The sequence below is a fragment of the Ochlerotatus camptorhynchus genome, unplaced genomic scaffold (assembly GCF_037179485.1).
Source record: "Ochlerotatus camptorhynchus isolate MF236.1 unplaced genomic scaffold, CSIRO-AGI_Acam_v1.1 ptg000015l, whole genome shotgun sequence".
Taxonomy (NCBI): Eukaryota; Metazoa; Arthropoda; class Insecta; order Diptera; family Culicidae; genus Ochlerotatus; species Ochlerotatus camptorhynchus.
In genome coordinates, this window is record NW_027040507.1 from 623,198 (window position 1) to 695,286 (window position 72,089).

General features: G+C 40.9%; 1 protein-coding gene across 1 annotated transcript; it reads left to right on the forward strand.

Annotated features, from left to right (window-relative positions):
• The first annotated feature begins 28,728 nt into the window (after positions 1–28,728).
• LOC135701741 (phospholipase A1 member A-like) lies at positions 28,729–43,025 on the forward strand. Its single transcript, XM_065222650.1, has 3 exons — positions 28,729–29,560; positions 29,621–29,780; positions 42,761–43,025. Exons 1-3 carry the CDS (start codon positions 28,738–28,740, stop codon positions 43,023–43,025), a joined length of 1,248 nt encoding a protein of 415 aa, XP_065078722.1. The 5' UTR covers positions 28,729–28,737.
• Positions 43,026–72,089: the final 29,064 nt, after the last annotated feature.

Consider the following 72,089-nt stretch of genomic DNA (forward strand, 5'->3'; position numbering starts at 1 on the left):
GTGATAAGGAAGTGATACTCATAATAAGAGCCGTGATTGCCGTACAAATCAAATGGGAATCACTTCACCGTGACGACAAGTGACAAGTTTTCACCGTGAAGTGACATCCGTAATAAGCCCCATCGTGTGACACGATGTCAATCATACCATCGCGTGTAATTTAGGTTTAGCTCTCTCGCCTAAATTTTTTGCTTTTTCTTGTTGGCACATTTGCACGCATTTTGATTTACGCTGTTGTGTTAATGTCGCTTTCAATTGAAAAGTAGAGCCATGTTGTAAATCCGTAATTGGTATAGACTATTTTTACGATTGTATGTAGTTTTAAGGTTATATACCACTATTGGTTTAGGGTCACCAAAACCACTTATTTCGTTTCCGAATGAGAATTTGTGCAAAAATTTCTACAATTTCAATGAAAGCTGAAGAGCTGTTCAAAAGAATCGGCTCCCCTAAGTGAGCTGAACGGGTCTGATCCGCTCAGCCATATGAGCTGTTTTGCCCACCTCTAATGTCTACCCTACTAGATCCATGGCCACACTTTTCCAGCCTCGTAGTCTGCGAAGGGTCCGCAGGTCGCTTTCTACTTGGTCGATCCACCTTGCCCGCTGGACCTCCTCCACGTCCCGTCATCCATCTGCATTCCACCTTAGATAATCCGCAACAAATTCCATTCGAAAAAACCAGGTTTGGAAATTGATCCCCCACGAGAATAGTCCAGGGCTACTGACCGTAGAGGACCACTGGTCTATTCAGTGTCTTGTGGATAGTCAGCTTCATTCGGCGGTGAATTTTATCGGCAAATCGCCATTTGTGTTTCCCAAATCTGTCTCAACTCCCGAGTGTTGTAAGAAACTTTCGAACCAATTCTCCACATCATCCTTCTACAATTCGGGATGTTCCTTCTGGTATTCTTTCTTCTACAGTTCGAGCTTCTTTGGATAGTTCTGATCAGGGGTTGACGTTTTTTTTACTACACGCGCTTCGTTGTCGTGCGTGCCAGTCTGCTTGTATTCGTACTCTACCGTCGTCTCTGTTACACAACACAAACGGTAGAACAACATTCGAGCAAAAAGAAAATTATCAAATAACTATCATATGACATGTGTGATTTCGTTCTAATTCCTCAATTTGGGGTAAATTAAACCATTTCTGATCAGAAACTATTATTATTATTATTATCATTTAATTAACGACACCCTACCATATTCGTGGCATTCGTGTCGGGGATCAGAAATGTCAGGACATCGTTGCATGCTATTTTCAGAATTCACACAAGCACAACATCAACAGCTCTTATTATGAGAAAAACTAAAATACATATCTACATTTGTGACGGTATTCGGCGACAGTATCGTATGACAGAGCCTGTCATATGACATTTTAGTTTGGTACTGTAATTTGATTTTATTTCCCTATATCTAATGCATTGCTTGTCACAAAATCATAGAACACCCCATTTGAGCGTGGCATAATATGTGTAACACTCCATACTTTACAAACCCCTTCGTGTAATTTACAAGTACTAAATATCATTATAACAACTAAAGTAAGTGGAGCAAACCTGCTTCAGACTACTTATTTTCATCCTTAACGTCTACAATGAAAACTAGCTTTTGCAAAGTGAGGAATCACGATCTCTTCCGCACGAGATACTGTTGTTGATATGACTGGATTAGACTTTTATTTTGTATTAATTTATGTGTACATGCTCAATCGAATAAACTTTACAGAGCCAAGTTATCATTTGTGTTTAACATAACTAATGTTCTTACTTAAATCTAGAGTCAAAGGAATTGAACCGATTACTCGCGGTCGTCTCGAGGTTAGTAGAGATGGACTAGACTTAATCCACAAGAAATGGACGATTAAAGTCACTGTTCATATTTGGGACATTGGCCCTTTTAATTTGTTCTGCTAGTAAGTGACCATGCATACTTTTAACCAATTTAAGACCCCTCTCCAAGGGGTCTCCCATAGCTCAGTCAGTAATGACGTAGCTATAAGCAAGGAAAATATCCACTGTTTTCAATAAAAATTAGGATTCATCCTGCCGGTAATATTCCTCCAGATGGAACCCGGTTTGACAAAGCGACCTGCAGTAAAAGAACCGTGTACATCTTTTCCGAACCGGCAGCCTACCAGTTCGACATCCGGTGCAGTTACCCGCGACTGATTGAATGACAATATGAAAAAGTACATTCTTTCGTCTGTTCTGTTGCCAAATCCACCGTATGCTTTTCCGGTGGAGGTAGATAAGAAGCTTTCAAGAAAATTGGATTTCTGACAATAATATCGGTTGCACTTTTCTCGATGATACCTAAATTGGATGGAAGATGCAACCAATTTAGCAAATTAAATTTCTTTTAAGTTCGCTAGTATTTGCAGCCTATTCAAAATATGTTGAAATCGCTTATGATATGGATTACTAGATGGTAACGCAGTGAGCTTTCTTTTTGCCCGTTGTGTCGTGGAAGTTGAAGCCGGTGAAGTACTCCACTGGTGTGGCAGCGTTGAAGAAGCAGCAGCAGTTGTATCTCTTGATGTCGATCACTACCAACGGTTTGGTAATAGTCCGTTCTCCATCAGGGAATCGTCATCATCTTCCTCGCTTGAATACGAAATTTACAGGAAACCAACAAGCACCAAAAGAGTTATCCCCTATACTTCCAACCGGCAAACATACTTTTGAATATAAAAACCAATAAATGATCCTAGGGGCAAGCCAGCTATACTCAGAGTTAATATTTTTGCACCGAGCAAATTTGAGCAACTCATAATTACTAAAAATATATCGAAGTAGTCTATGGACCTTACATTCGTCAACAAATACAAACTATCATTAGTCAAGAAATATGATGTGACAGAGGGATCGTTTTCGTATTATTTTATTATATTTATGTTAAAAATCAATTGAATTCATTACATCTTGAATTACCCTGATAAGAGGAATCCAAAATCTTTGCTATAAAGGGAAACAAAGTAGAAAAGTCCATATCCAAAGAACGTGAAAAACGGATATGTAGCACAAGCAAGACGTGCATTATGAGAGTATGCGTGTTTGACAAGTCTTCTACAATGGACCACTTGAACTTTGGCGTGGATTAGTGTTTTGAAAAAAGATCTTCTAGAACCTCGAGAAAATAGGGTCTTATTTATGGCTGTAAGAGGTCAGTCAAAATGGACCAAAGAGTCCGATACAACTGTTGAAGTGAGTGGACGAAATTAACTGATGAACACAATGAAGATGCCAAACTGTTAGAATTTTTACCTACTATATGGAGTGTATGACATAAACAGCCGATTGATGTTTATACTCGACACCGACATGTACTAGTGTTTATATTTACCGCTAAAAGAAAAGTGCTCCTAAGTAAAATGCTAAGCTAGATCAGTAATGTATTGCTTCATTTTCTTAAAATCGCTAGTAGAAGGTAGTCTTAAAACTGCTCGACAATATGCATCGCAAAAAATAAGAATGAGTTTGGAAATCCAAATAGATGAAAGTGTTATTTGGTTCGAGGGGGGCGACACATTTAAATCTCAATTCTAGATGCTCAACAAATCTCACACTAGCGAATCAAACTTCGAAAAATATTCTTTCATTTCTCACATCTACTTGCATCGCGCATCATCTTTTTGCAGGAAATCTTCATAATCGACGTCAATCTTCTTTCTATCTACTCAGTGTGCGCGCAGCTAACAATTTTTCCTGCATCAAAGATAGAGTCGCCCCCCTCGATTTGGTTTGATCTAGAAATAATGTTTTAATATGTCAGGAACGGGTTTACATAGCTTATTTATAACAATATCAGCGGTAAACATTTACATCTAGTCACTTATACGTGACGTGACGTGACGAATTTTTGCAGTAAATTTCAAATAGTAATTTCTCATGCTTGTGCATCATGATTTAGATATATTTGGCAGCACTGGATAGCTTATACTGTTAGGTGTAAGATTTAAACAAACAATGTTGAGTAAACGTAAAGATGTCGAAACAAGAGAGCAATCTGTCAGCCGTTATCGCTTTGTTGCGCGCCGGAGTATGCATGAAAGAAATAATTCGGTCGGTAAATGTGTCTGAAAGAACAGTGTATAATATTAAAAAGGCTTGGAAAAGTGATAAGACGGAGCACCTGCTCATACTGCTAATAAAGCACAGAAATGGCTTACGGAAAATATTTCGTAAATTTGGGATGAAGAAATTTGGCCCCCAAGCAGTCCCGATATCAATCCGTTGGATTATTTTGTATAGGGCGTCGTCCAACGGGATACCAATAGAACACCTCACACCACACTTAAGTCGCTAAAAGCTAAAATCAAGGCAGTGATGACATCTATGGATCGAAACATTTTAAAACGTGCATACTGCAGTTTCCGGAAGCGTCTAACTGCAGTCGTCGAAAGGGAAGGCAATTTTTTCATATGTTGTGAAAGAAAATAAATCGTACAAAATTCATTGCTAGAATAACTAACTGGTGTATTTTTTCTCAAATATGCCATTTACTGCAAAAATTCGTCACGCACCCTGTATACAACTTATTTATACCGAAAAAAGCGCAAGAGGTGGGATCTATATACATATAACATATGGTTGACTTCCACAACTTATTTATGACTATAATGCAACCGTATTCGGAGGCGAACCAGCCTAAGGCTGAAAGCCTCCTAAATAAAGCTAAATTAATTAATTATAATGCAACCTACTGTATTGGACATGTTGTAAATTAATTTCATCCTTCCTACGAATGGAATTTGTTTATCATCAATTTACACAACTAATTCTTCTGAGGAATTTTATCGTGCGTAGAAAGTGTCTAAACTGAGATTCCGTACTGCAAACATTTATGCGGTTGCAAATTTATGGTAAATCTATATATTCTACTTCTAAAAAACTCATTGGCCCTTAGAAAAAGCTTAATATAATAAATTGAATTGTATAAAAAATCCTGGGTAAAATTCCCCAACTTTGCAAAAAACAAAAACAAATAGAATAAAATTGTAGTGCAGTTTGTAGAATGCATTGAGAAATTTCATAATTATTATCAAAACATGTTTATAAAGGGTGATACGGTCAAAATTTGGTCAATATCAACTTGACGTATTTCTTTCAATTTTGCATTTAAAAAACCTGAACACCCCTCATTTTGAAGGTGTGTGTGTGTAGAATGTTGCTCCTATTTTGATTTTGGAATTCACTCTTCAGTTGTCAAAATGCCGTCCAAGCAAGAAGAGCAGCGTATCAAAATTTTGCTCGCGCATCGCGAAAATCCGAGCTACTCGCACGCAAAGTTGGCAAAATCGCTAAAAGTTGCCAAATCAACACTTACAAATGTAATTAAAGTGTTTGGGGAACGTTTGTCGACAGCCAGGAAGTCTGGATCGGGGGGAAATCAAAAACCGGAAGCCGCTGAGACGACAAAGAGAGTTGCCGGTAGTTTCAAGCAAAACCCTAACCTCTCTCTCCGAGATGCCGCAAATAAGCTGGGTGTATCGTCTACAACCGTGCATCGAGCCAAAAAACGAGCCGGACTATCGACTTACAAGAAGGTAGTGACTCCAAATCGCGATGATAAACAAAATACGACGACCAAAGCGCGATCCCGGAGGCTGTACACGACGATGCTGACGAAGTTTGACCATAGAGGTAACTATAAGACTAGTAGGTCCCGAAGAAACGAGCTCAACTTTTTGGCTCAGCTCTGGTACTATCTTCGGTCCCAAGCTAATCGATTCACCCCTCGAAACTCTGGAGAATCCACTAACCCCTCATTTTATCTGTCAAACTTTCATAGCAAATCAAAACAAACATAGTGTAGTACTAGAATTTTGACTAGAATGGGATACGTTAATCGATTTGCTTGGGACCAATAGGCTAGTCAAGTAGTGTGCCAATTTCAAATCGATAGTTTCATATTGATTGTTGGTTTGACTGCGTGGTAATGGACGACGAAACCTACGTCAAAGCCGACTACAAGCAGCTTCCGGAACAGGAGTTTTATACGGCAAAAGGAAGGGGAAAGGTAGCAGATTTTTTCAAGCACATGAAACTGTCAAAGTTCGCAAAGAAATATCTGGTTTGGCAAGCCATCTGTACCTGTGGCTTGAAAAGTAGCATTTTCATAGCTTCCGGGACTGTCAACCAAGAAATTTACGTGAAAGAGTGTTTGAATAAACGTCTGCTGCCTTTCCTGAAGAAACACGGTTGTTCCGTACTGTTTTGGCCGGATTTGGCATCTTGCCATTACGGTAAAAAGGCCATGGAGTGGTACGCCACCAACAACGTGCAGGTGGTTCCCAAGGACAAGAACCCTCCCAACACGCCAGAGCTCCGCCCAATTGAGAAATACTGGGCTATTGTCAAGCGGAACCTAAAGAAGACCAAAAAAACTGCTAAGGGCGAGCAGCAGTTCAAGGCAAACTGGCTTTCTGCGGCGAAGAAGGTGGACAAGGTGGCTGTACAAAATCTGATGGCAGGGGTCAAGCGTAAGGCCCGGCAATTCGGATTTGGAAAAGCGGAAGCCTAACTGAATATTTTTCCTGAATTTTATAATAATTGAACTTGAAAAAGAAATTTAATTTGATTTTTTAAATAAACGATTTCACCGATTTACACGCATTTTCCCTTGACCAAATTTTGACCGTATCACCCTTTATCACGAAAAACAAGAACATTACTTGTATTGTATATTGAAGTTTTAATTAAGTATGGCAACTCTCAATTGCCTATTTATAACATTTTTATAACTGATTGTTTTTGATGAAAACTTGCTATGTCATTTCTGGAAACATGAGTACAACTGAAATATAACTTATTAATAACATGTTAACAATAAGTTATATCTCAGATGTATTCATGTTTCTAATAATGACATATGAAAACATGTTGTATATAAGGCTAGCCAGTTTTCACTAAATACAATCAGTTATAAATGTGTTATAAACTGGTAATTGAGACATGTAATATCAAATTATAACTTCAAGATAACAAGTGCTTGTCAGAAATGTTGAATACTTCACAAACAACAATACAACGCGTCTAAAACAGGGTGTTTTGAAAGCAATTAATATATAACTTATTTACAACTGGATTTTTTTTTTTTCATGCAAGATGTTGCAAGTGTTACTTGGGTAGTTCTTCTTCTTCATCTTCTTCTTCGCATTTCAATCATTAGAATATCGCATATTAGCTTATTGGGTGCTCTCAACTTAGTGTTCTAGATGCACTTCCACTGTTATTAATTGAGATCCTTCGATGCCTGTACCATTTTTGCGTTAGTATGATTGATTGGGTGGCAAGTCTAATCATACTCTATGCTATGCTATGCTTAAAATTCCTAGACCGGACTGGGAATCGAACCCAGCCACCTCCAGCATGGTCTTGCCTTGTAGCTGCGCCTTTACCGACTGAGCTAAGGGAGGGGAGTTAGTTAGTTAGTTATCTTTATTAAGGAGACTTTCAGCCGAACACTGGTTCGTCTCCGGGAACCCCTGGAGAGGGTTCCTCAAGTCACAAAGTTGAAAAATTGAGGAGTGCCCATAGAGGACACTTCTAAAAAGAGAGGGAGGTTTCCTGAGAGGAGTATCTTAAAATAGAAAACTTAAGTGATGCTGTCTTTTCATGCTGTTTCGTGCTGGTGGGGGTTTCCTAGGGTGGTTGACAGGGGCGAGCTCAAGTTCGTAGCAATGGTCGTTGTTATTGAATGTGTTCCTGATGGTGTGATAGCGGTGGTTGTTTCTATCCGCGGTGATGACTCTATCGGGTGGAGTTATATCTGGTTGTACAGGCCTGTCTCGCGGAGAAAGGTCAATAGCGCAGCGGAACGACTGGGATCCTTGCTGAGGGCATTTTTTATGTTGCAAGAGATACCGAATAGGTCTCTGGCATATTGGGCAACGTCGATGGAATTCGCCATTCCCAGCAATGTTGTGCGACATTCGAGTGTGTCCTGACCTCAGCCTAGACAACACCACTTGAGAACGGTGGTCAGGTAGGTCTTCCCATCGGTGCGTCTCTCCTTTTATCTTACGGATAAAAAGATCTCTTCTGCCTAACCAGTCCTTACTCCAGTTCTCCCATGTAATTTTTAACAGCCAATTTTTTATGTCTGGCCCTTGAACTTCGCTTGTCAGTTTGTTCATTAGTTGACCAGAAGAGGCGAGGTGGTCGGCTTCAACGTTTCCTTGGATGCCGCAGTGGCCAGGTATCCAGACAACGGTGGTGTTGGGTGGAGCGTACTGGATGATACTCTGTGTCGAGGGCGGCTACAACGCTGGCTGAATCCGTGAAGAGCTAAAATATGGGTAAGTGATGACAAGGCTTTGCTTTTTTATTTAATACCGCGACAAACTTAGTGGCAAATAGGATTGCTTATAGTTAATTTTTCTGAAAATCCAGCAATCTAAATGAATACAGTGGTTATTTTGTTAGCACCACAAAGCCGTAGTCGTGACTTTGATGCCTCATGAAGTTTTTACAATGCGGGTAATTTAACCAAATTTACTTTAGCAAATACCACAGAAGACGGTTAGAATGACTCATATATTGAATCTGCAAATGCTATGGCCAACTTCCACCGCTAACAGGCTGAATTAGATGTGGATTAAAAGGCCTACAAAGGATTGGAACGAAGATGTATGATGGTCATTGGATTGAAGGCTGGTGATCCACAATAAACCAGATGTTTGAAATATTTATCACCGTTGAACGTCTTTGTTCCCCTAGTGAAAATAAACACAAAAACAGCTTGCTGTGTTACCGTGCATTGCATATTGAGCAACTAGAGTTACTCAGAGTTACTCAAAATTAACTCAAACATTACTCGTGATGAAAAGCTGTCTTGCCCCCAGAAATGATCCATAAAATATTGGAAAACGTTCCATAAAAAACATCCAAATGATCCATAACACATCGGAGAAAATCCTTAACAAAGTGTGAATGATCCATAAAAAATATCAATATGATCCATATTTTATGTAAAATTTAGCAACACAATTTTTAAAATGAATGAGCATAAATTTCTAAAGAATGAGCATTGAAATTGAACGAATTACCCATACATATTGCAATTGATCCATAACCTTACACTAAATAAAGTGATCCATAGAAAATCAAGTTTGTTCACTTAAAAATATAGTCATGTTCGGATTAATGCAAGCAACTTCCTCAGAGCAGTCTCGTTTTGGACAGTTTGAAGCTGAAATAGGTTTTATTAAACTAATATAAAATCTAAACCAATCTTAATGCTTATAACAAAACCTATTTCAGCTTCGAGCTGTCCAAAACGAGACTGCTCTGAGGAAGTTGCTTTCATTAATCCGATCATTCTTGAAGAACAACATCGGATATAAACTCAAAATGTCAGAGGGATCAACACCATCGTTGAGTGAAGAACAGAACAACGATCGCAACTGTACGCTTTGTGAAGGCCATGACCACGTAGATGATATGGTCCAGTGTGATGTCTGCGATTTCTGGACCTTTTATAGTTGTGCTGGTAAGACAACAGCTGTAAAGGAGGTTCCGTATACGTACTCGAGGTATACAAATATATTGAAGGTACCAAAAGGAACCAAGAAGTCTGTCCCAAAGAAACCACCTAGCAGAAAGAATAGTGCGAGGATTGATGCCAGATCAGAATCTGGAAAAGGAAGTACCAACGAGGTCAGCCTGGAGGAATCCCTAGACCAGTTGCAGCAGGAGAAAAGCGCTGGAGGAAGATAAATTCCTTCATGAAAAGCGATAGGAGGCTGAGCGGGAGATTTTTCAAACCGAGAGTAACTCTTTCAACAAAGATTTTGCTAGATTTAGGATTTAGGGATTCAATTATTATTTAAGTTAGGCACGCACGATGTAGAATAAGCTACTCACTAGTTACTTAGTATTTACCAGTATATAGCATTTAGGAACAAATTGTATGTTACCAGATTTTAGGATCAAATTCTAGTATCTAGATTATGTAAATATACACACTTAGCAATTATCGCCGACTTCGGTAATTTTTACTGAAATCTGAACAGCCGTTCGAAAAAAATTTATTCAATTCAATTGCTTTTCAGCTACTTTGAAACTAAATGTCCACTAAAATGACAAGATTTGATCATTTAAGCAAGGTTGAACATGTTTTGAAATTATTTTTTAAATTCAATAGCCTTTAAAATGAAGGTCCAAGTTTTACCGAACGTTCAGCTGTTCTGATTTCGGTAAAATTTACCGAACACGAAAACAAAATCTTAGTGTGTACAGTTATTAAATACAATATTTTCACTAATTCCACCTCCAATTAACCTACTTCAGAAGTTAGTTCACTACAATTTAATTAAACGATAGGTATAGTAACACATTTAGGCAATTAACTTAATTTAGCTGTAAAACGTGTGCTAGATGGTTTCCTATTTTTTCTCGTTCTTACTCCGAACCAACCTATCTAAGGCTGTGAACCATTTGCCGAGTTAAATTTAACTCGTGGTTAAAAGTGACATTTCGAAAGTTATTTTCTATGTTCGAAAATCCCCGTGCTGTCGATCGACCGGTTTTCGAGCCACGGTTGTCAAAGTTTAACTTCTTGTCTGTCAGAAATAACCATGCTCGGATAGCAGGGTTAATCAATAACTTTCCATCTGTCAAATTTTAACCAAAAGTTAAAAAAATTCGCCAAATGGTTCAGAGCCTAAAGTCACAGTTCCGTTGAACCAAACCTCTGTCATTTCTGACAGCGACCGTTACCGTAGCTCTCCAAATCTCCCACAGGGTTGTCGCTGGGCTTAGCGGTACAGGCTTAACCTGATATTCCGAACAGCAATGATCATTAAAATAAGATGTATATTATTCACCTTTTGGACACTATATTATTAATTTTGATCTATAAACCATGACAAATTGCTACATTACTACGTAACTACTTAGATTTTCTGTTCTGTCGTGTTTTTTTTAGGTAGATGTGCGGAGCGATGGTTAAGCGTCTAGAATTAGTTTCCAAAAGAAGCTTCTTTAATAATCTTCTTAAGAAAATTTGAAAAATGCATGGTAGGTGTTCCAGTTATTGGTAGACGTTCCTATTATGGTGTGTTCCAATTACATATGTTTTTCATGTGTTGAACCCTCAGGTTTACTGTTCTGCCCGGGTTTTTTTTTGTCAGAAGAGCGGAACGATGGGCGAGCGTTTAGAATAAGCTTCTTAAAAAAGTTTCTAAATGAAGTTTCTTAAGAATATTATTATAGAATCTTCTTTTGGAAGCTAATTCTAGACGCTTGCCCGTCGCTTCGCACCTCTACTTAAAATTCACAGGCAGGACAATAAATCTAAGTTGACAGGCAGTGGAGCAATTTTTCAAGGTTTATGGATCAAAATTTACAAAAATAGTGTCCTAAACATGAACAATATACGTCTAATTTTCCCATATTTTTAAGTGCGCAAACTTGATTTTTTATGGATCACTTTCTTTAGTTTAAGGTTCATTGCTGAATGTTTTATGGATCAATTGCAATATGTTTATGGGTAATTCGTACAATTTCAATGCTCATTCATTAGAAATTTAGCGGTACATTTTTACAATTGTATTGCTTAATTTTACATAAAAGATTGATAATATTGATATTTTTTATGGGTCTCCACACTTTTTTAGGGATTTTCACCGATGTTTTATGGATCATTTGGATGTTTTTAATGGAACGTTTTTCAATATTTTATGGATCGTTTTATCAATTCTAAAGGTGCATACTTAGGGCTGCCCCCAGGCGAGTAAGAGAGATGCCACAGTCGGAAGAAGTGTTAGTTTGTTTACTAAAATGAATCGCCCATTTTGTTATGGCAAGATTTGCTATAAGAAATGCTCCTCGTGTTTATTAGCGAAATTCACATCAAAGATTGATTAATTGCGTAGGAAATCAGTTTGACACGGCATTTGTAACAAGCATACACCTTCCGGTCGTATGAAACAGGTCAAAAACTGTCCAAATCCGCAGATAATTTTTTTTGGCAAAATAGTGAACTTTTCGTGAACATTAACGGCAAAGAACTCACCAACACTGGGAGACCGTGAGTTCCTGCCCACCTGTCATTTCCTATCTCGTTCCAGCAGAAAATGGCCGCCTTACACCACGTGATTCATCGAGTGCAGACTCAGCGATACAAGAAAGGTTAAGGAATTACAGTACATCTTAGAAACAGCAAAACTCAACGGATACAAGGAGACCACAATCCAGAATTCTACAAAGGAGATTATTTACAACCCTCACCGCAGCACCTGAACCATTGAAACGAGTGTACGTTCCATTTGATCAAGATATTACTTGTAAGCTAAGACCACAGTTAAAACAATTCGGAACCTTGATGTCAGACACCGAAAGCATCTTACCTCAACAGTTCTTGATCGAATCCCAAACCAGCTACAATAAAAAATGACACAACTGTGAAAACTCCCACTGCCAGATGTTAATTTTTTGATTTATTTTTAGAAACCCATTATATATATGTGTCAAAAGAAGAAGTAAATGTCATGTGATTTTCACATAAACTTTACTTGGATTGATTTATGACACATATAATATATTGTGGTGAAAAGTAAAGCTTATGCTTATGGGTTTCAAATCCATTTCAGTTAATTATTATAATTTGACAGATTTTCATTTATCATATGACGATCATATAAAAGTTACCAAATTATCAGCATTGTAAATGTATCAGATATTCATATAAAATTTACCTGACACATTTTCAATCATATCATTTTCATTGGATTATCTTATAGCGCAAATTTATTAGACTTCCACATAACAGGAATATGTCATATTGGTTCAGTGTAGAGCTTCCATTTCCCGGTGGTTTCCACCATCCCGGGATTCGGGAAATATTTATTTGATATCCCGGAAAATCCCGGAACATCCCGGAAGTGAACAAAGATAGTAAATTGTTTTAATATTCGTATGTTTCATCTCCTTCAAAGAAAGATAAAAAATGGAGATTCCTTCAATACTACACGTAAACCAAAAATCTATTACAATGAATGTTAGTTCCGTTTCCTATCATCCTCTGTTCATGAACCACGCAACGAATGTTAGAAATTGACCTTGCACACGATGTAATGGGTTTTTTGTCGTTTTTATTTCGTGTTCTATCCACGCTTTGGACTATACCAGTAAGCTTGTAGAACGACGCACATTGTAGAACATTGTAGAACGACGCACATACTTGCCTCGAATCTCTCCAGCAGAAAAAGCATACGAAGTCGAGTATGCGAGAAAATGTGCGCTTCTTGTTTGCTTTTAGGCTATCCATATTCAGAAGCATGGAGAGAGCAGTCTGATTCCTATTTTTTTCGACATAACTAATTTACCTCACTAATACACTCTACATTTTTTGGTCTCCAATTTTCTTGCATTGGACCGCAGCTAGGTATATCGCATCCTCAGTTCATGCGGTCTCCACTTACATCCTCTGATGATGAATCCCACATAATTGTAAGCGAATCTTACATCCCCCGGTTGGGTGTTGGGACACCAGATTTAAAGACATATCTTCATTTTGAAGACATTTAAAATTCTGTGTTTTGTTTGTCCTGAATACGTTGAATATGAATAATGTAATCAAATCGGATATTTCAGAATAAAAATTGATTCAATTGAATATTCACAGGACTTCACTGAAATATTCGATTAGCTGGAGATCTTTTGAATACTTCTTGATCAACGGACAGTTTTCGGAGAATATCTTCACAATAATACTTGATCAACCTGAAGCCTTGAAAAAAATTCCAGAGGACATAATTGTGCTCGTTGATCAGCTGGAGATCTTTAAGCAATTCCTAACCGATCTGCCATCTTGAGAGAGCCAATTGCATGTTTGACTAGTTTAAGATCTTCAGATTTCCTGATCAACCTGAATTCACTAATATCTGACCAACCAGCAATCTATTAAGAGACGTTATTTGAAATTTATGAACAGTTGAATATCTTAAGAATAATAATTGATCAACCTGAAGTCTTGAAAAATATCCAGAGGTCTTTAAATCTCGGACCAACTGCATATCCTTCAAATAGTCTCTAATCAAACTTCCATCTTGGAAGGATGTCTAAAAGATGTCGTTTGAATTTTTAACAGTTGCAGTTCTTCAGGACATTACTTGATTAAGTTGAAAAGTCTTGAATAATATTGAGAGATATCATCGCAAATCCGTGAACATCAGTTATACGAAGATTCCTGTACTTTCAAGAAGATTCTTGAACTTAAACTCAGTTCCATGAACTCAAAGCCTATGTAAAGTTCTCCGAATATGTAGAATATTCGACGAAACCCTGGGATATTCCGTCAACTTCTTCGAAGTTCCCAGTACTTCAAAGATTTTTCCATAGCTTACATTTTTAAATTTTTCGATATACCTTAATTTCTGCCCAGCTTGCTGAAATTTCAAATAATTCATGCGATGTTCCGTAATCATCTTCCACGAAATTATTTAACATTCTACGAAGTATCCTGAAGATCTATGATGGTCCCTGAAGTTTTACGAAGTTCCACGAGCTTTTATGAAGTTCTCTGAAATCAAATGAATGTCTCTCTAAGAAATTCCCTAATGTGACGTGATGTTATGTTTGTCAGCCAAATTTCATAATAGTCCGTACAGATCATGATGATTATGGTGGATGATTTCTCTCATGAATGTATTTTTAAAAACTATTTTGCCGTGCATTAGGTTTACATAGATTACATACTAACGGGTAAAGGTAATGCATGCCTTTGTGCGTAACAAATGATAGCGATGGAGAGCTATGGAAGCCAGGATAGAAAACGGTGACATATAGAAGTTCCTCCAGAAGGAGTAACCATTTTACAAGATTCAGCTCGCTAATCTAAGGAAGGACTCCAAAAACTGCAAACACTGAGTTTTTTTCATCAGTTGAGACTAGTACTACTTCCAATCATCTTAACAATGCATTTCAATGGTTTTTCGATCAACTATGAATGATGGACATTTCACAACGCTCAACCTGATTTTTGTCTATGTACCATCTAGATACGCGATAATAAAATTTAATAAAAATGTTCACGGTTTGTTTCACTGCTAGATCTTATTTTTTACGAGTGCTTCTTGTACAACAATCATATACAAAACGTGATGTCTGTGTGCCATACTTACGATAAATCAGAATGAATGACAAATGAAGGGAAGAGATATAGGGTAAATTATGGCTTCGGCACCCATTGACTGTTTTCGGCAACCAAAATTGAAACGTTAATTTCAATGTATTTTCCCATCAAAACTCTTCGCTGAATGTATTAAGCCGATTCCTTACCTTTTCAGCTTCAATCTGATTACATTTTTACGACTGTGCAATCCTGTTCTGCCATATATTTCTTTAAATGAAATATACACACTACAAAATACGGCTGATTTCGAGTTGCCGATAATAGAACAGCTGGTTAACACGCAGTTCAAATGGAAAGGGTGCCGAAGAAAAAGAGACTGCCGACAATAGTCACACTCACCTGAGAAGTTTGGAGCGTTGTAAAAACATGTTCAACCCGTTTTGATCAATTCTGTCGATTGGAATTGGTAGAACAGCAAGCAGCAGATAAATGTCAACAAACAAACCTGTCATGAGAAATCGCTAATAGAAGTTCGGACGCTGCTTAGATTGACGAGAATACGTAAATTCCCCTATTTCATAAGATCGACAGTGAGCATGCATAAGGGCCTATACGCGATGATCGATTCTCTTCATCGATTTTCTCTTTGCATTGCTACAGCTAAGCGAAACAATTTTGTAGAATTTATTCAATGTAGAGTTGTAACAGGTTGATTTGGCCATCTAAAGCAACAGCAAACGCACCGACAAACGTTAAATCTGGCGAGTTATTAACAAAAGAGAAAATCGATGAAGAGAATCGATCATCGCGTATAGGCCCTTATGCATGCTCACTGTCGAGATGTGAAAGTTCTGGATTCTGCAACAGATATTCCAAGATAGATTTAATGGGGCAAAAGAGTGATAAAAAAAATCACGGGATTCACGCGATGCCGTGATTAGTAAATTTATTTCCCGGGATTTGGTAATCCCGAAAAATGTCACAATCCCGGGATTTTCATCCCGGGACATCCCGGGATGGAAGCTCTAGTTCAGTGTAACGGGTGTTTAATAAAAAATGAGAATTTTTTCATGCATAAAGCAAGTAAAAAATAATTTTAGACCTAGAACTACGTCTTTGTGGACTATACTGGGGTGCAAATCGAAAAATATGTGTGGTGAAGTAGTGTTAGGTTTTGATCGCTTGTAACTTTGTCATTTATAGATAAAAAATAAATTCCAAAACACGCCAATCGATAGGATATTACATTACGAATCTGCTGAAATAAATACTTTTCAAATTTTCCAAAACTTTTGAAAAATGTCCAAATGATAATTTTATCACTGTTTTCATGAAATAAACTAGTCTAGTACCACTCGGTTGCACATCGTTCTGCTTGAACCTGAAAAGATATAAAACTGTGTTGCTGTCGTGTCACTGCTTACAATTAAATTCGTTTGACAACCCACAATGAACGCGTTGCGGCAAAAGCGGCATTATACTAAAACTCGTTTTTTTTTCAACATTTTGGAAAAAGGCGGTGCGGTTGAGCGGCAATCTGAGAAGTGCTCAATGTTTTCAGATGTATTTTTTGTAAATTTGAATTAACCAGAAACTTCTAGACGTGAACCATATAATCATGCAAGGTAGTAATTAGTCAGAAATATGTTGGCCACATCCAGACATGTTCTGGGTAACCCCGGGGAAGTGGTTAGATTCTTCTTGAACGAACACCCTCATGCGACACATCAAATTAGGGTATACGTCCCTAACCTCGGTCTAATATGCAGCCATCGATTACGTTTTTAATCATAACTCATCAATGAATTTACCTGCAAACGATATTCTACTGCTAAATGGTATGCTTAGATATGCTTATCATGTCGTTTGCTATCAGAAACCACGAAAAGTTGAAAAACTTACTTTTTTTAAGACAATAACTCACGAGGGAAATGTATGTAATATGGGTCTATTGTCCCCAAATTGGGTCTATTTATGGATGCAACTTCGTCCTATCTTGTTTGATCCTCAAAAAAACGCTCTTGGTAACGTTTTCTGATGTATTTTTTTTTATCACTATCACTGTTAACTTAATGCTCTTCATTCCTCAAAGCATTTCTTAGAGAAAATTTTACGAAAACTACATTAAATCACTCAATTTAAAAATTAAAAATTAAAAATTTCGCTTATCGTCTTTTGACCGCAGAATATCTAAATCAGAACATTGTGATGTTCATTATACAGGTTTGGCAGAAAAAATCTCCCTTCCTGTTCGTTCCTTATCATCCAAATGCAAAACAACATTGTTGACGTTACTCTTATTGCTATATGCTGTCAAATGAATTTCATGGGCCATAGTTAGGAACATAGAAAAGAAATGTGTCCCTAAAGTTGGGTCCATGTTTTACTTGTGAAAACGTTGTTAAACAATTAAAATAAACATAAAATATTCAAACAGCAACTGTAAGTTTTACGTCTAGTGTGTATTATCAGGTAATTCCAATCAATAAATGCCATAATCAGGCCATTTGATGATCGTCAGTCAACCTTCCCATCTTAACCTTATAAGTCATGGCGGCTAAAAACTCCGAACATTGTGATATTCTCAACCAGTTTTATTACTTACGAGAGCTGAAAATGTATTGAAATGTTGTGATATAAATTGATTTGTGTGTGGTACACATTTATCAACCATCAGTGATCAATATTTTCCTTATTTTTTGTGTAATATTCCTTAATTAATTATTTATTTGCGTGATAGGCCGAATGAAAGGACTAGACCCACATTACATACCGTAACCCTATATGAGAATTTAAAAAAATTGTAATTTTTTGTCCATATTAAGTACTGAAGACGTTGGCCAGATCCGGACATGTTCCGGATACCCCCAGAGAAGGGAAACTTCGACTACATGAGAATTCAAAAATAAGAACATTGGTGGCCATATTAAGTACTGAGAACCACGCTGGCCAGATATTTTCCGAGTGCTCCCGGGGAGTTTGATAAATTTCCCGTAATTTTCCTGAGGCCAATGAAACTTATCTTGAGTTCTCAGAAATTCCCTGAAATTCTCTTCTGAACTACTGACCTTCATCCTTAGAACTACCCTGAAGTTCTCCTCAGAACTACTCTGAAGTTTTCCTCAGAACTACTTTGAAGTTGTCCTCAGAACTTCTTTGAACTTCTCCTCAAAACTACTCTGAGCTTCTCCTCAGAACTACTCTAGATCTTCGATGAAGTTTTCAACATTTTCCTGAAATGTACCAAGTTGTCTGAATATTCTCTTGAAGATCTTTGAACTTTTCCGATATCCGGGACTTCTCTATATCGTTACTCCCAAAGTTCTTTAAACTTCTCAATAAATTAGAGTTCTCTGGACTTCCCTAAAATTCATGGAACATTCCTTCAGCACTTGCAGTTTTCCAAATATTCATAATTCTTCTGCGAAGCCCTTATAAAAAAAATACCTTAGACGAATGATAGAACTATTCCACAAATGGTTTGCATGATGCCCGGAACACGTTGTTAAGCAAAATAACAATAAAAATTTTTAGGGAGCTCTCGATATTTCCCCACGGTTCACGGTACTTCTTCAAAGTGCTCCCAATTTTTTGAAATTAATACAAATTCAGAGACGATCACTGAACTTTGGATAATTTCAAAGTCACTTGGATATTTTTACAAGATTGATCAATTATTCAGAAGACCTTCTACTGGTCCACTATTCAATCAAATAATCCCTCACATATGATTTGATTATATGATTTATGATTTCATGACGATTAGCTAGTTTGAAGATTTCCAACTGATTGAAAGTGCAAGAAACGACTCTACTTATATACAAAACCATACGAAAATCATAATAATGTATACAATTTCCGATAAACGTGCACTTTTCATAGATATAACACAGCTCCATGATGGTTGGGTCATGAAGTAGTTCGCCTGCTCGCGGTGTGCCCTGGAAACGTTAATTATCGAACCCAAGGGAGAGATATTGCGGCTACATGAACTACAGCAGAGTAAAGACGCTGGAGCCCCATCCCAGGAGGTCGATAAGCCCTGCACAAACCCTCGTTGTGCAAAGGCAGGAATGACACCGGGTTCTTAGAGTGTAGAAGACTCGGACCAAGTCGCAGCACACGCAGCTGGTAAGCGGTCACATCTGTCCTGTCCTGCCGTGGACAGTTGGCTGGCTATCACGTCTGAGCTAGAACTCAGGCAAACTATTAACAGCGAACAATAAGAGGACGGCCCTGCACAGCTGCTCACTGTGCAGTAGCGAGTAGCACACCTCTAGTGTGATGCACCCTAGCGCAACCGCCCCCCTCCCATGATGTAATACTTTCGGGCGGTTCCGGAGAGAGCAACGGCAAGGGCCAAGAGCACAGGGTAAGATTTGGTAGGTCGGGAGCGCTACTTATTCCATCCCCACACCCTGAGTTATCTTCTCAGGTGTCTGGGAGCAGACTCCCCCCAGTAAAAAAAAAACAAAAACAAAAAAAAACCAAAAAAAAAAAAAAAACACACACACACAGCTCCATGATTCATAGAATGAAAAAGCTAGTAATACAAGCGTTCTGATTATGTGCTGTATTACGGTGTTTTACGTGTTTTTCTCAATCCGACTCAAAACTGCAATCACAATTCAAGCTGAGCATTGCATTAGGTCTAAGTAACATTGACAGATTCTCTTCGTCGACTTTCTTGCATGCTCACGACCATGTTAAGACATTCCTAGCTATTTTCAGCTCACAGATCGATGAAAGAAGCTATTATCTATCTTCTAATACGACAAAAATGACAAGTAATGGTTCTATACCCAAGTTATTAACGAAATAGAAAGTCGATGAAGAGAATCGATCAATGTTACTTAGGACCTAATGCAATGTTCAGCTTGAATTATCACGTTTCCGGGGTTTGTTTACGTACAACATGCAGTGGAAGAGGAAAAATAAATAGATTTTGCGCGCATAGACTTTTTTCAGGTTTAATCGTCTTTCTCTATCTAGCGCACATCAATGAATTGACGGTTTGTTTTCCCACTAATCTGTTTCCCTCTTGCTCGCACTCGTTCGATTTAAATGGTGCAGTAGTGTGCGCCGATTAAACGTCAAAAAGCTCTATGCATTGTGAGTAGGAATGCGGCAAAGCGGCAGCGGTACAGCGAATACTGCAATTTGAGTACATTGCGCGTTTGTCGCTGTAACGCTATGCCGCTATGCCACTGTCATTGTGTTCAGCCCTTGAGACAACCAGCGATGGGGTGGCTGTTCATTAACTATGTAGACAGTTTAGAGGGGGGAGGGGGGTTGGCAATCATCCGCAGCCCATTCAAATTCAAAAATATCGACAATTGTTTATGCGGGGAGAGGGAGGGGGTGCTAGAATCCCAAAAAACTGTCGACGTAGCGACGTCAACCCCTAATACGAATCAATTTTATTACCAATCGATCAGAAATATTTCTACACGCAAACCAAAAATCTATTACAATGAATGTTAGTTCCGTTTCCTATCATCCTCTGTTCATGAACATCGCAACGAATGTTAGAAATTGACCATGCAGGCGATGTAATGGTTTTTTGTCCTCGGTTCATGCGGTCTCCACTAACATCCTCTGATGATGAATCACACATAATTGTAAGCGAATCTTACATCCCCCGGTTGGGTGTACACATCTGTTGAATTTAAAACTATATAGTTTTTTCTCAAAATGTCACTAATGAAAATTGCACGAATGAGCAACTGTTGCTGTTTGTTTATTAATTTATTTGATAAGGCTCAACCGAATTAACTTTACAGAGCCGAGGATTCTTGGTCACTATACAATACATCTTAAAACTATGGTCCAAAGGTACAACACAATAAACACTTTATCTTCCGCTATCCAAAAAGCCTCCTCGATCAGAACTGGAGCCGCTTCTAGTAGTTTCATTGTATGGCAAATTGTTGTACGCCAACGAGGGTCAGAGCGCGTCCATTGCAGCAATGGACGCAAAACGTGGTCAGTACTCACACACTCATCACGAAACGGTTGATTTCCAAAGTCGACGACGCATCGACCGAAAGAACTGCTGATGAAGAACAATGAGGAGGACCACACAATGGTTGCTGCCGAGAAAACAGACGATCGCGTAGCACACATCGAGAGTGGCCTGCTTTTGTCGACAGCCGAGTGAACACTGAGCAACTGTTGCTATGATAGTTAAAATTATCACCAATTTCCCTAACACAGATTTCAAAGTTGACTTCCATCCGGTCTTACCGTTTATTCAATCACTGCGTGGTGAGTGGTGGTGTTCTCCAATACTCAACGAAAGGCACCCCGCAAGCAGTTTGCTATCAAGGCTGGCCTCAACCACTGATCGGATTCAGTTCCAATCACCGTGTGGTGGTTTCCGGTCGTCGCCATCAGCAGCAGCAGTAGCAGCAGCAGCAGTGCTTTCGGCTCGTGGCGTTGACCATTGGATGGATAGGAATTTCTTCTACGAATCTGCTAAAATTCAAATTGTATCATTTTTCAAAATGTCACTATCAAAAATTGCACGAATGTGCAACTGTTGCTATGATAATTAAAATTATCACCGATTGCCTGCGGAAAGCGATTTTCCTAACACAGATTTCAAAGATGAATTCCGTCCGGTCTCACCAAACGGTGTTTATTAAATCCCCGCGTGGTGAGTGGTGGTGTTCTCCAGTACACAACAAAAGGCTGCCTGTAAGCAGCGAGCTGCAGCCCACATTGAGCATCCATAGAAGGAGGAAGAAGCCGCTTCGCTATTGATCGGAATCAGTAGCTCGCGTGATACTAAAAAGTATATACAGAGAGAACCCCGCTCAAATTCCTATTCCTACACGAAACACAAGCTCCTGCTGCAGTTAATATATAAGATTTATTATATAAGACCACGTAGTCCTACGTCACCATTGCGTACAACCCCATAGGGCTGTCCCTTGTAGTTTTTTTTTTCAACGAATTCAGTAGGGGAATTCACGTATTCTCGGCAACCTAAGCAGCGATCAACTTTCTATAGTCTTTTTCTCTAAAGAACGCAGACATATGCAATATTGTTTGTTTACAATCTTTTGCTGCCAGCTGCTCTAACAATTCCAGTCGAAAGAATTGTCAAAAACTGTTTTGAAACGCTTTTACAAAGCTCCAATCTTCTCTAGTGAGAGCGACTATTGTGGGCAACATCTTTTTATTTGGCAACCTTTCTATTTGAGCTGCGTGTTAAACAGCTGTGCTTTCATCGGCAACTCGAAATCAGCAGCATTTTGTAGTGCGTGTGTTTAATTTCATGAAAACCCTGCTAGATTGCATTTTTTCAGTGGTAAAATTATAATCAAATTGAAGCTGAAAGCCTAAAGAATCGTTAGAATGCATTCAGCGATGCGTTTTCGTAAGAAAATCCAGTGAAATTAGCGTTTCAATTTGGGTTGCCGAAAATAGTCTGTCATGCCGAAGCCGTCATTTCCCCTATTTTTTTTTTATTAAAAACATAATGTTTATCCTTCAAAAAAAAAAAAAAACGTCAATTGGAGAAGGGGCCCTGGTACGACGCAACTTAGTCGCGATGCTCTCACAAGAGCGCTGGACGGTATTGAAATAATTCTCATTTTTATTGAACACCCGTTACATAACAAGACCATATGAACCTAGGGTAGATGTACCAGCTATGGCTATACGTTCCTATTATGGTGTGTTCCAATTATGGCCTATGGCAATTCCATAGGCCATAACTGGAACACACCATAATAGGAACGTATGGCCATAACTGGTACACCTACCCTACATGTATTAAGACAACAATTCCTACGGCACCCTCTTCCGTCCAGTGTCGAACATTCCGGATGATTGTTTCTAAAATGAGTAAAATCCACATCTAAGATTAGGACGATCTCATTTCTCTCACTAGCGCGCTAATGACACTGAACAAGGGTAAAAAGTGGTAAAAAGTTTGCGCATTTTGCTGACCGAGATTTTTGTTTGGTGCTCCTAAACTGCTCTTCCCCCGTAGCCCACGGCATGCGAGGTTGAGAGAAAATTAATTTCATTCATTAACCGACGCCACTGCCACGGGGTGTTGGGATCCGTTCGGTTCAAAGCACCCCCATTTGTTTTGATTCTTTTCTATTTTGTTTGGGTTCTGATTTTTTTCGGGTCCGGTGGTTGAAAACTAATGTCTACCAAGGTTCGCTCGATTCATTTCGTTGTTCGTTGTAATTCATGCCCTACATTGCCATTATCGGTTTCCTCGGGGCTTTGCTTGGGTGTTCTTTTTTATTGTTTTCCGGAAAGCATTTTGCGCTTGGGCGGGGAAAACTTTTGGGATTATAAATTTGTCAAGGTCCCTGGGATGTTTTCCGCTATTGATGTTCTTTTCGGGGTGTGGGGGGAAAAAAGGCAGTTTATTGGAATTTCCCGACTCGAATTAAGATGTAATCATTCGGGTGATCGTCGATTTAGCTCTTTGCTAATATTGACTAGAATGTGTAATGAAGGTTGTTAGTTTCTCTTTGGATGCAAGCAGGGATGGCTCGTTCTTTTGGGACTTTTTCGTTACTTTTTAACATAGAATGCTTACGTTGAATCCTATTGAATTTTTAGTTAAGTTTAGAGCTAATAATCTCCCTATCAAAATTAAAAATTTACGCACCGCAGCACCACATTCCGTGTTTTCCCTGAAGGTGCATTTGAGAGCGCTCTCGAGTGCACTTTCAGTAAAAACACAGAGTGTGGGATAGCATTCAACTATGTATGGGTTGTTTGAAAATTCAATTCAATTCAATTTATCATTCTTAAATCAAAATTAAATAAAATGTCCGAAAAGAGCTGGCTGCAAGTAAATATCAGTATTTTTATAATGAAGTTCAAGTTGTTGTACGATAACCTCGTGTTTGATAGATTTAGACCGCCCCCTACGAGGACAAACGAAACAATATATTCTTTGTACTAACTTTTGGGTGTATAGATCAAGAAAATTTCAATAGTATTCAACCATTTGTCAAACTGTATGGGATTTATCCAATAGGATTATTCAACTTTATATTTCACTCGGCTTAACCGCAAATCAGTCCCATTTGTAAAAAAAAACTGAAAGTGATTACGTTTGAAGATGTTACAAGTCTTTTTTCATTTCACATTTATTTATTTTTTATTTTTTTACTAATTACTTTATTTGTAAAGGCTCACCCCAGCAGGCCAGGGAAGTAAAGCCGTTGGTCCCGGTCTATGAGTTGATGGGTCGATTGGTAGGGTTCAGGTGTGGCACCTGCCTCCCTGGCGTCGGTAGCATTGGTGCTCAGCACGGAAAACAAATCAAGGGAAATTTTGAACAGTAGAAAGATATCATGGTCCCATAGAACGTTATTAAACGTTTTTGGAATCGTTCCACTGGTTCCGGATCTATCGCCGGAACATATTCCGACAACAAAAACTTTCAAAAACGTACCAAATCCACCGTGCGATAATTCACATGAGAATTCTAAAATAAGATCAATAATAGTCAATATGAATAACCAACATCATGTTGGCCACACCCGGACATGTTCCGGGTATCCCCGGGGAAGTGATAAAACCTTTTTAAATCAAAATCCATCATACGACAAATTAAAGCACATGAGAATTCATAGCCGTAAACATTGGTGGTCATATTGATGGTAGTAAGACCTATACTGGCCCCATTCGGACATCCCAAACCACAACTTGTCACAAAGGTGTTTAAAATACTGCTAAATTACATATATTAGTGATCATTTAGATTTGAAAATAATTCATCTCATACTTTTATACAACTGCAAAAGCGCAAGTTTTCAAAACATGTTATATGACCAATGATTTGTTTTATAACGCTTCGATTATAAAAATAAATCATTGATCATATAACATGTTTTAAAAAACATCGTTATCATAAATCAAAAAAGTATATCCAAAACAAAAATAAAACATAACCGAACATGGGATTCCAACTCACGTACGCGGTGTGTTTTTTTTTTTTTTTTTTTTTTTTTTTTTTTTTTTATTCATGGGGGAGTCTGCTCCCAGACTCCTGAGAAGATAACTGTGGGGATGGATGGGAGAAATAGCTCTCCCAACCCACTAAACCTTACCCTGTGCTCTAGGCCCTTGACCTCCCCGGAACCGCCCGAAAGCATTACGTCATGGGAGGGGGCCGGTTGCGCTATGGCGCATCACTTGGTGTTGTGTCCGACGTGACACTCGCTACTGCACAGTGAGCAGCTGTGCAGGGCCTTCCTCTTGTTGTTCGCTGTTCGTTGTTCGCCTGGGTTCTAGAGCAGACGTGATAGCCAGCCAACTGACCAACATGGTAGCTTAGGACAGATGTGACCGCTTACCAGCTGCGTGTGCTAAGCACTCTAAGAACCCGGCGTCACTCCTGCCTTTACACAACGAGGGTTTGTGCAGGGCTTCTCAACCTCCTGGGACGAGCTGGATGGGGTTCCAGCGTCCCTACTCTGCGGTAGTTCGTTTGGCCGCAATATCTCTCCCTGGGTAGCGTTTCCAGGGCACACCACGAGGAGGCGAACTACTTCATGCCCCACTACTCACAGTAGTCTAAAACTAAAAAAACGTGATCGTTTGAGATTTAAGCAGGAAAACGTCATTTTAAGTATATGGTGTTTTGCGAAAAGTTCCTTGAAAGTTAATTGTCTATTTTTTCGCGCTATGCATTTTTTGATTAATCTCCCTAGAAATAAGATAAAAATCTATGATATTCATAATGGCAGTAAAGGCTGATTAAAAGTAAATTGGTACGCTCCTCGCGTGTGTTGCCTCTAGTGTTGGGAATCGAAAATCTTTGACAGTGGTTTGTTTACAATTCTATAGAGAACAACTTGACAGTGAGCATGCATAAGGGCGTAAATGCGATGATAGATTCTCTTCGTCGATTTTCTCTTTTGTTAATAACTCGCTAGATTTAACGTTTCTCGGTGCGTTTGTTGTTGATTTTGATGGCCAATACAACCTGTTACAACTCTGCATTGATCAAATGCTAGAAAATTGTTTCTGTAGCAATGTAAAGAGAAAATCGATGAAGAGAATCGATCATCGCGTATACGCCCTTATCCATGTTCGCTGTCGAACTGGTGCAAGTTTGATCAAAGTAGTCGATCGCGTCATAACGTCAAATGGAACACGAAAGAAGATAACATATTGTGTTCAAACACCTGGAAAATCTGGAGTGGTCCAGTTCCAAGCTGGCTACAGTGCTGAAGATGCCGAAAACAACAGTTTGTCGAGTGCTCAAAACCTACAAGGAAACTCTGAGTGTGGAATGGAATCAGCGGACCTACGAAAACACTGGAACCAGAGATCGTCAGCTGCGCAGCAAGGTGTTGAGCTGCGTTAAAGCCAACCTCGGTCTTTCGATCCGATATGTGGCCAGAAGGTACAACGCCAACTTTCAAAAGGTGCGGAACATCCTTGCCAGGGAAGGATACAAGTCGTACAAAGCCAGTAAACATCCGAACACCCAGACATCCAGCAAATGCGGGCAAATTGGAAGAAATGCGCTGATTCCGTGTCCGTTTCCACTGAGCGGGCGCTGATGGGCTCCATCAAGAGGAAGGTTCGAGATTTCGTTCGAACTGGAGAAATGTAACCACCTAATGCTGTAACTTTGAAGTTTTAATAAAAGTACTGTAAAGCAACCATTAAGGGGAAGAAAAAAAAATATTTTCGGAACGTTTTTATTTTTCCAAAAATATTGGGAAAAAATGTCAAAAATCCAAGAAAATCAGCTTCTTCCTTAGATTTTTGTCAAAAATCACATGTAAAAATATTTTTTCTATCTCATCATGAAAAAAAATTGGGCTCTTAGCAAAACCTAAAAGTCGATGTTTTGTCGTTTTTTGAGTCCAACTTTATGCCATAATGATTTATAAAAAATGTTTTGCTTGTGAATTTTCTTTGAAAATTTAACTAATGGGAATTTTTTAAGATTTTTGATACCTTTTCCCAATATTTTTAGAAAAATCACCACGTAATTATTTTTTTTCGGAGCGGTGAGCTTCCCCTTAATGGACATTTAAAACTTATTGAATCACGAATTACAGGTCTTTTTATGCGTGCCAATTTACTTTTAGTCAGCCTTCATAGTGCGTTAGTGTATTTAGCGAAGTTTTAGAACTTATCAATAAAAGAAAGTTTGCTGAAGACACTAACTTTCTATCTATTTTTTACAGTAAGTTTTTATAGAATAACTTTTTTGTGTATGTTATACAAATTTTTTATGCTGCTTTTTTTCTTCCAAAACCTACCCATTTTCGAGCACAAACTACTCTAAGGGCGGCACAGCGGCAGATTGGCAACGCCTGATTCATATGCAGTATGCATAGCCAACTTCCCAAGTAACAATTTTGGTTTTATAACGGTTCTGTAGACCATGATTTAGACTTAAAGCATGCTTTAAAACCTCGATAAAATATGCAATGTTACGTGGGTTCGATCGTTTTCATCCTGTCAACTTTTCATTGTTGTTCAGCTTATCAAAATTGACATTCTAAACACAATCTGTTTGAACATTGTTATTGGATGTTGTTCAATTGTGCCTTTCCTTTTCTTAAAACCGATGAGAAATGGTCTCCAAAACTAACGGTAAGTATTGTTAAATTGCTGGTATTGATATTCCTATTGAATATTGGAATATTTAATAACGATTACCTTGTCTGCTAGCACCTACAGAATAAATCAGTAACCGTCATATTTTCAAGAAGTGGAGGGAAGCAGAGGGACATGGTAAGGTGGACAGTGTTGCTCACGTGGTTTTGGAATATTACAAAATTGATGTAACAAGTGTTCCAGACGTTATAGTGGAAATTAAAGAATTTAGCAATGTTTGCAAATACTTTAAAAGGCTTTGGGAGATATCCAAATTAAATGGATAAATTTTTCAAGAACATTATATCGGCTACTTACTGATCATTAACAATTTTTGAAATAAAACTTTTCCCTGCATTTGAGGCTACTACAAAAAATTGTCATTGAGAAATCGTGAACAAACACATTTTGTATGATTTCTTTTATGTTGTTAATTTGAAAGAGGTCACGAATAAAGGGATCCAATCAAATCAACCAAATGTTTCAAAGTTTGTCTTACTGTGTATCATTGAAAAGAGAACCAACTAGACGAAAGTGTTGCTAACATTAGATGTTGCATAAACGGTGTAAGTGTCATTTTTTTTCCGGTGGTGTCATTTGATTCCCGAGTTTTCCAGGCATTCCCGGAATTCTCGGTGGGTGCCACTCTGCAACAATGAGCAGACAAAACAACTTCGAACTAGCATTACGTCACCAAATCTACAGCGAATGGCAATAGGAAACTGGGAGTAGTAGCTCCCAAAATATGTCAGACTATGTGACCTTGAATCAGCATCTACGATGTAAGCAAACACAAACCGTTGGAAAGAAGACATTACTCAAAGTTTGCAAATCCAATAAGTAAAATTTCATCCATCCGCATGCACTTTGTTTATTCTAAAACAAACATAGACATTATTCAAGCCAAAAACTGTACCGTTGACGTATGTAGACTATGTCTAGCCTGCGCGGCAGTTATGTACACAGATGTTGTGCCAGAACCCTATGGCATGCGTTCTGATATAAATTAGAATATGATCCCATTGATCGGTCAGTCAACTCCCAAAAAATGATTCCACGAGTCGTGTTCCTGCTGGGTGCCATCTGGTCGGCCAATTTCGCCGCCGGATTCAGTTTGGACTTTACATCCTTTACCTCGGAAACGGCGATTGCTTCATTTTTGGACACCATTTCCACTTCCATTGCCGATGCTGTTGGGACTGTTCTACAGGATGTTTTCGATAATCGAACCATTGACCAGGAGGTTACATTTTGGTGCGGCAAACGGGGCTACTCACAGCTCCAGCAAACTTTTGTCAACGATAGTAACATCAACAGTAAGCTGGATTTGTCGAAACCCATTGCCATCATCACGCATGGTTGGCTGAGCGAGGTAAACGTCTCCTGGGTACAGGAAATGGCTGGGAATTACTCGCTGTACGTGGACAGTAATGTTTGCGCCGTTGACTGGTCGATGTATGCGCGGTACGGTTATGCAATTGCAGCCAAACGGAACGTGCCGCTAACAGGAAACTATTTGGGAGTGTTTATGAAGTTCCTGCAAACAGCTGGTATTTCTCCATCGAAAATGACCCTCATCGGGCATAGTTTGGGTGCACACGTGTCATCTTTGGCGTGTAAGCAATTCAATGGACAGGTTAAGGAACTGTACGGATTGGATGCCGCTGGACCACTGTTCACCATGCCGATTGATGTGGGAACACAGAATCGGATTGCATCTACTGACGCTGCCTACGTACAGGTCATTTACACTACACGAGACTTGCTGGGAATCGGATTCTCGGTAGGACAAGAAAACTTCTTCCCCAATGGAGGCTACTTCCCGCAGCCATCCTGTCTTGCACCGATGTTGACCTATGCCGATACAATACGTAAGTAGACAGTAACACATCTCGGTAAGGGGCTATTCAATGAAAGATGCTATGTTTCAGTTCCACTGGCCTGCAGTCATTCGCATGCTCATCAGCTGTTCACACTTTCCCTGAATCCCACCTTGTCGTACAAAGGGAAACAGTGTTCGTCATATGTTGCCTACGAGATGGATTTGTGCATTTTCAACCCAACAGATGTGCTTGGAATTTATGCAAAAAAGTAAGAACTTCATCGTGATATGTAAGGAATCTAAAATCTAACTCAATATTTCCATTTTTCAAAAGGACAAAGGGAAATTTCTACTTTGACCAGAAGATCCTGTATCCGTTTGTGTGAATGGATCCGTTCAGCCCTATTATGTGCCATATGGTTTTCAATGTATGCGAATATTGAAATATTGACTGACCAAAATATCATCACTCTAAATTGAATAAACCAAACTTGTTGACAGCTTCACATGATTTACATTGAAACTGAGATTTTATCAGACTACCAAGTTTAATAATAGCCGAAGCTTTTCGGTGCACAACGGGATTAAGTTCACCAACTCCCATCTACTATCTCATCACCTCCGGGCAACAAGAAAGCTGCAATGAAACAACCTTCCGCTTTATAAAAATAAAACTTTCTATGCCAACCAAATCCCAACCCAGGGACGATTCCCCAAACTCGGTCGGACGCCAGCATAACGTTGTAAAAACTTTAATCGTTCCCACACCATCGCACCACCGGTTGGCTGTCAGCTCAGATTGCTCTAAAAATGCTTTTTTGGGCAAAACCCTATCCGCCCCTCGCAAAATTCTAAAGCAAAGACAATGGCACTATGCAACACCACTGCGCTTCCAATTGTTGACTGGTTATTTTGGTATGGTGCAGCGCATAAATATTCCCTTTTATGCCCGGTTTACACGTGTGCTCATTCTCTAGTGCTGCTGGTCACAATGTTATCAGCATGATGTAAACAGTTTTGGGGCATTAACCAGCACTAGTGTAAACCGGGTATGAACCGCCATTGTGTACAATCCCTTTGCATCCCAAAAACTTGCAGCGCTTCATCCAAAGCGACCACCGGCACAGCACACAGCACCGCACAGTAGCGTAAGCCGAGCGAAGTAGAAAATTAATTTCCACTTGTCTGTCTCACAGTTTTGAGTACAGAACCCTACAACTACTACCACCGAAGAAGACCTCCTGTAAGTGAAGAGCTAAAGTGCCTCTAACACTCTTTTATCGTTCCCAATCGGCCGTTGTTACAGTGCGTTCTATTAGAACGAGAACGCTTCAAATAGCTCAATGGAAAATTGAAAACTATTTCAAAACTACCCAAATTCAAATTGGTCGCAACGGCACAAACCCAAAAATGGGTTAACTAAGCAAGGTAGCAAATACTCATTTCAGCTAAAAAAATGTTTTTCGGAATAATAAAACCAAAAGATGGTAAGATCACATGTTTAACTTGTAAGTTACAAGAAGAGGTTACAAAGTAAGGCTTGTACTCGAAAAAATGCACCATTTTTATACGTGGGTAAAAAATGATGAAAATCTGGGTATAACTAGTTTGGAGTGAATTGTTTACATGTGCAAAATTTCATCACAATCGGTTCAGTGGTTATTGAGATGTCATCGAAAAAAGAAGAAAATCGCCGGAGAATTTTGCGCGCCGTCATGGAAAATCCGACTGCGACCATGAGATGGATCGGAAGACAACTGGGAATCACCCATACAACTGTGTCTCGGGTGGTAAAATTGTTTAAGAAGTCCCAGGCGACCGAGCGGCGGGCTGGAAGTGGAAGAAAATCGAAGGCAGCTGACCCTGTGAAGGCCCGGAAGGTGTTAGATTATTTCAAGCGTAATCCGAACCTTTCGAGTCGCTACGTGGCTCTGAAGGCAAAATATTCCGCCTGGTTCGTTCAGCAAACCATGAAACGAGCTGGGCTTCGTGTATTCAAGGTCCGGAAGGCACCGAACCGGCGTGATTAACAAAACACGGCGGCCAAATCCCGCTCAAGGAAGCTGTATGGAGAGTGGTTAACGAAACCGATGTGTGTGGTTATTAGTTCTACGTTGCCAAATCACGGTTTGATGTTCCGGAAGTCATAAGGAAGAAGAAAGTGGACAAATTCGCCAAAAAATACTTGCTCTGGCCATATACCAATGCGGTAAACTGAGTAAACCGCACATCACAATGGGTACCATCAACAACGAAATTTACCGCACCGAGTGGCTCCAGAAGCGTCTGTTGCCCTTCCTGCGGTCCCACGGAGGCGAGTCATTATTTTGGCCGGACCTGGCATCATGCCATTACGCGCGATCGACGTTGGATTGGTACAGAGACAATAACGTTGTTTTTGTACCAAAAACCGCCAACCCCCCAAATTCACCAGAGATTCGTCCGGCCAAAGTTCGAAAATTGTCCAAGGTGTTTAAGAACGAGCTGGAGTTGAAGAAAAAATGGATGAAAGTGACCAAAAAGGTCGGCTCCACCATTGCACAAAATGTAATGAAGGGTCTTAAGGGAAAGGTGCGGGCTTTCAGCGATGGAAAGGAAATTGAATAAAGTAAGTATGCCGAAACATAATCCATATGTAGTAGTTCATTCCCTGAAAGTTTCAAGAAAATCGGACTTAAAATAAATTTTTGGCTACCACTTTTGTCTGGTGCATTTTTTTTTCGAGTACAGGCCTTATGTGTTTGACACATAAAACCTGTTAAATTTGCTTTCTAAGAGTCACAATCAGCGATTTGCTGATCGCTTAGTGAGTGAGTGAGTGAGTGAAAAATCGCTGATTGTGGCTCTCATGTCAAACCCATTCCCTGCAACCTCTTATTGTATCTTACTTATGCAAAACATGATCATAGTATCTAATTATTCCATAATTCAGAAAAACATTGCTTTAGGTGAAATGAGTATTTGCAACCTTGAAACTAAGTTTTTTTCTTGATTTGTTTTCCGTACTGAGTACCAATGCTCCCGACGCCAGGGAGGCAGCTCCCACACCTGGACCCTAGTTATCGACCCATCAACTCATAGAAAGGAGACCAACGGCTTTACTTCCCGCCGAAGGAAGGCGTGATCAGAAATGTTATGCCTCAGAACATCCCGATGGCACCGACTGGGATTGAACCCAGGCCTGCTGGGGTGAAAGGCAGTCACGCTTACCACTACACCACCGGCGCCGCTGGAAAACTAAGCTGTGAATGAGAAGTTTACAAATGTACAATATCGACCTGAATCAATTCAGTTTTGGCCGATTTGGGTGAATTCTATCCAAATTTTGGTATGTAACAGGTGGGGAACTCTCTGCCCAGAATTAATGAGACCCCCCTCTACACAGGTCTCTTTTATTTCCCTAAACTTTGCCGAAACGTAGGGACAAATTACAAAATTAATTTGTTCTGATTGAGTGATTGCCAGACTGCCAAGCCGAAACTGTTTATTGTAAAACCTCACAGTCGAACACTCCAACACAATATATCTTATCTTATGTTTCTTTATTAAAGAGACTTCCTTTGAATAAATAAATAAAAAAAAAACTCGAAAACGAAATTTTTGACATTGCTTGACATTGCTCAATGGTGCAAACATTATCACGCATACGGTAATCACTTTATTTCCCTTTTCGAATAACGATCTTTAACTATATATAGATGTACAGCTCCCCCGAAGAACGCGTTACCCACTGAGTTCACCAACCGCTTTTTCTCGGTGGGTTTTCAACCAAGCGCTCTGATTTTTTGCATGTGAGTAGTGCCAATGGAGAACTAGTCACTTCGCAGAAAATCAGAGCGCTTGATTGAAAACCCACCGAGAGACAAAGCGGTTCGTACAAATCAGTGGGTAACGCGTTCTTCGGGGGATAGCTGTATATCATATTCGTTTTGGGTTTGTCTAGCTTGGTTTTCGATTACAAGTTTTGACATTTACCAGGCAATTCGCTAGCAACGATGGCGGGTGATTTCCTTGCGCTCTCGATTGTTGATCAATTTTCCTTCAGTACAATTTCGCCCCATCATGGCCCCCTTTACACCACCTCCCGATGGCCTCCCAATCGTGCTATCAGTGGCACCTGGCTGTGAGTAGCGGAACTTCGTGGTTTGGTTGTGTGCTGTCCAGTGGGTGGTGGGCGGTGTTTGCACTAATATTTGAATCCTTTCCTGGCATTCATAACATTTGAATCGAAACACTAAATTCGCGACAATCGGAACAATCTTAGACAGACAGACCCACCGCTGGTTACAGGTAGTTTCATAATAGTGTGTAGTCAAAAACTTAATCGAACAGTAAAACATGATCCATTTAGAAGTGCGGGTACAGCAAACTCCCGGAGACCAGTGGGTGGACCAGTTCACCATTCCACCCACCGCGATTTCTCGGCTGCCTTCCAGACAATGTTGTTTCAACTCCTATTATAATAATAGCGAGGACAACATATCAAGTAGACCATACTATCGTTATGAGATAGGCACATTCGCGTCATCTACCGCTCAAATGTAAATGCTCTGATTGAATTTAATAGCAAAGATGTCAACCTCAGAAGAAAGGTTTGTGTATTATCTCATTTTTCAATGCACTGTTACCACCTTCATTCAAGCGCAGTGCTACTGTATCTGGTGCATGGATGTCTGGAAAAGTTACCAATCTTCTGGGTTTGATGTCATCAATAATATCAAGATACAAAAAACAGCACGCTCTTCTGAGGATTGCATAGTTTTTGAGTAATTCCATTTGCCCGGGAAGCGCGCAAATTAAGTCTATGCAGGTACAGGCATGGAAAATCATTTGCATTCATTTCGTGCATTCATTTACATTCATTTGCCTCTAACTTTTTTCTTCAACAGCATTCCGCAAAATGATGTATAGAGCTTTTGTAGGTTTTGTTATTAGCTATAACTTTTGTTAACAGATCCGGATCAGGATCATAAGATTTTCTATACTCCATGTTGGCACCAATCAAGTTAAAATCGTATGATCAGCAGTTATCATACGATTTTAACTTGATTGGTGTCAACATGGAGTGTAGAAAATCTTATGATCCTGAACCTGACCACATATAAATTGATCAGGGAGTCGAGGCCTTTTGAGTAGCGGACCGCACTTCAGAATGTTGTCACAACGCGGCACTATCCGAGCAGGAGAAAATAACTTATGAATAGCGAATTCTGATCCTGATACCAAAATTTGGTGTTGACCATAGCCTGAAAAAAGAGGTAAAATACCAAAGAATAGTACCAAAAAATAGCATGCAAAATACTTTCTATGTAACAAAAGTTGATATTTGGCTATCAAAACAATGCGTATGTGGTATCGTTTTGGTATTTCATTTGTTTAAAATGGTATTGGATTGCTATTTGGGAAATTTTGTTTGGTATTAATCGTTGGATTTTTGCCTCTCATATCAGGCTTATCCATACCAATTTAAGGTATCGAGATATTAATCCTTCTGAGATAGTGCACATGTGAATTTCCTGTATGAATTAGGCCTCAAGATTCTGACCTCCTAGGAACTTACTGTTCAAAGGACTATGCGCATCCAATGGTAGAAAAATTAGTTTCGAATTATGCTGCACATGTGAAGTCTCTGTATAGGCTTTATTAGTTGAAAATGGATTTGTTACAATTGAACATCACTGTCATATGTTGCGTGCACTACTCACCACAGTGTACAGATAGTAATACCATTCTTAACACAATGCTTTGCAATCGATATTATCCACAGACATAAGTTTGACTGTGGTCAAAGTCTCTTGAACAATAGAGATTTTCACGTCCGGTTGTGTTGGTGCGATATGTGAGAGCGTATTAGTGAATATCCGAGGAAAATACATAACAAATCGATGTCAAACTCATTTTGACAGATCTTTCATACATTTTTAGGTAAGTCAGAGGAAAATAATAAACAACTTTACACGGCGTTGCTGCCGCTAGTGTGCGTGCGTTAAACGTCACTAATCCCTATGGGCTACAAAATGGTCCTTCGGTCCAAAATGGTGATCCGGTCCTCACAAGTTCCTACCTCACGCCTCCACGAGTCATATGATCACAAAAGACTGCCAGCTGAAACATGGACACAGCTGGGTGGTGTAGCCTGGGCAATGTTGTCAATCCGACAATAGCAGAGTGAGGAGGTGTGACGCTAACACTGGCGCGGTAGCCATAGCACGGTGATAGAGGAAATGCTTCGCCAACCCGAGCGTCTGTTCACCATAGAGGTGCGGCTCAAACAGCGTCTGACTGGCATCCAGCGGCTGAATAAGAAATGCTCTTCCCCGGAAGCTACACCTAAGATGGCAGCCCCATCACGGCGGATAGGAGACCTTAGGCCAACCACCTACTGTCTCTGAAACCTTTACAATTGTTACAGAAACCAACAGAGAAAGACATCGAACTGATATAACGGCAACGACTTTTAGCGCAAAACAACGGACACGAATTGGATCATGGAATGTATTGACGTTAGCCCAGCAGCGTAAACTGGTCCAACGCTCCAACGAGGCGCGATGCATAAAGCTAGAAATCCTGGGACTGAGTGAAGTTCGTTGGCCAAACTTTGGAGAACACAAACTGCCGTCGGGACAGGTACTACTATACTCTGGTATTCGAGGTGAAAACGCTTCCCGCCATCGTGGAGTTGGTCTCCTGCTTAGCGTCCAGGCAAGTGCTGCGCTCATCAAATGAGAGCATACTCGTTGCCAGATTTAGAACACGGGTTCGTAACCTTACCATAATCCAATGTTATGCGCCAACAGATGCTGCCGAGCTACAGGGCAAGGAGAATTTTTACAGTCAACTGAATGCTGTCGTGGATAAGGTTCCAAAGGGTGACATCAAGATCTACACTTGCGACTTCAATGCGAAGATCGGCTCCGACAACACGGACTATGAGCGTGTCATGGGACGCCATGGTCTCGGCGAAATGAGCGAGAACGGTGAGCTGTTTGCAGAATTTTGTGGCAATAACGACATGGTGATCGGGGGCTCGCTCTTCCCCCATCGGCCAGTGCACAAAGTCACGTGGGTTCCCCGTGATGGACATACCGAAAATCAGATCGACCACATCTGCATCAGCCGAAAATGGAGACGGAGCCTTCTTGATGTCCGGAATAAACGTAGCGCCGACATCGCGTCTGACCATCACCTTCTAATCGGTGAAATCCGCCTACGCATGGCGCGGATCTAGCGACGGGAGGAGAGACTCTGGCGGCGGTTCAACACATGCCGACTTGAAGATCCAGCGGTAAAAAGGTCTTTTGTTGAAGAACTTGAGACTCGAGCTGCGGACGTTCCAGGAGGTGGCAGCGTAGAAGAACAATGGACGGCCATCAAGAATGCTTTTATAGAAACAAGCGAGAACAACTTGGGTGAGCTGCGCACCCAGAGGAAAGAGTGGATCACAGATGAAACCTGGCGGAAGATTGAGGAGCGTAGAGAAGCAAAAGCCGCGATAGAGCGGGCGAGAACCAGAGGAGCCAAGAACGAAGCCCGTCAACGGTACTCGGCTCTAGAGAAGGAAGTCAAGCGCTCTTGCAGACGGGACAAGCGAGCGTGGGTGAACTCCCTGGCCGACGAAGGGGAGAAAGCCGCAAACACTGGCGATATACGCCTCCTCTACGATATCTCACGACGCCTGAGTTGAGGAAGGATGAACCCGAGGATGCCAGTGAAGGACACGACTGAACAATTGCTTACCGACCCCACTGACCAGCTGAAACGCTGGTTTGAGCACTTCGAACAACTTCTTCAAGTTTCGACGGCCAACCAGCCATCAACATCTCGGCATGATCCGCCTAGGGTGCGGCGCATCACTCGCGTCAATTCCGAGGCCCCATCACTGCAGGAGATTGAAGCAGCTATCCGAAGCATGAAATCCAACAAGGCTCCAGGGGTCGATCGCATATCAGTAGAGATGCTTAAAGCTGACCCCATGCTATCCGCACAAATGTTGCATCAACTATTCTGTAATATCTGGGACACCGCGACTTTTCCGGCCGACTGGATGCAGGGCATCTTAGTGAAGGTCCCAAAGAAGGGGGATCTGGCTGTGTGCGACAATTGGCGAGGCATCATGTTACTGTGTATTGTTCTCAAAGTTCTGTGCAAAGTTATCCTGAATCGGATACAGGAGAAGATCGACGCGACTCTCCGATGGCAGCAGGCAGGATTCCGTGCTGGAAGATCTTGTGTGGACCATATTGTCACGCTCCGCATCATCCTGGAGCAGGTCAATGAATTCCAAGAGTCCCTTTATTTGGTATTCATTGATTACGAAAAAGCTTTCGACCGTCTCAATCACGAGAATCTGTGGGGCGCCCTGAGACGCAAGGGAGTCCCGGATAAAATCGTCAACCTCATTGAAGCGCAGTATGAGGCTTTCACGTACAGAGTTCTGCATAACGGAGCCTTGTCCGACCCTATCCGGGTAGTCGCTGGTGTGAGACAAGGATGTATACTGTCACCGCTACTGTTTCTCATCGTAGTCGACGTAGGTGCAATTGACCGTGTACCGAACCGTGGGCTGCTTTGGCAGCCTATCACCATAGAGCATCTCAACGATTTCGATTTGGCTGATGATGTTGCTCTACTAGCACAACGACGCTCTGATATGCAGAGTAAGCTCAATGACCTAGCCGAACGCTCCTCTCCGGCGGGTCTCACCATCAACGTCAACAAGACCAAATCGTTGGATATCAACACGGGCAACCCTTCCAACTTTACGGTAGCGGGGCAAGCAGTGGAGAAGGTCGAAAGTTTCCAATATCTTGGCAGCCAAATAGCGTCGGACGGCGGGACCAAAAGCGACATAGGTGCACGAATCAAGAAGGCTAGGGCTGCCTTTGCGAGTTTACGAAACGTATGGAGATCCAACCCGATAAGTCATCGCACCAAAATCCGAATTTTCAACTCGAACGTGAAATCTGTGTTGTTATACGCCAGCGAGACGTGGTGTGTATCAGCGGAGAACACTCAAAAGCTGCAGGTCTTCATCAACCGATGCCTGCGGTATATAATTCGTGCCTGGTGGCCTCACAACTGGATCCCGAATGCCGAGCTCCATCGTCGATGTCATCAGAAGCCGATAGCAACAGAAATTCGAGAGCGAAAGTGGAGGTGGGTCGGCCACACACTTCGACGGGGCGGAAACGAAATCTGCAAGTAAGCGCTGGATTGGAATCCGGCAGGACATCACAGCAGAGGCAGACCCAGGGGCTCATGGCGGCGGAGCCTCAATAAGGAAATTAAGCAAGTCGATAGGAATCTGACCTGGGCCCAGGTCAAGGCAAAAGCGAGCAGCCGCCCAGGATGGAAGTCTTTCACGTTGGCCCTTTGCACCGCTGGTGGTGCACAGGACCCTTAATCAAAAAAAAAATCCCTATATTGTGATACCCCAATGATACCAGGGGTGTAACGTGGTAGGGGCGAGGGGTGACACCTGCGAGAAAAACTAATAGCTCTAGAGTTGGTTGGAAATGCTAACATGAAGCTTTAGTATGATAATTTATTAGCTAGGGAATGATCTTTAGAAGAGGGTAGGTGGAAAGTTCCGTACAGCACGCACGAGAAGAGCAACACAATAGTTGGGTAAAGAAGAATTGCAAAATAACACACCATCGACTGGAAATGCTCTCGCAACGTGGGGCTTTAGGTAGTGATGAAAACGTCGTTAGAACTATTCCACAGCCGCAGTCAGTAATGAGCAAAGGCGGACGCACATCTTTTGCCTGTAGATTTGAAGACATACTTCAAATCTCTGCGTACATCGTACGGGTTAGACAAAAGGTGTGCCTTCGACTTTGTACTGTCGCATTAATGGCCCTACGCTCATTTTCAACTTCTATTCAATTTCCATACTGCCGTACTCTAACGGAACTAAAGATCTAAAGATCATTGTCTAGCTAATAAATTATCACACTAAAGCTTCATGTTAGCCTTTCCAACCAACTCTGAAAATCGCAAACTTCGCGTATGAAGTAACATAAAAACACTTTGAATGTTATAGCTCTAGAAAGCTCTATGTGCGGCATATTCAGAAGTCAATACATGTTAAAGATATTATTTTTTTTATATCCAGTAATTCCAATAAGTTTAAATCTTAGAATTATTCCGATTTTTAATAAACAGGCAGTCAAACTTCACAAGTTTTATTTAGAATATTCATAAGAATTTCCTTTAAATCATTCAAAAATTGACTCACTCAAAAGAAACATAGTTCCTTAAAAAAAAAGCGTCCAGAATGATAGATCCGCACCGACACATGTGCCGCACAGTGTTCGCCCTCGACGGTACGGCAAAAGATGTGTACATATCACGATGATCGCATTGTCTCAGCGATTTTCAAATGAAGCAAAACAAATTTGTTTGCCTTTGCGTCGTCATAGCTGGCTGGTCGCCGTCGGTCGTCTCGTCATCGACGATGTCGCTGCTGAACTTAACAAACTGCTGAACGAACAGAGGACGGGACCGGTTGCCGCTGTGCAGTTGGCCCACTGGGCTGTCTGGGCTGCTGTGCCATTATTTCCTCTCTCTTGAGAGGAGCCTCACGTTGCGTAAAAGAGACCATCGTTCCAGTGAATCGCGAAAATCATAGTTTATTTAAGCGAGTGGGAACTACCAATTTGTTGTTTTTTGTTCGTCTACCAGAACATAGTTTGCGTGTTTTTCGTCAGTTTTTAACAATTTGTCTTCTCTTTGAAAATACTTTCAATTTGTTTGTGTATATCTCATTTCCAACGAAAGATAATCCTAAAACTTCGTGTCCAATACACTCGATTCTGATTTTACGGGATTTTCATATTTGTTTTCCGATTTTTCCCTCTTGCAGGATGGGTTCGTTGAGTTCGAAAAGCAAGCTCCTTCTGCATTAATTTGTTTTTTTTTGCCACTGAGATATCGGCTTCGGGAAATGCTTGGAGGTAATATTCGTTAGATCGAAAACATCATATCAAAAAAACTGGCAGCATTTCCAGAATCCATGCGTCTATGCAAATATCTCAGTCATACAAAATTATGATCTTGATATCAAAAAATGATATGCATTAGCACGGTATAAGAGGTAAACACAAGAAATAATATCTGGAATTTATTCCTGAAATATCGTTTCAATAGCAAGTTAAGAAATTACGGTATCAAATTAATAAAAAAATACTAAAGGTATTTGTTTGATATACGAATATCAGGATTTGTTTTTAAAATGGTATTCGGCATGCTATTTTTTTTGGTATTATTTCTTGATATTTTATCTCTTATGCAATGTAAATCCATATCAACTTTAGATATCAATAGTAAATATTCTACCCGGGTAGCATTGCGCATTTTTTCTCCTCTGTTCGGGACATAAAACTACTGTGACCAGTAATTTGATCTATTATAGTATATTCCGTGTCCTTAGTTTAGTGCATGTCGTATTACTTCATCACTATTGAGAAATGATGAACTATTTGGTTTTGATACAGTTGTCATTCTTGCCTTCATCGCAAGGATCCGATTCTAATTGAAAGGTCCCGCTATTTATACCCTTCGGAGTGTTGGAACACCCTCCAAAGGCGCGCCCCTTTGTCAGTCAAAATTGGATTCCTTAGCAACAAAATGACCATGCATAAGAACCCTAGTCTTAACCACTTCAAACTAGGGAACAACGAATAGAAGATTAGAAATCACATAGATAAAGACTAACTAACTTATTTTTTCCTTGTTTCAAGATCATCCTCGGTGGACAAAGCCGAGTCTTGTCACTATCAACAAGGCATAAAGAGTAACAAGGACTAAGATGTGTTTGAAATAGTCAAGACTAGAAATCGGTGGTAGATCTTACATCCCGTAACGTGCCACGAAAAGGTGATCTACCCACGTTACGGGGCACTGCGTAGGGAATCCTTCCAAATAAGGAATCCTTCCTCGTAGGGAATCCTTCCAAATGAGGAAATTAGGAACGAAATAGCCTATATAACAGGCATGGATATAAAGATATACCAGGAAAAGGATGATGTTAAAAATTTCAAAACAGGACAGAATCAAACAGGAGAAGAAAGGATAGAACTGGTGGAGACAAAGATTATGAACAACATACAAATAGACAGCGTAGAGAAGATATACCCCAAGCCGAGGCCGTGTTCCAGATGAACCGGCGTTCCATCAAAAATACCAGCTTCCGTGACCAGTTGTTTCTGGTGCACTTCACGAAGGGATCCACCAGTCTTGCGGCTCTGAGATCCAAAATCCGGGACCTGTTTCAGGTCATCATCAGTTGGGAGCATTACAAACCCCAACATCGTGATGTTACGCAGTGTATGAACTGCCTCTCCTATGGCCATGGCACCAAAAACTGCCATATGAAGACAAACTGCGGCAAGTGTGCTGGAACTCACTCAACTGCGTCCTGTGAGCAAGTTGATGACATCGAGCCAACGTGTGTCAACTGCGGTGGAAACCACCAAGCCTCCAATCGCGGATGTCCCAAGCGAGTGGAGTTCATTAATATCCGTCGGAAGGCTACAATCAACAACCAGCTCGGTCGCCTCCTGTCCAGTACCCAGCTCTCCAGCCCCGTCGACATGTTCCGAACCTAGCCCCGCTTCCGCTCAACAACCAACAAGCCAATCCTGCGAGTATCCAAATGATTTCCAACAGTCGGACAGTTCAGCATCGTCTCGCTGCTGCTGCGGCCCAGCCAATTCCAGGTTAATCCACTGCCCCTGGTTTATCATACGCTGGTGCTGTCTCAGGTGAATCTGTCGACGATTCTCCGTTCACCTCGGAGGAACTTGTGACGCTCGTGGCCGAGGTCATCATCATCATGCGCACCTGCAAGACTCGATCTGAACAGCTACATGCTGCCCTGTCCCTTGTCACTAAGTATGGACCGTGAAGCCATCAAGATCGTAAATTGGAATGCTTGCTCCTTGAAGAGCAAAAACATCGAGTTTGTTGACTTTCTCAACGAACGGCACATCGACATAGCCGTCATCACCGAGACTCACTTGAAGCCCGAGCTGAACGTCTTCCTTCCCGACTTACGGCTCGTAAGGCTTGACCGCACCAGCTCCGTGGGAGGGGGAGTGGCCACCGCTGCGAGACGGAACATCAGCTGCCGGCTACTACCAAACTTCCAGCTGAAAATTATCGAAGCCATCGGAGTTGAGGTGAGCACATCGCTTGGTCCAATCACCATCATCGCGGTCTACTGCCCTAAGCAAACCAACATTAGGGACGGCTCGGCCGCAGACCTCCGAAGAGATATCATCAAGCTTACACGACGGCGGCAACATTTCGTCATCGCTGGCGACCTGAAAGCCAAGCATCAAGCCTGGGGCAATAGTCGGCGAAATCAGAACGGCACAATATTATACAAGGATCTGCAGCAAGCCCACTACAACATTCTGTGTCCGGACACTCCCACCCGGTTGAGTCGATCCGGAGCTCATGCCACCATCGACATCTTCATCAGCAACATTGGCGATAACATCTCCTAACCTATCGCTTATCAGGAACTGAGCTCGGACCACTATCTGGTGGTGGCCGCAGTAGGTTCCTTGGCCAATAGGTGAATATTACCATCGTGTCAACTGGCAGCAGTATCAGCGCTGTGTGGACACAGCAATCGATTACGACGTCCTACCGGAGTCGTACGAAGAAGTCGATCAGTGTCTGCAAGCCATCGAAGAGGCGATATCCCGTGCCAGGGAGCAACACGTACCCGCATCCAGACAGGTAAGTCATACTCTGAACCTTGACAGCCCAACCAAAGATCTTATCAGGCACCGTAACACCATTCGTAGGCAGTTCCAGCGTTCTGGGCTGCCCCACTTGAAGACCAATGTCAATAGGCTAACCAAAATTATCCAGAAATAACGACTTTATCAACAAGATTCGCTCTTTCCCAGATTGTGCAAAACCATTTTGGAAGATGAACAAAATTTTGAAAAATAAGTCGAGACCGATCCCTCCGCTTTCCTCTGTAGACCAGAACTTAGACCCATCCCTACTCATAACCCCAGTTGAAAAGGCCAATGCTCTTGGCCAACATTTTGTAATTTCACATAATCTTGGTCAAACCATGGGCCTGCCGTACTGGAGGCAATGACTAGAGTCGCTGACACCCCCGTAGTAGTGCATGATCATAGTAGAATATCGGCTGATGAGGTGATAGCAGCTATTAGAAGTACTAAAAACATGAAGGCTGCGGGTATGGATGGTGTAGTCAACCTCGAGTTGAAAAACTTGAGTATTGACTTCTTCAACCATCTTACCGTTATATTCAACAAATGTTTGGAGCTTGGCTACTTCCCTGCATGCTGGAAGTTAGCCAATGTGATTCCAATACACAAGCCTGGCAAAGATCCTACCAGTGCCAAAAGCTATCGCCCCATCAGCCTCTTGTCCTCCATCTCGAAGCTATTCGAAAAATTGATACTCAGCCGTCTGCTGGTGTTGTAATAACATCTTTCTCAAAGAGCAATTCGGGTTTAGGAAAGGCCACTCTACCATCCACCAACTCGCACGGGTTACTAACATCATCAAGCGGAAAAAGTCCGTTTCCAATACATCTGCCATGGCATTGTTGGACGTCGAGAAGGCGTTCGACAATGTCTGGCATGATGGCCTAGTGTACAAGCTACATCGATACAACTTTCCGATCTACCTCGTGAAGATCATCAAAAACTACTTGTCGGACAGATCATTCCAGGTCTACTTGAACAATGTCCCCTCTGATACGTTCAACGTTGATGCAGGGGTCCCTCAGGGTAGCCTGCTTGGGCCTATCCTATTCAACATTTTCACGTCAGACGTTCCTCCCCTGCCGGGTGGTGGTATCCTGTCAATGTTCGCAGATGACACCTCCATCATCTATAAGGGTCGAGTGATCCGTGCTCTGGCGAGTAAACTACAATCAGGCCTGGATGTTCTGTCCGACTATTTCAAGAGCTGAAAGATTTGTTTCCATGCAGCTAAAACACAAACCATTCTGTTTCCACACTCGAATTCACCTCGGCCTGTGGACTTGGAGACATACTTCAAGTCCCCGCGTACATCGTACGGGCTAGGCAAAAATGTGCGTCTATCTTGAAAAACTGTCGCTTTAATGGCCCTTCGCTCATTTTCAACTTCTATTCAATTCGCTCATTTTCAACTCTTCTAAAGATCATTCTCTAGCTAATAAATCATCACACTAAAGCTTCATGTTAGCATTTCCAACCAACTCGGCTTGTTCCGCCTGCTAACGTCAAGATCCATCTTGATAGCACTCCCATTGAATGGTCGAGTGAAGTAATCTACCTTGGTCTCACCTTCGATAGCAAATTGCTATTCCGATCCCATGTGGACAAGACATCCACCAAGTGTAACATCTTGATCAGGTCGCTCTACCCTCTGATAAACAGGAAGTCCACCCTGTCCCTCAAAAACAAGCTTGCTGTCCACAAGCAAATCATTCTGCCGGCTATTGAGTATGGTATGCCAATCTGGGAGAGTTGTGGATCCACTTAAAGCTTCAGAGGATCCAAAACAAGATCCTCAAAATGATCCTTAACAGTCCACCGCGAACTCGTAATTCTGAGGTTCACCACCTGGCCGGTCTTCAAACACTCGAGGAGCGAAAGACTTCCACGCTGGAAAGGTTCAGAGTCGCCTGTCTGCGATCAAACCACCAGATCATTCGTGATTTGGCAACCTAGTTTAAGGAGCTAGGTGCTCAAGTAGGTAGGTTATCAAATTTTTAAATTCAAACCAAAACAATCCCACAAAGGGTATCCTGTAAATTAGCGCTAAACGCAATCATCACATTAGAATAACCAATTAACTAGAACAAAGATGAAGAGCCAAAGGCTAACCAATTGAAATGTTAAATCAAATGTTGAAACATAAAAATCTAGAAAATAAACGTAAATTTTACACCCAACCCCCCCCCCCCCCCCTTTGGGATATACCTCAAAGAAAAAGACACAATCAGTAAGAAAAATAACGCACCTTTGAAAAAAAAAATGGAACAGAAGCATAATCAGAAAACATATAACAAAGTAAACCAATACACAAGAACAAATATTAAAAAAAAACAACCACGTCTAATAAAAATTGCGAGTTTAAATGTACGAGGATGCTGTCAAACAAGCAAGAGACAGGAAATAGATGAAGAATTACAGCAAGCAGAAGTGGACATAGCAATACTACAAGAAGTAAATATCATGGGAGGGAAAATCGATATTCAACATTATGAGTGGTGGCTGTCGGATCGGAAAATACTAACAATATGAAGGGAAAGAAAGTTTGTTCGCGATTGAAGCGAACGTAATGTGTTGTAGAAGTAGTAGTAGTAGTTGTTTTGTGTAATCGCCCTAACCACTTACCCAATCCTTTAAAACTCTACTAACCCCGAGGCGACCGCGGGTAATCGGTTTCCGAAACTAACCCTAATGTGCTACATGTTTAATTTGTATCAAGACCCTGAAAACAAGCTTTGATCATTTCCTTACGCTGCCGCTGGCTTGGCACGAGCATGCAAGCAGCAGCACCGACCGAGCGACGAGCGACCGACCGACCACAAACCAACGAGCGTGCAGCGAGTGCTGATTGGTTATGAATGAAGGAGAAATCAATGAATACAACATCAAAAAGAAGAAAGCCAAACATATTTAAAGCAACGCATTTTGCGCGTCGCCATCATACAGTCCACAAGCTTTGTAAAGCAAACACCGAAATATAGCGCCGTTGAAAGTTTTAATTCATTCTCGTTTTTCCTCTTTGGACAAGCCGAAGCCAAAACAGTCCTTTTCAGGGCTATGAGTTGAATTGAATTTCAGTCGAGCTTTTCGTTGTGTTCCTGTTGGCATTCCCACAGGGGGAATTGGCCAAATCAGCTGGAATCCTCCGAGCCGAGGATTGCCACACCATCTCCAGTGTCCGTGATCGGACATTTTTGGTCCTGCCGAACCGGATCCGTGTGATCCCATCCGTTTCTGTTGCAACCGCAACAGCGTTTCGACAATCTGACGATTGTCGAAAACTTCCTGCCTTTCGTCGCTGTGATCAGCCGATCGGATTTCCTGCTACCTCACGAAAAGCTCGCAGAGTTTTGTTTTAGAATTTTCTTGTGGCTTGGCTAAAAGGAAAACCGCGATTTTCTTCGAAAGTACAGTCGCGAGTGAAATCGAACCTGTTCGTCGTCGCGTGTGCAAAACAAAACGTACGCGAACGTCTTACGTCGTGTGCAAGTGGTGGAACGTGTTTATTCCTGTCCGTTCCTGCCTACCGTTGTGCAGGTGATCGCTGTGCTTGATGCCAATTCAACACACACCTGTGAAGAACGAAAAGGAGAAGATGGCTGAAGTGAAGACTCTTGTTCACCTTCGTGGGCAAGCGAAGGCCAAAGTGACGAGGATCCGGAAGGCCGTTGAAGTAGCATCTGGAGCTGGAGCAAGGCAATTGAGTATGGTGCAGCTGAAAGTCTTCACACGCAATTTGGAAACGCACTACCAGGAGTATTGTGATATTCATCGGCAAATCGTCGCTTTGACTCCCGCCGACAAACTAGTGGACCAGGATGAAACGTACATCCTATTCGAAGACCAACACAACGAGGCTTGCATGTTGGTCGAAACATTAATCCAGTCGATGACCGAGCCGCAACCTCGTCCGATGCCATCGTCCCAGCGAGAAGGGATTCCTCGCATCATCGTACAGCAGCGACCACTCAAGGCTCCCATTCCCACCTTCGATGGGAAACCCGAGAACTGGCCACGTTTCAAGGCCATGTTTCTCGACGTCATGAGAACATCCACCGATTCCGACGCCATCAAACTTTACTACCTTGATAAAGCGTTGATTGGTAATGCCGCTGGAATCATCGACGTCTGCACCTTGAACGAGAATAATTATGCCGGAGCATGGGAGCTGCTGGAAGAACGTTTTGAAAACAAGCGGCTCATCGTAGACACACACATCCTGGGGCTGCTTAGCCTGAAGAAAATGAACCGAACAAGTGCCAAGGATCTTCGGGAATTAGTCGACGAAGTATCCCGACACATCGATGGATTGAAGCTCATGGAGGAAGTGATGAATGGTATGTCGGAGCGTTTCGTTGTCAACCTCTTGGCAACAGCTCTGGATGCCAAAACCCGGATGGAATGGGAATCAACCGTTCCCCACAAGCAAATTCCCACGTACAAGGACACGATGGAGTTCCTAAAGAAGCGCTGCGCAATCCTGGAGCGGTGCGAGGATGCGATCGTGAAGCCGCCCGTTACGAAGCCATCTGTACCAAGCAAGAATCAAGTGAAGAGCATCTCTACCAAAGCTTTTGCTGTCACCGGAAAGGAGTCCTGTGACGTGTGTGGAACTGGAGCCCACCCGAACTTCAAGTGCGAGATCTTCCGAGCGATGACCGTCGTGCAACGCCAAGCCAAGGTAAGAGAGATCAAAGCTTGTTTTAATTGTTTGAAAGTGGGTCATTTAAGTAATTCGTGTACATCGTCATATACGTGTTCTAAATGCAAGGGTAGACACCATACCCTTCTGCATAGTGATAAACCGGTTTTCCAGTCTACCTCGAAATCCAATGTCTCGAACGCTGAATCCCAGTCTGTTTCTGAGGTTTCACAGTCAATTTCGAAGTCTCAACCTTTTCCTGATGTTTCGCAGTCTGTCTTGAAATCGAATATCCCAAATGTGCAATATCAATCTGTTCCCAAGGAATCCCAGTCCAATAGTGCAGTCTCGCGTTCACTGAAGCAACCCCCACGTCTGACTCATAGTTTGTTGATGACCGCTAGGGTTCAGATTAAGGATTCGGATGGAAATCTGAAATACTGTCGAGCATTTTTGGATTGTGGTTCCCAGGCTCACCTTACTTCTCGTAGTCTGGTTAAGTCTTTGAATCTACCCCGTTTCTCCACTAACGTTGAGGTAGTCGGAGCAAATGGTCAGTGTTCAACGCTATCTGAGATGGTTAGAATTGAGATACGTTCTTGTAATTCTAACTATGCTGCGCAACTTGAGTGTCTTGTTGCTGACAAAGTTACTGGCCCTATGCCATCTGTTCCATTTGATATAAGGAAGTGGAACATCCCTCCGAATCTTCCACTTGCAGATCCTGAATTTCATATTCCTGGTGAAATTGACTTGCTGATTGGAATTCAGTTGTTTTTCAAATTATTGCTGCCAGGTCAAGTCAAGATGGTTGATGAACTTCCAATCCTCCAAGAAACTCGGCTTGGATGGGTTGTTGCTGGTTCTATCGAAGAGTCTCATGTTGCACAACATTGTTACTCTGTGGGTCTGCAAAGTCTTGCTGATTCTATGGAAAGGTTTTGGTCGATTGAATCCGTGGATTCATGTAATCCTCTCACCAATGAAGAACAGTTGTGCGAAGAAATTTTCTGCTCCACAACCCATCGCGACCAGAATGGTCGTTACATTGTTCAATTGCCCCTGAAAGATTCTATTCATCGGGTAGAAGACAATCGTTCGATTGCTCTTCGTCGATTCTTCATGCTGGAACAACGGTTCCTGAAAAACCCTGAGCTGAAAAAACAATATGCCGAGTTCATCAATGAGTACAAATCCCTCGGTCACTGTATTCAGATTGATGAGTCTCAAGATCCTCCAAAGCTTTTGAAGTATTATGTCCCTCACCATGCGGTTTTGAAGCCTACGAGCTCTTCAACGAAGCTCAGAGTTGTGTTTGATGCTTCATCGAAGGGTAATGGACTTTCCCTGAATGATGCTTTGATGATCGGACCAGTGGTCCAAGATGATATCTTAACGATTAACCTGCGTTTTCGTAAGCATCGGTTCGCCTTCTCTGCTGACGTTAGTAAAATGTACCGGCAAATAGCACTTGCCAGAATCCACACTTCTTTGCTTCGAATTTTCTGGAGAGAAAATCCAAATGATCCCTTACAAGTTTTGGAATTAACAACAGTAACCTATGGTACATCTTCTGCGCCATTCTTAGCCACAAGGGCACTTCAGCAGCTTGCTATTGATGATGGTGATCAATTTCCGATTGCAGCCAAGATCGTTCTTGAAGATTTTTATGTTGATGATGTGCTGTCTGGGTCTGAAACCATAGAAGGGGCCATCCAATGTCGTCTCGAGCTCACGGAGCTACTCCGAAAAGGGGGATTTCCCATTCATAAGTGGTGTGCGAATGACTCAGCGCTTTTGGAGTCAGTTCCAGAAGAAGAAAGGGAAAGGTTCTTGTCTTTTGAAGATGCGAATATTAACCAGGCCATCAAGACACTTGGACTTCTTTGGGATCCGACTGAGGATGTATACCGATTCCACGTGGAACTACCAAGTCTTTCCAATTCTCCTCCTACCAAACGGAATGTTCTCTCGCAGATCTCTAAACTATTTGATCCCCTTGGTCTTGTGTCACCTGTAATAATAGTTGCTAAGGTGATAATGCAGCAAATCTGGATGAGTAAGCTGAATTGGGATGATGTTTTGGATGGTCAGTTGATGCAAAATTGGACCATATTTCGTGATTCTCTAAATCACATCCACCAAATAAGAATTCCCCGGTATATGTGTGCCCCTGATGATGTTTATGTTGAAGTTCATGGCTTTGCCGACGCTTCTGCCTATGCGTATGGAGCATGTCTTTATATCCGAACCGTAACCCATGATGGGGTAAAGGTATCTCTTGTCTGTAGTAAGTCGAAGGTCATTCCAATCAAAGGATTGACGATTCCCCGATCCGAACTGTGTGCTGCATTGTTGCTAATCAGATTGGCCATGAAGGTTCTTCCGGCAATTAAGATGAACTTCCACTCAATCCATTATTGGTCGGATAGTCAGATCGTTCTTTCATGGTTAAAAAAGCCTCTATCTCAACTTGACGTTTTTGTTCGCAATCGAGTTGCAGAAATTGTTGATCATTCTGTTGATGCTAATTGGAATTACATCAAGTCGTCCGAAAACCCAGCTGATATTGTCAGTCGTGGTCAACCCTCCCAACTCCTTGCCTCGAACGAACTTTGGTGGAACGGACCTCCGTTTCTGCGAAGTCATAGCTATCAGATTGATGAGCTTAATCCTCTTCCCGATGATAAACTACCGGAATTGAAACCAGTAACCGCGTCTACTGCCGTTCTTGTTCCTGAAACCCTCCCAGTTATGACTGCCTTTAGTTCATTCCGAAAGCTTCAGCGAGTGATTGGATATGTCAGGAGATTTGTTGTGAATGCAAGGTCTCCCAAATCGGAACGCATCACTTCGGAATACCTAACTGTGCGAGAGTTGAAAGAGTCATTGAATTTGATTGTTAAGTATATTCAAGGAGTCGCATTTTCTGACGAAATTCGTCGGCTTGAATCAGGTGAACCTTTGCGTCGACTCAGTAGTCTGAATGTTATTATGAATGATGGTGTGTTGAGAGTGGGTGGAAGACTGAAGCATTCATGTTTGCCATATGGTTCAAAGCACCAAGCCGTACTCCCTGACAAAAACCCAATTGTCGAATCGTTGCTAAGAGCAATGCACTGCGAAATGTTGCACATTGGCCCGTCTGGTCTCATTTCGTTGGTCCGCCAGAGATTCTGGCTTCTGAATGCTCGTTCTGTTGTCAGGAAAATCATCCGGTCTTGTGTTACATGTTTTCGATCCAATCCGAGGTTGCTTCAGCCATCTATGGGCGATCTACCTGAGGTTAGAGTCGTTCCAGCTCCACCTTTCTCGAAATCAGGAGTTGATTTCGCAGGGCCAGTTTTCATTCGCCAAGGCAGTAGGAAGCCTGTTCTAGTAAAGGCTTACATTTGTCTTTTTATTTGTATGACCACCAAGGCCATACGCTTGGAATTGGTATCGGATTTGTCTGCTTCATCCTTTGTTGCAGCACTTCATCGTTTTGTTGCTCGACGAGGTCTCATCGAGGAACTGTTCTCGGACAACGGGACAAATTTTGTAGGAGCCAAATCTGATCTGCACGATTTGTTCCAGTTGTTCAAAAGTGATCAACTGCATGGACAGTTGAATGAGTTCTGTCAGGTTCGGGAGATAAAATGGACTTTTATTCCACCCAGGGCGCCCAATTTTGGGGGGTTGTGGGAAGCTGGAGTAAAGAGTACCAAAACACACCTTAAAAAAGTTCTTCGTGATGCTTCGCTGACGTTTGAGGAGTATTACACTGTGCTCACACAGATCGAGGCGATCCTTAACTCCCGACCACTGTTTCCGTCCTCTTCAGATCCCAATGAGCTTGAAGCTGTTACGCCCGGGCATTTCCTCATTGGTCGCCCATTGACTGCTATTCCGGAACCTTCACTTGAAGATGTAAACATTAATAGACTTACACGCTGGCAGCTTGTCCAGCGTATCCGTGACCATTTTTGGAAGCGATGGTCTCGCGAGTATTTGAATACCCTACAAACCCGTCAAAAATGGACAAAGGGTTCCAAGAATGTAACTCCAGGGATGGTAGTATTGTTGAAGGAAGATAACCTTCCACCTCAGGCGTGGAAACTGGCTCGAATTCTGAAGGTCTACCCCGGATCAGATTCAATTGTTAGGGTTGCAGATGTCCAAACCTCTCATGGTATTTTCCGCCGCCCAATCTCGAAGTTGGCCCCTTTACCCTTTGATTCAACTCAGCCCTCTGTTGTTCATCAAGTTCCTCTTTGCCCGGGGGTCCTGCCGAACCGGATCCGTGTGATCCCATCCGTTTCTGTTGCAACCGCAACAGCGTTTCGACAATCTGACGATTGTCGAAAACTTCCTGCCTTTCGTCGCTGTGATCAGCCGATCGGATTTCCTGCTACCTCACGAAAAGCTCGCAGAGTTTTGTTTTAGAATTTTCTTGTGGCTTGGCTAAAAGGAAAACCGCGATTTTCTTCGAAAGTACAGTCGCGAGTGAAATCGAACCTGTTCGTCGTCGCGTGTGCAAAACAAAACGTACGCGAACGTCTTACGTCGTGTGCAAGTGGTGGAACGTGTTTATTCCTGTCCGTTCCTGCCTACCGTTGTGCAGGTGATCGCTGTGCTTGATGCCAATTCAACACACACCTGTGAAGAACGAAAAGGAGAAGATGGCTGAAGTGAAGACTCTTGTTCACCTTCGTGGGCAAGCGAAGGCCAAAGTGACGAGGATCCGGAAGGCCGTTGAAGTAGCATCTGGAGCTGGAGCAAGGCAATTGAGTATGGTGCAGCTGAAAGTCTTCACACGCAATTTGGAAACGCACTACCAGGAGTATTGTGATATTCATCGGCAAATCGTCGCTTTGACTCCCGCCGACAAACTAGTGGACCAGGATGAAACGTACATCCTATTCGAAGACCAACACAACGAGGCTTGCATGTTGGTCGAAACATTAATCCAGTCGATGACCGAGCCGCAACCTCGTCCGATGCCATCGTCCCAGCGAGAAGGGATTCCTCGCATCATCGTACAGCAGCGACCACTCAAGGCTCCCATTCCCACCTTCGATGGGAAACCCGAGAACTGGCCACGTTTCAAGGCCATGTTTCTCGACGTCATGAGAACATCCACCGATTCCGACGCCATCAAACTTTACTACCTTGATAAAGCGTTGATTGGTAATGCCGCTGGAATCATCGACGTCTGCACCTTGAACGAGAATAATTATGCCGGAGCATGGGAGCTGCTGGAAGAACGTTTTGAAAACAAGCGGCTCATCGTAGACACACACATCCTGGGGCTGCTTAGCCTGAAGAAAATGAACCGAACAAGTGCCAAGGATCTTCGGGAATTAGTCGACGAAGTATCCCGACACATCGATGGATTGAAGCTCATGGAGGAAGTGATGAATGGTATGTCGGAGCGTTTCGTTGTCAACCTCTTGGCAACAGCTCTGGATGCCAAAACCCGGATGGAATGGGAATCAACCGTTCCCCACAAGCAAATTCCCACGTACAAGGACACGATGGAGTTCCTAAAGAAGCGCTGCGCAATCCTGGAGCGGTGCGAGGATGCGATCGTGAAGCCGCCCGTTACGAAGCCATCTGTACCAAGCAAGAATCAAGTGAAGAGCATCTCTACCAAAGCTTTTGCTGTCACCGGAAAGGAGTCCTGTGACGTGTGTGGAACTGGAGCCCACCCGAACTTCAAGTGCGAGATCTTCCGAGCGATGACCGTCGTGCAACGCCAAGCCAAGGTAAGAGAGATCAAAGCTTGTTTTAATTGTTTGAAAGTGGGTCATTTAAGTAATTCGTGTACATCGTCATATACGTGTTCTAAATGCAAGGGTAGACACCATACCCTTCTGCATAGTGATAAACCGGTTTTCCAGTCTACCTCGAAATCCAATGTCTCGAACGCTGAATCCCAGTCTGTTTCTGAGGTTTCACAGTCAATTTCGAAGTCTCAACCTTTTCCTGATGTTTCGCAGTCTGTCTTGAAATCGAATATCCCAAATGTGCAATATCAATCTGTTCCCAAGGAATCCCAGTCCAATAGTGCAGTCTCGCGTTCACTGAAGCAACCCCCACGTCTGACTCATAGTTTGTTGATGACCGCTAGGGTTCAGATTAAGGATTCGGATGGAAATCTGAAATACTGTCGAGCATTTTTGGATTGTGGTTCCCAGGCTCACCTTACTTCTCGTAGTCTGGTTAAGTCTTTGAATCTACCCCGTTTCTCCACTAACGTTGAGGTAGTCGGAGCAAATGGTCAGTGTTCAACGCTATCTGAGATGGTTAGAATTGAGATACGTTCTTGTAATTCTAACTATGCTGCGCAACTTGAGTGTCTTGTTGCTGACAAAGTTACTGGCCCTATGCCATCTGTTCCATTTGATATAAGGAAGTGGAACATCCCTCCGAATCTTCCACTTGCAGATCCTGAATTTCATATTCCTGGTGAAATTGACTTGCTGATTGGAATTCAGTTGTTTTTCAAATTATTGCTGCCAGGTCAAGTCAAGATGGTTGATGAACTTCCAATCCTCCAAGAAACTCGGCTTGGATGGGTTGTTGCTGGTTCTATCGAAGAGTCTCATGTTGCACAACATTGTTACTCTGTGGGTCTGCAAAGTCTTGCTGATTCTATGGAAAGGTTTTGGTCGATTGAATCCGTGGATTCATGTAATCCTCTCACCAATGAAGAACAGTTGTGCGAAGAAATTTTCTGCTCCACAACCCATCGCGACCAGAATGGTCGTTACATTGTTCAATTGCCCCTGAAAGATTCTATTCATCGGGTAGAAGACAATCGTTCGATTGCTCTTCGTCGATTCTTCATGCTGGAACAACGGTTCCTGAAAAACCCTGAGCTGAAAAAACAATATGCCGAGTTCATCAATGAGTACAAATCCCTCGGTCACTGTATTCAGATTGATGAGTCTCAAGATCCTCCAAAGCTTTTGAAGTATTATGTCCCTCACCATGCGGTTTTGAAGCCTACGAGCTCTTCAACGAAGCTCAGAGTTGTGTTTGATGCTTCATCGAAGGGTAATGGACTTTCCCTGAATGATGCTTTGATGATCGGACCAGTGGTCCAAGATGATATCTTAACGATTAACCTGCGTTTTCGTAAGCATCGGTTCGCCTTCTCTGCTGACGTTAGTAAAATGTACCGGCAAATAGCACTTGCCAGAATCCACACTTCTTTGCTTCGAATTTTCTGGAGAGAAAATCCAAATGATCCCTTACAAGTTTTGGAATTAACAACAGTAACCTATGGTACATCTTCTGCGCCATTCTTAGCCACAAGGGCACTTCAGCAGCTTGCTATTGATGATGGTGATCAATTTCCGATTGCAGCCAAGATCGTTCTTGAAGATTTTTATGTTGATGATGTGCTGTCTGGGTCTGAAACCATAGAAGGGGCCATCCAATGTCGTCTCGAGCTCACGGAGCTACTCCGAAAAGGGGGATTTCCCATTCATAAGTGGTGTGCGAATGACTCAGCGCTTTTGGAGTCAGTTCCAGAAGAAGAAAGGGAAAGGTTCTTGTCTTTTGAAGATGCGAATATTAACCAGGCCATCAAGACACTTGGACTTCTTTGGGATCCGACTGAGGATGTATACCGATTCCACGTGGAACTACCAAGTCTTTCCAATTCTCCTCCTACCAAACGGAATGTTCTCTCGCAGATCTCTAAACTATTTGATCCCCTTGGTCTTGTGTCACCTGTAATAATAGTTGCTAAGGTGATAATGCAGCAAATCTGGATGAGTAAGCTGAATTGGGATGATGTTTTGGATGGTCAGTTGATGCAAAATTGGACCATATTTCGTGATTCTCTAAATCACATCCACCAAATAAGAATTCCCCGGTATATGTGTGCCCCTGATGATGTTTATGTTGAAGTTCATGGCTTTGCCGACGCTTCTGCCTATGCGTATGGAGCATGTCTTTATATCCGAACCGTAACCCATGATGGGGTAAAGGTATCTCTTGTCTGTAGTAAGTCGAAGGTCATTCCAATCAAAGGATTGACGATTCCCCGATCCGAACTGTGTGCTGCATTGTTGCTAATCAGATTGGCCATGAAGGTTCTTCCGGCAATTAAGATGAACTTCCACTCAATCCATTATTGGTCGGATAGTCAGATCGTTCTTTCATGGTTAAAAAAGCCTCTATCTCAACTTGACGTTTTTGTTCGCAATCGAGTTGCAGAAATTGTTGATCATTCTGTTGATGCTAATTGGAATTACATCAAGTCGTCCGAAAACCCAGCTGATATTGTCAGTCGTGGTCAACCCTCCCAACTCCTTGCCTCGAACGAACTTTGGTGGAACGGACCTCCGTTTCTGCGAAGTCATAGCTATCAGATTGATGAGCTTAATCCTCTTCCCGATGATAAACTACCGGAATTGAAACCAGTAACCGCGTCTACTGCCGTTCTTGTTCCTGAAACCCTCCCAGTTATGACTGCCTTTAGTTCATTCCGAAAGCTTCAGCGAGTGATTGGATATGTCAGGAGATTTGTTGTGAATGCAAGGTCTCCCAAATCGGAACGCATCACTTCGGAATACCTAACTGTGCGAGAGTTGAAAGAGTCATTGAATTTGATTGTTAAGTATATTCAAGGAGTCGCATTTTCTGACGAAATTCGTCGGCTTGAATCAGGTGAACCTTTGCGTCGACTCAGTAGTCTGAATGTTATTATGAATGATGGTGTGTTGAGAGTGGGTGGAAGACTGAAGCATTCATGTTTGCCATATGGTTCAAAGCACCAAGCCGTACTCCCTGACAAAAACCCAATTGTCGAATCGTTGCTAAGAGCAATGCACTGCGAAATGTTGCACATTGGCCCGTCTGGTCTCATTTCGTTGGTCCGCCAGAGATTCTGGCTTCTGAATGCTCGTTCTGTTGTCAGGAAAATCATCCGGTCTTGTGTTACATGTTTTCGATCCAATCCGAGGTTGCTTCAGCCATCTATGGGCGATCTACCTGAGGTTAGAGTCGTTCCAGCTCCACCTTTCTCGAAATCAGGAGTTGATTTCGCAGGGCCAGTTTTCATTCGCCAAGGCAGTAGGAAGCCTGTTCTAGTAAAGGCTTACATTTGTCTTTTTATTTGTATGACCACCAAGGCCATACGCTTGGAATTGGTATCGGATTTGTCTGCTTCATCCTTTGTTGCAGCACTTCATCGTTTTGTTGCTCGACGAGGTCTCATCGAGGAACTGTTCTCGGACAACGGGACAAATTTTGTAGGAGCCAAATCTGATCTGCACGATTTGTTCCAGTTGTTCAAAAGTGATCAACTGCATGGACAGTTGAATGAGTTCTGTCAGGTTCGGGAGATAAAATGGACTTTTATTCCACCCAGGGCGCCCAATTTTGGGGGGTTGTGGGAAGCTGGAGTAAAGAGTACCAAAACACACCTTAAAAAAGTTCTTCGTGATGCTTCGCTGACGTTTGAGGAGTATTACACTGTGCTCACACAGATCGAGGCGATCCTTAACTCCCGACCACTGTTTCCGTCCTCTTCAGATCCCAATGAGCTTGAAGCTGTTACGCCCGGGCATTTCCTCATTGGTCGCCCATTGACTGCTATTCCGGAACCTTCACTTGAAGATGTAAACATTAATAGACTTACACGCTGGCAGCTTGTCCAGCGTATCCGTGACCATTTTTGGAAGCGATGGTCTCGCGAGTATTTGAATACCCTACAAACCCGTCAAAAATGGACAAAGGGTTCCAAGAATGTAACTCCAGGGATGGTAGTATTGTTGAAGGAAGATAACCTTCCACCTCAGGCGTGGAAACTGGCTCGAATTCTGAAGGTCTACCCCGGATCAGATTCAATTGTTAGGGTTGCAGATGTCCAAACCTCTCATGGTATTTTCCGCCGCCCAATCTCGAAGTTGGCCCCTTTACCCTTTGATTCAACTCAGCCCTCTGTTGTTCATCAAGTTCCTCTTTGCCCGGGGGGAGAATGTTCGCGATTGAAGCGAACGTAATGTGTTGTAGAAGTAGTAGTAGTAGTTGTTTTGTGTAATCGCCCTAACCACTTACCCAATCCTTTAAAACTCTACTAACCCCGAGGCGACCGCGGGTAATCGGTTTCCGAAACTAACCCTAATGTGCTACATGTTTAATTTGTATCAAGACCCTGAAAACAAGCTTTGATCATTTCCTTACGCTGCCGCTGGCTTGGCACGAGCATGCAAGCAGCAGCACCGACCGAGCGACGAGCGACCGACCGACCACAAACCAACGAGCGTGCAGCGAGTGCTGATTGGTTATGAATGAAGGAGAAATCAATGAATACAACATCAAAAAGAAGAAAGCCAAACATATTTAAAGCAACGCATTTTGCGCGTCGCCATCATACAGTCCACAAGCTTTGTAAAGCAAACACCGAAATATAGCGCCGTTGAAAGTTTTAATTCATTCTCGTTTTTCCTCTTTGGACAAGCCGAAGCCAAAACAGTCCTTTTCAGGGCTATGAGTTGAATTGAATTTCAGTCGAGCTTTTCGTTGTGTTCCTGTTGGCATTCCCACAGGGGGAATTGGCCAAATCAGCTGGAATCCTCCGAGCCGAGGATTGCCACACCATCTCCAGTGTCCGTGATCGGACAAAGTTGGATAATAGTAAATGTACATGCGCCAAATACAAATGCAAATTCGTTCTTTGCAGATTTAGGATCATATGTAAATGGTCACCCAAGAAAGGATAGTATGTTAATTTTGGGAGATTTTAACTCACAGATAAGAAAAGAAGATTCAGATGAAGATGATATGAGTAGGTTAGGAAAGCACATCGGGCATAAAACAACAAATGAAAATGGTGAGTTTATGAAAGTATATTTACATATGCAAAAAATTAACATTAATTCTAAGCGATTTGATAAATCATTGTACATGGACAAATGGAAACAAATCATCCCAAATAGATCATATTTTATCGACAGAGAACACAAGAATCAAAACAAAATATATAAGAGCAGCATGGACTACATTACTACCTAATGTATTGCAACAAAAAAAAACCAAAAGAAACATTTCACAAAGAATGGAACAACTTTGTTCCAATCAATGTCGAAAATTTAAGAATAACAGAAGCATACGAAAAATTTACAGAAAAAATGACCCCAAGCTCTAGAAAAGCGTTGGAACAAGTCAAAACCCCTATGACGCCAAAAAGGAAAAGAGCAATAGAATTATTATTAAAAGCAAGGAATCGGATAAAGGTTGCAAAAACTAGAGGACAACGACAATGTTCAGAGAAAATATTAACATACGAAGGCAGGAATATTATTTGGCAGTAAGAGAGCATAACGAAAAGGAAGTATTTAAGTTCTACAATGAATTGCAAGATTACGAAGTAGGCGAAAGAATTAAAAGATCATATAAATATTTACGACAGTTTATTAGGAGAAAAGCGACAAAGAAACCCTTGATATTGCAATGAAGAAATGGATAGAAGAATTAGAGTTAACGGAAGGTGATTCAATCATAATAAAACCTGATAACGAACAATTGACAGAAGAACCAAGTATGAAGAAATTATGGACATTATAAGTGGATTAGTAAATGGTAAAGCAGCAGGTTTAGATTGATTAAAAAATGAGTATGTCAAGTAATGCGATACAGAAAGCCTAGAAGAATTGTATCAAATAATAAGAAAAGTGTGGATTAGCAATGAAATGCCGGATCAATGGAAACAATCGGTGCAAATATCGATACCAAAGAAGAAAGGAGCAAAAGAGACAGCAGATTTCAGGCGAATAACATTGAGTAATCTTGGATATAAAATATATGCAAGATGGCTAGTGACAAAATTGAGAAAATATGCAGGAGAACCAGGATTCCACCAGACAGCCTTAACGCAAGATAGATTAACGGATGACCAAATGTTTTACTTAAAAAGTTGGATGGAAGAAAATTGGAATAGCGGCAATAAAATAATACTTATGTCAGTTGATATAAAAAAAGCATTTTGAACGAACTCAAAGTTCCAGGATAACGAATAGAGTTCTTCACTCTTCAGGCGATGTTTGCAGAACGTATAAGTGTGCTTTGGGATGGAGTGAGAACGGAAGAACGATCAAAAGCCAAGGGAATTAAGCAAGGATGCCCTCTATCGCCGTATATTTTCACTCTAATCATTCAAAAAGTATTGATGGAGGTGAAAAAACAAGCATTAACTTATTAGAACTTCATAATGGGAAATTACCTGTAATACTAGCATTTGCAGACGATATACTAATTATGGCTGAGACAGTAGAACAAATAGAAAAAAAAAATATAAAATTATTGAAGATTGAACTAAAAATAGTCGGATTAGAAATAAATACCAGCAAAAGTCAGATTTTAGTAAGAGAACCATAAAATGATAATAATATTCCGGAAATAATTAAAATAGATTGAGAATAATATGTAGTTAAGAATATGAAATATTTGGGAACACATATAACAGAGACGTTGGATAGACCACAAACGACTAGAAAAAGGTGTGCACAGGCAATAGGTAGTAGCAAGGTTATTATAGAATTTTTAAAACGATATAAACCAATATGGGAATTAGCGAAAATAATTTTTAAAACTGTCATATCACCAGTAATAACTTATTGGCTGAAGGCTTTTTAAAGGAATAGGAGATCGATAAGCAAATATGAAATGCAAATCTTAAAAGAAATGGTCAGGTATTGTAGAGATAGACCCAAAGGGAGAATTAAATTATCAAAGTTATTAGATGGAAAGACAGCAGTTAAAAAGATCAGAGTCATGAGGATAAAGTACTGAGGACACATTCAGAGAAGATAATCCGTTAAAATTTGCACAGAGGATTAAATATGAAAAAAAAAGAAAATAGGTAGACCAGACAAGACGTAGAATGATTCAGTTGCAGAAGATAAAAGTAAACTGTCAGAGTTGGTGGAAAAAGATTGGATAGAATAAGCAAAAGATAAAAAAAAAATAAAAGCAAAAGCGGAAGAGATTTATAAATACGAGGGAAGTGAGGAAGAATCGAAATCAGGTGTAGAGGATTAGATTAAATGTTAAGTAAAAGGAGAAAAAAAATGAAAAGAAAAAAAGCGAAAATAAATTAAGGTTTTATGCCTACTTGAGAACAAGCTTTAAAAAAAATTAAGTTCACCCAAGCGGGCTTTTCCCTCCATAGAAAAAAAAATCAATGTTATCAATAATCGATAAGAAAAGTTGAATGCTCATAAGGATCATCTCTCAGAACAACTTAGCCTTCCTTTAGAACGCCTTTTCAATATGTCTCTGAAAAATGGGAAATTCCCTGAAATTTGGAAATCGTCTCATTTGGTGCCTATTTTCAAATCAGGCAAGAAATCTGACATCCGTAATTATCTCTTGCATCCCAAAACTTTTTGAATCAATAGTAAACGACAAAAAATTTCAGGAAGTAAAAAATCAAATTACAAACAAACAGCACGGCTATTTTAAAGGTCGTTCAGCTACCTCTAATCGCAATGAACAACGGCATGCACGTGGAAGCTTTTTATACTGACTTCAGTAAAGCATTTGACCGAATCGATATACCATTATTACTCTTTAAACTGCAAAAAATAGGAATGGAATCTAGGCTTCTAGATTGGCTCCAATCATACTTAACGCAACGCAAATAAATAGTTCGTTTTCAGAATAAACTTTCAGAACCTATTTCGGTCACCTCTGGGGTGCCCCAGGGCTCTCATTTAGGCCCAATTCCTTTTATTTTGTACGTAAACGACATTTCCTACATACTTAAAAAAATAAAACTTCTTATATATGCAGACGACATGAAGCTCTTCATGGAAATAAGTAATTCTAGCGAAACAGAAGAATTGCAGAATGAAATCAACTTATTCAACACTTGGTGTTGTAAAAGTGTACTCCAACTCAATGTAAAAAATGCAACGCAATTGTATTTAGCAGAAAAGTAGAAACACCTCTTTTTGAAATAATTTTAGGCAACCAAAAAGTAGAAAAATGTAAATTTGTAAGGGACCTAGGTGTGATCCTAGACTCCAAACTCACTTTTGTAGAACATTATAATACAATTATAACGAAAGTTAATAGTATGTTGGGCTTCATTAATAGGTTCAGCTATAATTTTCAAGACCCATACACTATTGGAAGATTGCCGCAAAAGCTCAACGTAGATGTCGCCACTGCATGATGATGATAATATTGACAGACTGCATATAAAATTCGTGAAAATTAGCATTAAATCATAATTTTCATCAAGCGTGCGTAAAATCCTTCCAATATAACATTCGAATTGAAGAAGAAAACGTTTTTACGATCAGACTGATGTGCATCTTTGACTTTTCCAGGTGAACTATCATAAGATATTTTCATTTCATTTCACTGCTCCATCAATGCTGCATCGTAAATATGATGGTAAACAGAAGTAAATTGTTCAATTACTCAAAATAAAGTTGATTTGTCATCTTGTTATCACTTTGAAGACCATTTTATAGTATGGTGCGTGTTGAGTAAATCAAGTTCCGGTGCGTTTTCCGTCGAAAATTGTGAGTATCAATATGTTTGCTTAAAAAAGGCCAAAATGAACATTTATTGAATATTGGCGTCCTATACAACCAATTCTCTATTACCACCTGCATGATACAACCTTTCCTATTTAAATTCACTTAATTTCCACTTTCATCTTAGTGAAAATCGTACATATTTACCATTTTCTGAAAAATGCAGCTGCGCAGGAGGTAACCTCTCCCTGTGGGTGCAAACTTGTTATGCATAATTTGCCATGAAAACATCTCCGATCCATACCGAAATAATAACAAATAGTTTTCAAACACGTTTTCTTACACGATTCAAGCAAAAGTTTCCACGGGAAATTATTATATTTTCTTTATGGACCGATTTGCCCCAAAAAGCGTCTGTTTTACTTGGAAAATTTGGAAACTATCCTCCTTCTAGTAGTTCTCACTTCAAAATGTAGGTGGCGAAAGCTTGGAAAAGTTTCACTGCAAGACGCCAATCAAATTATTATATATTACATACGTAAGACCTATTCTGGAATACTGTAACCTGGTATGGAATCCGTACATTGCCATACACGAGGAACGCATAGAATCCGTCCAAGAACAATTCCTTTTATATGCCCTTCGGAAATTGAATTCGACCGCATTTCCTCTTCCATCATATGAAACACGCTGTATGCTCATCAACTTACAAACACTCAAAGAACGCCGCGAATTTGCAATGCTTTTCTTCATCAATGACATTATTTCACATCGCATAGAATCATCAGAAATACTTTCACAATTAAACCTCTACACACCCTGTCGGCATCTAAGAGCACAAAAATTATTCTCAGAAAAATCACACAGTAAAAACTACGCAAAAAATGGCCCCTTCAATCGAATGATGCGACAGTATAATCTACACTGTGAAGTCATTAGCATCACTATGTCAAAAGAATAAATTCAAGCCCAACTAAAACATTATAGAAATAATGCATAGTATGTAAGTAAAACATTGTAACCATTGTATGCAGTCTACTTTGCTTGAAATAAATAAATAGATAAGTGACCAATTGTAATCGATTGACAAAGATCATTCAGGCCAGGATGGTGGATTTCAGAAATAACGATTTTGCTAGTAAGATCCGCTCTCTCCCAGATTGTGCTAAGCCCTTCTGGAAACTTACAAAAATTAGGCTGCCGCGATAGGTCAGCTTCGTCAGCTCCCATAATCTCGGACAAAACATCGTCAGCCCTCATGAATCTGAGGTTGCTGAAAATGCAACCAATCTTCTTCAGATTCTTAACATTTTTCCAGAGGAATCCGAGATTACGACTGACGAACTGTTGGCCTTCAAATCATCTAAGAACATGAAGGCCCTAGGTTTCGACAACATCCTGAATCTGGAACTCAAACACTTGAGTTCCAGATTCTACAACCATCTGCCACTGATTTTTAATCAGTGCCTCAGACTTGGCTGCTTCTTCTCGTGTTGGAAGTCAGCTAAAGTCATACCCATCCGGAAACCTGGGAAGGATCCGTCCTCTCCTTCAAGTTATCGACCAATCAGCCTTCTCTCAGGGTTATCAAAACTGTTCGAAAGAGCTCCTAACATTCTAAGACGGAACAAGTCTGTTTCGAAAACATCTGCCATGGCGTTGTTGGACGTTGAAAAAGCATTCGACAATGTCTGGCATGATGGCCTGGTGTTCAAATTGCAGCAGTACGGTCTTCCAATCTTCCTAGTGAAGATCATAAACAACTATCTATCAGACAGGACGTTCCGAGTCTCTCTGAATGGTATCACATCGGATGCTTTCAACATCCATGCCGGGGTTCCACAAGGAAGCATCCTTGGTCCCATCTTATTCAACCTGTTCACCTCCGATATGCCGGCTCTCCCTGATGGTGGATCGTTGTCTCTGTTCGCAGATGACACATCCATCGTCTACAAGGGTACCCAAGCAACACTCGTCTATCAAAATAGGTTGTTGCAACTTGATTGTGACTGAAATAAGGTGCATACAAGTAACCACAACAGTTAAATGACAAGTGTGCTGCTAGGGTAGGGTCATCGGAGCTCTGACTGCCAAACTTCAGAGAGGCCTGGACGTCCTGTCTGAATATTTCAACAGCTGGAAGATCCGTATCAACGCGGCAAAGACCCAGGTCATTATCTTTCCACACTCTAAATCTCCTAGACTTGTTCCGTCGGAGAATAACAAGATCTGCCTGAACGGCACAGTGGTGGAATGGTCCAAAGAGGTCGTGTACCTCGGGCTAACACTAGACAGCAAGCTTCTTTTCAGGGAGCACGTTGACAAAACAAAAACCAAGTGCAACATCTTGATAAGATCGTTGTATCCACTTATGAACAGGAAGTCAACCCTGTCCCTGAAAAATAAGCTTGCTGTCTACAAACAAATCATCCTTCCTGTAATTGAGTACGGTACGCCAATCTGGGAGAGTTGCGCAAAATGCCATCACCTTAAACTCCAAAGGATCCAGAACAAGATCCTTAGGATGGTCCTAAACAGTCCCCCGCGGACTAGAAATTCTGAGATCCGCTCCCTGGCTGGAATTCAAACATTAGAAGAACGGAGAGTATTCATCCTGGAAAGGTTCAGAGACACCTGTCTGAGATCAAATCATCAGATCATACGTAATCTAGCACGTTAGGTTAAGTTATACTCGTAGTTAGGTAGGTTATCACTTTTTTCAATTCAAATAAAACACATCCCCAATGGGATATTCTGTGAACTAGTTGAAAAACGCAAATATTAAATTAGAATATCAAATTAAACAAAGATGAAGAGCCAAGTAGGCTTATCAATTAAAATGATAAATCAATGTACTACCATAATCAACAGAAATAAACATAATTTTACTACTATGAAATAAAGATTCATTGTTCAGCCGTCAACTGGAATATCACTGTGCCCCTTCGGGCTACCACATACCGACAATCCATCAAAGCCATAGTGCTCTGGTACAATCTACTGGATGCCACCATTGCATTAGTGCAATTGGCTAATTTCTATTAGCCAAATGTCATTGTCTAAAAATGTCCTCCGTCGTAATTTCACCTCGATAAGCGGAACGCGAGTTAGGGCGCGATAATTAAATTGCATGTGGAAAAGTGGCATGTAATAGAAAACACGCATCCATGACAAAACCAACTGCATCATCCACGTTCTGGAACGAACTAAGGTAACTCCGGTTGACAGCAAGTAGAGCTTGTTTGATCACAGCCTTTCGGAAACCGATACAGTACCGTGCATAAGTGTATAACATCACGATTTTTATTCGCGGCAATAAAGTTCAAAGAGCGAATGTCTGAAATCTTGGATGCTGGATAATCAAGTACAGTAATGACTCGATTTTGTCAGCCCCTTTTTTGAAAATATTTTCGTATATTCTACAAAAACCATGCGATTGTTCAGTGGTCTTATTGCACCAAAGTATACCTTGAAGGTGCATAAGAAATATTTGGAATTATGGTTGTGTGAAATTATTGAGTGATAAAAGTCTAAATCGTACAGGGGCTGACGAAATTGGGTAATTCCTGTATTAGTGTAATCGGTTGAATCTGTGAGAAGGTTGAGCATTTTTAGCAAAATGTATACTAAAATTTTGCTCAGTGATATTACAGACATTGTTCTTTCATATTAAAGCATTTCACAAAAATCCTATTAGTACACACAAAGCTTCAATCAAAGTGTTAGTTTATTGTGTTCGTAGGTAACGTTTACAAGTACATGAAGCTTTTGCGCAATAATTTATTAGCTCGAGAAAGTTCTGTAAAGGATTGATTAGTAGTTCCGTTAGAGTACGGCAGTGTGAAAATTTAACTGAAGTTGAAATTGAGCGATGAGCCATTGATGTGACAAATATTTTGCCTGTGGATTTGAGGAAATACCTCAAGTCCCCTCTCCCATCATGTGAGCTAGGCTAATGACCCAAGTAACCAAAAGTTCTGATAAAAGGCTATTTGTGGCTTAAGCAGCTTGGTTGGTGGTGGTCTATAGAATTCTAAGCTGCCTCATTTTTAAGTCGTTATAAGAACTTGAAAGTTCCGGTATCATAATTGAAGAGCATTCTAAAGCAGCTTCTGGTGGAACTTGAACGGAACTTTTGGAAAATAAATTTAAAAAGGTTTTTGTCATCTACACCAATTCTATGTTTAAAGTTCGCACTTTTATGAAAGTTATTTCTAAACGCAGGTAGTGTTAACTACCCCATTTCCGGCCTATTAAGAACAACCCGCATTAAGTCTTTCTTAATCTAGCGCAGTTGAGCACCAAACGGAATGTTATTATTACTGATGGCTTTCAAATTTATTTACCTTTCCGTATGTACCGTAAGATTTGATAAAGAGAAACCAATCGTTGAGATATTGTCAAAAGTCTAACACTGCTTCTTGACGCCAAACTCGGCCTACGGATTCTAAACTCGGCCTAACGCATTGAAACGCCAATGAATTCACTTCGGCCTATCGGATGAAGATAAAAATTGATTCGGTCGGAGCGCTTCTTTTGTTTTTGGGAATAATGAGTACAAACCTTCATATCACGCGTTCTCATTGACTTTGTTCCTAAAGTATCGTACCAAACGCATAATTGACTTGTTAACTCTGAAATCATGGATTCATTTGAAGTTTTCTACTCGATAGTCCCAAAATGGGCGATTAAGCCGAAGTAGTTCTCTACCCTATTGATCTGTATTGTTTATCAGCATTACACTCAAAAAACTACACACGTCTGATCTAACTGTTTGAACACTTGATATTTTATATGCACAATCACATTTATTTTAAGTGTATTTCACCATTGTTCAATGTGTTCTATACGTTAATTTCTTGTGTTTCAAACTTTGAAATGTTGACAATCTTTCTCTATCAATTCAAGTGTATTGCACATTGAATCGCACTACTGTTCACAGATGGATTTGAAGTGTTTTGCATTTCAATGCGGTTTGAAATGCTTGTTCTGCAAGGTAAACATTGAAAACATGAGTTGTGACTTCATACTTGCCAACCAGCTTCATATATGAGAACAACCATGGACCAGTGAGATCGAATGAAGACAGCTGCAGCAGCACACCCCAACAAGTTCAGGATCAATTCCCAAATCAGACCCATTAAAATTAAAAGGCATGTGTATGCTCTATCCTCTGGCAGTTTTGTTTATATATTTGTCGACTTAATATTGAGTCGGTAAAGTAGAAGTCGATAAAGTAGAATACTGTAGAGCATTGATGGCACATGATGATAACGTGTGAAATTTTTTGAGTGTAGTATTAGAATTGGAGCTGTTTGAAAAATTAAACCCAGTCCTCTGCGTGTGAGCCCAAGCACAAACCACTGCGTCATCTGAGATATAATAAAGTGAGCTGTTGTCCCGCCTACTGTTGGAGTTTTCAGTGCCAGCTGACTGACTTGAATACGAAACACAACACCTTGATGAATTTTAAATTGGTGTTTGCCAGCATTGTACTCCAACATATTTGTGGCGCAGTAGTTAGCGTTCGTAGATCGCATGCCCGAATACACGGGTTCGAATCCAGGAAATTACATTTTAATTAATTTTTTTTATGTTTGGATAGAATGTTGATGCACTGCATAAATATAAGAATTATGATTTATTCAGGCCACTGATTATTTAATATTTACGTACATTAAATTTTGTTACTAATAAAGACTTGTGCGGATTGCTTCATGTGGCTTGAAAGTTCTGTCGGAACTTTATTTGAACTTTATGGATCTTTAAAGTTCTGTCGGGACTTTATTCGAACTTTATGGAACTTGAAAGTTCTGTCGGAACTTTATTTGGACTTTATGGAACTTGAAAGTTCTGTCGGAACTTTATTTGAACTTTATGGAACATGAAAGTTCTGTCGGAACTTTAACTTCATGTAACTTGAAGGTTCGGTCGGAACTTTATTTGAACTTTACGGAACTTGGAAGTGATTTTAATCGTTGAATGTGGAACTTGGGTTACTTGGGGAGTGCGTACTGCGCAGTTGATTAGTATTTGTTGCATCAATGTCCCTCCGCTCGCTTTCAACTTCTGCTCCATTTTCACACTACTTCGTACTTTGACGGAACTATCAATCTACCCTCTTCAGAACATTCTCTAGCTAATAAATTTTCTCACTAAATCTTCATGTTGATATTGGTATAGCATTTCCTCCCAAAATTCTACCAGTTTGATTTTTGTCAACGCCTGAAAATGTGTGCAAGGTTATATATCCCAAGTAACAATTTAAGTTTTATAAAACACTACAAGGGTACTATAAAACAACAACTATAAAATACTGGTCAAGACAACTTTAACTTCATTACTTCCACCAAAACCTCATTTAAACCAGAATATGTCTAGTTGGCCTACTCTGGAGAAGGTTCTGAAGTGTACATTTCCGAAGCATTTTAAGATAGAATTGCAGTAGAAAGATAACATGACATAAGTGTTGAAAGCTATTTGAAAACCGTATTTAAACTATAATAAAAGCTGTTGGGCATCAATATAAACCTTAAAAATGCGATTTTTCCTATGTGCTTGCTAAATCTGCTTAGAATGGCATTTACCATTCCAAAGAAAAGATTCATAAATACCACCCGTTCTGCACAAATCCATTTCAACAATAAAAAAACATAACTATCACGGAACAGGACAGTATAATATATACTTCAATTTATACATTAACGATGTGGTATATTAACAATGCTTGTAAATGAAAAAGACACTCTTATATTAGTTAAGATTTTAGTGCCAGATCAAATGCATCGTAAAATGATCATTAAAAAATCATAAAAAATAAGTTGGCCCTAGAAAAACTTTGATTTTTACAAATTATTTCGAATCGTAAAAAAAACATTTTTTTTACGACGATTGATTATTGAGCTTAGCCAATTATATTTGAGAATTTTTCAATCTTTATTGTCACTTACAGATAATTTGGTTAAATTTAAGTGATATTCAAGGAAATAAATGATGAAAATGAAAATACTAAAAATACGTGCAAAAAATCAGTAATATGGCGGAGGAGGAAAACATTTTTTTAAGGGATATATTTAAATAAGCAATTTTGCTTTCATAAAATCACCAACAAATGCATAATGGTTTATTATAGCATTTATAAAGTAAATTTGAAGACCACATTGTTTATTTATAATCCATTTTGACTTGACTTGGTACCGTTCAGTTTTATGATGGCATTAATGGTAACAAAGTTGCCTGGAGAAAAGTGACAGTTCAAACTTTTTCGGAAGGGAGTCAGCTAGGGACGTCCAAGTTCAAGTGCGGAAAAAATGCCATTTAAAGTGGTACAAACAATTGAACGAGGCGAAACATGCCTAACCGTAATTCCTTCTGGATGGGAAGAAGCTGGAATCCTACACTGGCCGAAGAAAAACGCGGTAGCGAAACTCTCTCAAGACGTGTTCTCCACGCCAAACCCAAAGTGGGAACGTATCAATTGCGTGAAAAAAAGAGAGTTCAAGACTCGCTTGGAGGCTGAAGCGGAATTGGAACAGATGGAGCAGTTTCGGATACGGAGGCCGACGAAGGGAATAATTCACCACCGTCAAAGAGAGTTTGCCCCGAAGTCTTCAAGTCCCCCAGTCGGAAGGGAAACACAATAAGAGACTTTAACGAAGTTTTCCTTATTCCTGGGCAGGAGGTTAACACCTGTGAAGCTGACTGTAAAATCCAGAATCAGGTGAGATTATAATATATGCGACACAAATTTACTTCTTCATAGGGGAACATTTCTATAAATTCAGACCAATAACTCTGACACCATCATGCTGTTCAGTAATGGACCAAACGAAGATGTACCAGGGCCATCAGCATTGATCCTATCTCCTGACTCTATCCAGCACAACTCACAAAACTCCAACATGATTGCAAACCAGCAGATGATTCTGGAAAACCAACAGATCATTGTAAATAACCAGCTGAAACTGATGCAAGCGCTTGCTAAAATGCAAACAGGCGTGGATTATCTGATGGAGAGCAATATGTTTGGAAATATCCAGCCAAATGATAAAACCAACATCTTACTGAAACCGGTGGACTCTCTTTCGGATCTAAATGCATTGGAAGAGAGCCTGAAAGAACCTACTGCTATGGAAAAATACATAACTAACATGAGTTTTATCTGCGGAACAGACGGCAAATCAACAGGTATGGACAGTTGCTATAAACTCGTAGATTTTTTCATTACTAGAGAGTTCATGCACTTATGTTCATGGACTGGAAACTCCAAAGTAACCGATGAGAATGATTCTTTGAACGCGCAGTTTCTAGAATCTCCGGGTAAAATTCCGTTGAAATTTTACACTAATTTTCGATCGCTGTTTTTGAAACTGATTCGCTTGGCTGACAAAGATTTCACGGAAGTTAAGTGCGATGAGTTTTTCAAACGTGTAATGAAAAATAGCAAGGCAAGGCTGCAAGCAAAAACGGCATCGAAACATAAGAACCGTCCAAACAATTTGAAATACAAGCCTCGCAAAACTGAGATCTCTACTGGGAATGGTCAAGAGGAACCTACTGAAAAAAAAAACGTCTGAATCTGCTCAAGCACCGCAGAGCTAAGTGCAACTTTTTATTAGTTAGTTGGTACAGTTCGGATCCAAACAAGAAGTAGGTAATAGAATCTTTTAAAGTTCCGTAATAAATTTATAATTAATTTCAGAAACGGGAATCACATCTATTTATTTAAACGCTCTTCACCAGCTACGTAACACATCCATCCGGTCACGTCGTTTATCATTGGACTTGCGTGGAGCGTGGGATATCCACAAGCAGCATTCCCTTGCAACGATGTCAGATTTACAGACCTTTGAACACGACAAAAGTGGACACCATCTTCGTTGAACACTTGCAACAATAATCATTATAACGATTTGTTTAATCTATTTAGATAGAATGAAAAGTAAAATTAACTAGTTATTACCAATTATTTGCCCGAACCAGCCAGTATCAGTGTATATTTCAGTAAACGATTGTAGCACCTGATGTTAGCCAACTAACTGGTACTAATCAGCTCATCAGTGAAGTTTGGAATACGTTTTTGTGATTCGTTTAAATGACGGTGCTCTTGTGTTTTGTTGTGCTGAAAAAGATAGAAGTCAGTAACTTACTGAAACAAGGTGTCAACCGCACATATACCCTCAAAAAACGTCTCGGAGGAGCTGCTTCACCAAGCTTTTTCGACAAGAGCCGACTGGAACCTCTTCGGATGTACTGGAGCTGGGAAGGAGCAAATCAAATGTAATGCACTTGGTGGGTGAACAATCTGCTTAAAAAAATGCTAAAATTTAATGCTAATTTAGCAACGGACTGAAAACTGATCGTTGTTTACATTTTAACAAGAATAAGGCAGGATGACATGATTCAATGCCTTTTATATAAGGTTTGCGCCAGCAGGCTTAGTGTGTGAAATGTGCGTTCGTATTTCATTTCAATGTTTATCTTTGCACGTGAAACAACTGTTGGCAGTGACGTCAATTTCACTGTTCACAGTGTGGAATGTTGTGGTAGAGTGATGTCTGCAATATTTTTGCTTCTAACCAGAGCTGCCAGGTGGTTTTATAAAAAATCTGTATCCACTCTATTAAAAAATCTGTATTTTCTGTATTGACAGGTATTGACGATTTTTTTCTTAATTAATCATGTTTTGTT

Excerpts from the sequence above, each read along its gene's own strand:
- LOC135701741 (XM_065222650.1), top strand. The coding sequence starts at position 28,738 with ATGATTCCACGAGTCGTGTTCCTGCTGGGTGCCATCTGGTCGGCCAAT. Across the intron at positions 29,561-29,620 it reads GACCTATGCCGATACAATAC|TTCCACTGGCCTGCAGTCAT; the intron begins GTAAGTAGACAG and ends GCTATGTTTCAG. Across the intron at positions 29,781-42,760 it reads CTTGGAATTTATGCAAAAAA|GGACGGCTCGGCCGCAGACC; the intron begins GTAAGAACTTCA and ends AACCAACATTAG.